Genomic DNA, 72,089 nt, shown 5'->3' with positions numbered 1-72,089 from the left:
ATAGAGCTGGTTGTGCACACCTAATTAGTCCTGCTGAGGGTTTGAAGATGCATACTGGCTTACCAGCTAGCTCAGTGGTAAAGAATCCACCTGCCAATCAAGAGACACGAGACAATATATTCAATCCCTGGGTTGGAAAGATGCCCTGGAGAAGGAAATGGCAACCCCCTACAGTATTCTTGCCTGGGAAATCCCATGGACAGAAGAGCCTGGCAGATTACAATCCATGGGGTCTCAATGAAATGACTTAGCATGCACAGTATTTTCCATGATCAGGAAAATGGCAACAGGAGGAAATCTATGAAAACAATTGGATTTATTAAAGTATCCCAACTAATCTGAAAGAAATATTAATGACATGTACAAAAGTATAGCTATGTTTGCAACATTTGAATTCTAAAAAGGAAAGAATTGGCAATTTTGATTATCTCACTCATATATGACATGCGTAATTAAAAAAAAAAAAAGAAAGAGAAGAAATCCATTGGATTTCAATCCACTTAAAATATTGAATGATGCATTCAAGCCAAAATCTACTTTTGTTTCTTAAAGGTGGATAAGCACTTTAAAACTGTTGCAACCTCAATTTTCTTTCTTCAATAAACACATGACAGAATGCTTACTGGTAATTAAGAGCAAAAATTATAAGAAAAATCTTTATGTCAGCCTTTTTCCAAGGTAAGATTTACAAGATAGAGTCAGGTAAGGAAGTACTCGGAGGGATTAGTCATATCAAGCAGCTACTAATTAATTCAAGGACCAATCTCCTTATCACTTCAAATTACCACCATCCAGAAAACGTGAATCCAAAGAACTTCATAAGCTGCCTCAGTCATTAGCAGTGGGATTGGACATTTGAGCAAGCCTGAGACAAAGTGGGGCTTCTAGCCTAAGGAAAAATGTTTATACATGTCTTGGTATACAGTTATTTTGACGGATTTTCACTTCCTTAACTCCATGATCTTAGACAATGATATGCTCTGATGCATGTAGTAAGCTATTTACTGTTATTGACACAATTTTTTTAATTTCTTGGAATAGGTAATTCTCTGACAAGAGACAATAAAATAGTGGCTTGACATCCAAAGTTCAAGTTTTTGTAGTAAAAAATATGCATTATTTTTATAATCAGGAAAAATAATAAACTATTTTCATCTTGGAAATGAATAGTGGTGACTTCCCTGGTAGCTCAGATGGTTAAATCGTCTGTCTACGATGCAGGAGACCTGGGTTCGATCCCTGGGTCAGGAAGATTCCCTGGAGAAGGAAATGGCAACCCACTCCAGTACTCTTGCCTAGAAAATCCCATGGACAGAGGAGCCTGGTGCAGGCTACTGTCCATGGGGTCGCAAAGAGTCGGACACGACTGAGCAATTTCACTTTCACTTGATGTCAAAATGACTGGGCATTTATGGGAAAAAAGGCTTACCTTTCTTCTAACATTATTTTATTGGTAGCCCAATCACCTTGGCACCTCATGATAGTGGTAAAATCTCTAGATATAAACCCAGTTGTTTAGTCACTCATTTGTGTCTGACTACTTTGTGACCCCATGGACTGTAACTGACAGGTTCCTCTGTCCATGGGATTTCCCAGGCAAGAATACTGGAGTGGATTGCCATTTCCTTCTCTGATAAATATTGTAGGGATTACAATAAAAATATTTTATTTTTTACAGTATATTTTTAATTTATTCAACTTTGTATGTGTCAACCATGTAAATAAAACAAATAACAAAACAAAGATTACACACAACACAATGTAATGGGTTGATCCTATGTAATTACATTAATTTTAAGGAAAAAAATTATACCACCATATTAGTCTTTCACAGAAATGAATATTATGTTATACAAAAACTGGGTTCACAGTTGAAAACTAGGTTTGTTACTTGGTGGGTGTTGAGCCAAGAGATACAACCAGGTCAAAGATCTGGAGAAGAAAGGATTTATTACTTGCAGTAACTAAGCTGAGCATTGGGGATATTTCCCAAAGTAGCGTCTCCAAAAACCTTTGATTTATTGGCATCTGATTTCTTTTTCAATCAGGTTTCATGTTCAGTACTATAATAGTCTGAAAAGACTCTAAGCATTCAGGCACTCACATTGGCTGAAATGAATTTTTGAAACCCAAAACATCAATCATGCCCCTTCCCTCAACCATACTTTAAAACAATTTCAGTTGGCTTCCTTTCGTTAAAATAGATTCTTAACCTTGATATGAAGTTGCAAATTTATTCATGCTCCATTCAGATGTGCAAAAAAAGAAGAAAAAAACCCTCTTTTTTGTTTTCTATTAACTGCTCTGATCTTAAAAACTCTCATCCTGAGAGATAACAAAGGGAAAAAAATAATCTGAAAAGTCAAATGATGGGGAAATTTTGGTGCATGCCCACACAAGCAGTTTCTACGCAATTCAGATTGAGACAGCTAAATGTCAAACCGAAGTTTTATCTCTGCTCTTAACCTGCCTCCTGGGTGATAATCAAGTTCAGGAGGGAAGCTGAGTACTGAAGAATTGATGCTTTTGAATTGTGGTGCTGGAGAAGACTCTTGAGAGTCCCTTGAACAGCAAGGAGATCAAGCTAGTCAATCCTAAAGGAAATCAGACCTGGATATTCATTGGAAGGACTGATGCTAAAGCTGAAGCTCCAGTACTTTGGCCACTGGAAGAACATTGCAAAAGACCCTGATGCTAGGAAAGATTAAGGGAAAGAGGAAAAGGGGGCAACAGAGGATGAGATGGCTGGATGGCATCACAAATTCAATAGACATGAGTTTGAGCAAAGTCCGGGAGATAGTGAGGGACAGGGAAGCCTGGTGTGCTGCAGTTCACGGGGTTGCAAAGAGTCGGACATGACTTAGTGACTGAACAACAACAACAAGGAAGTGGACAGTGGTGGGAATTGTAGGAAGGGAGAGAGAAATGAGGGTATTAGAGATGTTAAATTTAGACTTCCCTGGTAGTCAGGTGGTTAAGAATCTGTCTTTCAATGCAGGTGACACAGGATAGATCACTGGTGGGGGAACTAAAATCCCACATCCCGAGGGGCAACTAAGCCCAGATGCCACAAAGAACAGCCAGTGCCGCCAAAAAAAAAAAGATGTTAAATTCAACAATAATGATGATGATCACTAAAACTGATATACTCACATTCTCTCTCTATGAGAATTCAAGACATCAATAAGTATGTAAACAACAACGATAATATTTAAAGGCATTTCTACAACTTCTAGAAAATAGTTTACAGACAAGAGATTATTTATTTTCCTGATTGTTTGATAAACATTTTGCTAAACAATTTTTTTAAGGTATTGAGTTTCCCTAAAGCTATCTTTTCTAAAAACTATTCTCTTCATCAGACAGCATGGTTTAAAATTTCAGGCATGATCAAAAAAATTTTTTTTATTTTTGCATGAGATACTCTGACTATATGCTTCCCCACAGTGATGCAAATCAAAGGACACTAAATCTGGCCGTCTTTTCAAAACCTGTTTTAAAGTATTTAACAGGAGGATACTGAACTTGACAGTAGGGTTTCTGGAAGTTATCAGCCTCAGCTTCTGTACAAATTCTGCCTCTTCCAGGCACCCCTGGTTGTGTCAGAACTTTCCCACCACAGCAACTTTGTGGTCGATTGACACAGTCATAGGGACCCAGACTAACAAGGCATGTCTGGAAGAGGGAGCGTTTGACTAAGCTGGGAATTCCAGGAAAATTACAAAAAAAAAAAAAAAAACACATTAAATGTTCATTAATTCAACCAATATCTCATGGACACCAATGTTCTGGAAGACTTTTTGTTGTGCTTAACAGTAAAAATGAGTAAGATATCCCTCCCACCCTTGAATAAGTGGTACTTCGTCTACAGAACAGAGAGAATGAACTAGGAGCCTTAGTTGTTGTTGTTTAGTTGCTAAGTTGTGTCCAGCTCATTGCAATCCCATGGACTATAGCTCACCAGGCTCCTCTGTCCATGGAGTTTTTGAGGCAACGCACTGGAGTGGATTGCCACTTCCTTCTCTGCAAGGGGCAGATCTTCCCAACCCAGGGATTGAACTCAAGTCTCCTGCATTGACAGGCAGATTCTTTACCACTGAATCACCAGGGAAGCCAAGTGTAGAGCACACATCAACCCTTGAAAGTACTTCAGAAAAAGGAAATGCTAATTTTTCTACTCAGGGGCCATTATTTTATATTTTGATTTCTCCTAATATAAGAATGTCCATTAGACATTATCTAGGAAAAAAATAGGTTTATTTCTCTGAACATATATTACTCCACTTTAATTTTTAGTAAACCCTTAGCCTTCACTAGGTTCCAAGTCTCATTGTAGTTACTTTTTGAAAATTAATCCATTACTTATTAAAACAATCCTGAGAAGTATACATTATTATTTTCCCCAGTTTTATAGATGAGGAAATTAAGGCTCAAAGCCTGTAAGTAGCCCACCCAGGTTTACACAGATAGCAAGTAATTTACCTTTAAGTAAGATAATCAAAGATTAAAAAAAAATTTAAGTGTATCAAAATAAAAAGGAAAAAAATCACATTCCATATTCAGGGTTTAAATTAAATCAGAATGGGGTTCTTTAAGATTTTTCAGTGCCACACTAATTAGGACAAAATGTTCTGTCCTTGATATCTAAAAATATCTAATATCTCATGCAAGATATTCTCTTACATAAGAGAATAAAATATTCCTCCCCATATCAGGATATCTTACTATCCTCTTCAGACTGGGTAAAAAACAATTAATTAAATTATATGAACCTTCCTTGGATATATTTAAATGTTTGGCTTATGCACCCTCTATCAGGGAAAACATTTAATCACAGGTTCACATGGTAATTACCACTAGAATATGGTTTGCTCATCTGAAAAGTGGGGATAAGGATAGCATGTACAATGTAGGATAGTGAAAGGATATCTCCTTTTATGGTGTGATGGCATAGCATCCAGGTAGATTACATAGGAACTGAAAAAGAATGTTCTTCAGCATGGCCCTTATGCTTTGCTATAAACAAAATATAGCTATAAAGAAAAAGGAAACTTAACATCCACACAATCAAAAGTAAATGCTGGAACTTTCCTAGTGGTCCAGTGGTTAAGAATTCACCTTCCACTGCAAGGGACACAGGTTTGATCCCAAGTTAGGGAATTAAGATCCTTTATACAGTGGAAACAGTGTCAGACTTTATACTGGGGGGCTCCAAAATCACTGCAGATGGTGACTGCAGCCATGAAATTAAAAGATGCTTACTCCTTGGAAGAAAAGTTATGACCAACCTAGATAGCATATTTAAAAGCAGAGACATTGCTTTGCCAACAAAGGTCCGTCTAGTTAAGGCTATGGTTTTTCCAGTAGTCATGTACGGATGTGAGAGTTGGACTGTCAAGAAAGCTGAGCATGGAAGAATTGATGCTTTTGAACTGTGGTGTTGGAGAAGACTCTTGAGAGTCCCTTGGACTGCAAGGAGATCCAACCAGTCCATTCTGAAGGAGATCAGCCCTGGAATTTCTTTGGAAGGAATGATGCTAAAGCTGAAACTCCAGTATTTTGGCCACCTCATGCAGAGTTGATTCATTGGAAAAGACTCTGATGCTGGGAGGGATTGGGGGCAGGAGGAGAAGGGGATGACAGAGGATGAGATGGCTGGATGGCATCACGGACTCGATGGACGTGAGTCTGAGTGAACTCCGGGAGTTGGTGATGGACAAGGAGGCCTGGCATGCTGCGATTCATGGGGTCGCAAAGAGTCGGACATGACTGAGCGACTGAACTGAACTTTACTGAACTGATGCCATATGTAGTGGCCAAAATAATAATAATAAAATTGAAAGAATAAAAATTAAAAATACAAAAACTGCAAATTGGCTTCTCAGAAAAAAAGTAAATGCCAACACATAAATCAACCAATAAACTAACGTGGGCTCAAAAACTTCCTTCCTCAGACTTCCTCAGCCCACCAAAAACGTTCCTTTACTCAAGTTAGCAAATGGGCTTCCTCTTCTTTCTAGTATTAAAGGTTTAAAAAAACAAATAAAAAACTTTATGCTTCAAAGCAATATGAAACAAAGTCCTACTTATGTTGGAAGACCTTACGGAACTTGTTTATGTACTTCTGATCTCTTGGTAAAGTGATTAAATCAGTACTTTTATGATAAATGATTGGGCTATCAGACACAGAACAATCAATCCAAGAATCACATTTTTGAGGGAAGCTCAAGTTTTTAGCTGTATTATACCTTGGGCTAGGAAAGGAAAGTCATCCACATGTCTGATTATGCTATCTTGAAAAATAAGCATTAATTAACAAGTTTCACTTCGTGTGCTGTGCTTAGTCACTCAATCATGTCCAACTCTTTTGCAACCCCATGAACTGTAGCCTCATGCATGCTCTTCTGTCTGTAGGATTTTCCAGGGAAGAATACTGGAGTGAGTTGCCATTTCCTCCTGCAGGGGATCTTTCAGACCCAGGGATGGAATTTGAGTCTCCTGCATCTCCTGCATTGCAGGTGGATTCTTCACTGTTGAGTCATTCAGGAAACCCAAGCTTCACGTTAAGAGATCGAAATTCTAGTATTTTACTGCAGATTAAAAAATAGGATGTAAATTGAATCCTCTGTTGTAAAACTGATGGCTCCCTTGAGCTTATTATCAGAGCAAACAGTGTAAACCAAATTGCTTCAAGAATTGAGTCAACTGTTTCAATTGATTTCCATCAGATTCACAGGATTTCCGAACTCATGGAAATATATTTTTAATTTTACAAGAATTCTCATCAGACCTTCGCACTGGATACCTAGGATGACCTCTTTGTGTTAGGCTCCCTATCTCATTGACTTTCTGGTCTCCAATTCTTTCGGAAACCCAGACCAGTCTTCAGTCCTAATTTCTGGCTCAGCCCTTTCCCTAGTCCCATGATCCTGTGGATGGTGCATACAGGACCTTCTCTTGGACAATCTGCAGTAACATCTCCTGGTAACTGCTGGTGTGCTAAGGTGCATACTTTTGTTTTGTTGTGCGTAGAACCTTACATCCTAAAAAGTGAAGCATACCACCTTCTGACACACCTGTTTACATTATGTCTAAGAACTGTGGTCCCAGAAACTGTAGATATCTACAAAGATGACAAAATCTTTCTAAAAACAACCCAGGCCATTATGAGAAACATTCCAATTGGACAAGACTATTTACTTAAGAAGTGAACTCAAAAGCAAGGACTCCCAAATCAAACATACTGAAATACCTATTTTAATTGGCATGCAGAAGCTTCCAAAGACTTAAAAACTGCAAAATAGCTTCGTGTAAAAATTTGTTGCAGATGGTAATGTATAAATGGCAACCCCAATCTCCCAATTCATTGCACCTCCCTTCCTTGCCCCGTGTCCAGAAATTCATTCTCTATGTCTGTGTTTCTATTCCTGCCCTGCAAATAGGTTCAGCTGTACCATTTATATGCATTAATATGTGGTATTTGCTTTTCACTTGCTGACTTACATCACTTTGTATGACAGTCTCTAGGTTCATCTATGAATGATCAAAATTTGTTCCTTTGTATGGCTAATAATCTAGGGGGTCCAAGAGGGAGGGGATACATGTATACATATAGCTGATTCTTTTTGTTGTACAGCAGAAACTAACACAACATTGTAAGGCGACTATGCATCAATTTAAAAAATGTTGCAAAAAGTTAGTGAAAAATTAAAGACTGTGGTGCCTAAATCAAAAGACTGAGTAACATAACTTTTACTGCTCCCCTCTGTCCTCCTTCAGGTGTCTGTCTGCCTGCAGCACCCAGTCCAAACAGAAAATTAAATTTTCCATTGTTCCCTCCTTTCCAAATCCAGATCCATTGTGAAACTGAGTCCCCCTAAAACTGAGCTCCTCTCCTGAGTTTATGATTAAATTCTCTAACCATTATCCCCCTTCTCATCCAACACTTATTCTTCTCATGACTGATGAGTATCGAAGAAAAGGGGGGATTGAAACCAAGCAGGACCCTGTGGGTATGAATCCTTTCCTTGTTCCTCATTTTTCTGTTTGGTCTGTTTTCCTGTCTCTGGCTAACACCCCAAAATTAGTGAACTTTGCTTCCAGGCTCTGTAAAAAAGAAAAGGAACATGAGACAAGGGTAACTAGTTTAAAACTTCTTGTGTTGTCTACAGACACTTAAAATTAGACTGGCATCCATGGCTGTCACTTTTTTCACCCTGATTCAAATACGAATTCCCAGGAGCCATTCGTGATTCAGCACTCACTTCCTCTGGTAAGGTCCTACTTCACTGGCCAAGGCTACCTGCTTCACCCAGATTAACACCTCTAGGGAAGTAGAAACTTTGTCACATAAGATCACTGAATAAGCACTGGGCTTAACAAGGTGGCTCCATCAATGGAGTCTTTCTTTGACTTATTTGATTTTGACTGGTTTGGGTCTTGGAGACTACAGTTCTGACATGAACCCCAGACACTGGCAATTACCCAGTGTATAGTAGTTACAGAGTCTCCCTGGCATGCTCTGTACTCTCAAAGGTTTTCAATGCCTGTCCACAGCCACTTACCACCAAGCACATCATCTTCCTGAGACTGAAACATCAAAAAAAGGGACAAAGAGAAACACTGACTTAAATATTGTGAATATCAGAGAAATTAAGGTCACAAAAACATTATGACCAAAGACTATCACACAAGGATCAACAAAAACTGCAAGAACTTCAGAATGGGAGCTGGAAACGGCCCTCATGCCTTGCAATTTGATTACATTTTTCAATGAAGCTGAGTGTCTAATCAAAAGGGGAGAATTGTTTTAAAAAAAAGGAAAGAGAAGCCCAGAATGGGGTCACTTGCTTCACATAACAGCAAATCAAGATTTAATATCTAACCTAATTACAGTTTCCACCTCTCCCAGAAATGTGACCTTTAACCAGTTAATCTGGAATTACCTGATCAGTACTAATGAGGTCACCTGCAGGATAGAACCCCACCCATCTCCCAAAATATGGCCTTGCTGGAAACAACCCACTCTTTGTTAGAAACTTCCCTTTTCCACCCCTTTCTGCCTAGAAAACCCTTCCATTTTGACAGCTCCTCAGAACCCCTTTCTGCCTGCTAAATGGGATGATCCCTGGATCACGAATCATTAAATAAAGCTAATTAGATCTTCAAATTTGCTCAGCTGGGTTTTGCAGAGCCATCACTTTGCCGACAAAGGTCTATAGATTCAAAGCCATGGTTTTTCCAGTAGTCATGTATGGATGTGAGAGCTAGACCATAAAAAAGGAAGAGCACTAAAGAACTGATGCTTTCAAACTGTGGTTCTTGTGAAGACTCTTTAGAGTCCCTTGGACAGCAATGAGATCAAACCAGTCAGTCCTACAACCCTGAATATTCATTGGAAAGACTGATGCTGAAGCTGAAGCTCCAATACTTTGGCCACCCAATGCGAAGGGCCCACTCATTGGAAAAGAGCCTGATGTTAGTAAATACTGAAGGCAAAACAAGGAGTGGCAGAGGATGAAATAGTTAGATGGCATCACCAACTCAATGGACATGAATTTGAACAAACTCTGGGAGACAGTGGGGGACAGGGAAGCTTTGTGTGCTGCAGCCCATGGGGTCACAAAGACTCAAATATGACTTAGTGACTGAACAGCAACAGCAACAAGTCCCTCAAAAAAGTGCACCACGGAAAGGCAGTAATTTGCTTCATGATGAGTTCTATGCTAAGTACTTCAGATATCTTTTCTCACATCACACTATATTTATTCATTCATCTGTTAACAGATATCAAAGTTATTTTCATATACTGACTGTTGTGAATAATGCTACAGTGAACTTGGAAGTGCAGATACTGCTTTGAGACACTTCTTTAATTTCCTCTGGGTATGTATTCCAAAGAAGGATTGCTGGATTACATGGTTAGTTCTATTTTTAGCTTTCTGAAATATTTCCACACTGCTTCCCATAATGGCTATACCCATTTACACTGCCACCAACAGTGTACAAGTGTGCTAAAAAGGACTAGGTCTTGAGGTAGACAAATCAGGGCTTAAAACCATGATCTGTGAACTTATAGACATTTTTTGCCAAGGGGGAAGGTTGGGGGGAAGGGACAGTTAGGGAGTTTGGGATCAATGTGTACACACTGCTATATTTAAAATGGATAACAAATGAGGCCCTACTGTATAACACAGGGAACTCTGCTTAATGTTATGTGGCAGCCTGGATGTGAGGGGAGTTTGGGGGAGAATGGATATGTGTGTATGTATGACTGATTCCCTTTGCTGTCTTAAACAATCATACTTAAATCTATCATAACATTTTAAATCAGCTATACTCCAACACAAAATGTTTTTGGTGTTAAAAAAATTGAAATTAAAAAAAAATCTTAAAAAACAGTAAGAAGCATGTTCTACCTTTTTCAAGCTATGTGATCAAAAGTCATCTCACCTCTCTAAATTCTAGTTTCCTTGTATGTAAAAAGAAATTTTCATCCTAGGGCTGTAAAGATTTGATGATAAAAAGCAGTTTTATAGTGCTTAGCACAACACCCATCACATACAAGGTGTTAAAACAATTTTGGATCTTTCTTTTTTTTCCTACCTGCCCTGATTTCCACTCAGTTGTGAATTTGATAGCACAGATTAATTGCCTGCTCACAGAAGTAAACTGTATTTTCATAGGTACAGCCAAATGCTTCTCAAGTGTTGGAAACCATCTTCCCCAGCATCTTCTCACTCTCTGCTTTAACCTTGGCACTAATGAAAATGGAGTAACTGCCTCTTGCTACCTTGCTAAGAAGGCAGAGATGAGGTTGCATTTAATGCTGCTTAAGACGTGATCTGAACATTTAAAAAGAGTTTCCATGTAAAGGACAAGGGATGCCAATCAGGTCAGCTGTGGGAAAGCTTGGAGGAAACTCTCTGACTTATTTATTACTATTTTAAAGCATGAAGTATTAAAAATTTCAGTGAGATTTATTCCAAAAGGTCTCTTCTTTATGACTTAGTGGACAATTTCTTTCCTACAAAGATTCAGGCAATTTTTCAGGAATGTGAATTATTGGGTGCCAATACTGAGCACAGGAATCAAATTAACTCTCACAGTAAAATATTCATCTGTTCCCCTGGTGCTTTTCCTGAAAGTACTAGAAATAAGCCTCTTAAAAACTGTTTCTAGGAGGTTCTAGAGCCCAACTTCAAGAAACAAGATAGGTAAGGTCAAAGCTTTATCAGAATATGATGGTATTTAACCTGACAGGACAATTTTGATATATATTCATCTTAAAACATAACACCTGGATTTTGAGGTCCAGAGCCATATTCTCTGAATGCCTGTCTGTAGCTATCTATATTACATATATTCTCCAAAAGACTCATTTGGATCAAGGATAGATTTTTCAAGGAGAAACATCATCAGCAAAGAAAAAACAGAAAAATGGAGGTGTTGAAAGGATTGAGACAGTAGAGTGAAGAGACAAAAATACATGTTATGCAAGATTATCAGGTGCCTGAGCCTATGCCACGTTTTAGAGAAAAATGAAACTGAGGGAAGACAAGATCAAAAGTATAAAGTAGAGAGGATTTGAGGGACTCACTTTTAATTATTGATCTCTCTGCGTTAGCCTCAGAAGCCCCAGAGAATTTATAAAACTCTCCAGAAAGCAGGAATAGAAGGAACATACCTCAACATAATAAAAGCTATATATGACAAACCCACAGCAAACATTATCCTCAATGGTGAAAAGTTGAAAGCATTTCCCCTAAAATCAGGAACAAGACAAGAGTGTCCACTCTCACCACTACTATTCAACATAGTTTTGGAAGTTTTGGCCACAGCAATCAGACCAGGAAAATAAATAAAAGGAATCCAAATTGGAAAAGAAGAAGTAAAACTCTCACTGTTTGCAGATGACATGATCCTCTACATAGAAAACCCTAAAGACTCCACCAGAAAATTACTAGAGCTAATCAATGAATATAGTAAAGTTGCAGGATATAAAATCAACACACAGAAATTAAGGAAACAATTCCATTCACTGTTGCAATGAAAAGAAGAAAATACTTAGGAATATATCTACCTAAAGAAACTAAAGACCTATATATAGAAAACTATAAAACACTGGTGAAAGAAATCAAAGAGGACACTAATAGATGGAGAAATATACCATGTTCATGGATCAGAAGAATCAATATAGTGAAAATGAGTATACTACCCAAAGCAGTCTAAGATTCAATGCAATCCCTATCAAGCTACCAACGGTATTTTTCACAGAGCTAGAAAAATAATTTCACAATTTGTATGAAAATACAAAAAACCTCGAATAGCCAAAGCAATCTTGAGAAATAAGAATGGAACTGGAGGAATCAACCTGCCTGACTTCAGGCTCTACTACAAAGCCACCGTCATCAAGACAGTATGGTACTGGCACAAAGACAGAAATATAGATCAAAGGAACAAAATAGAAAGCCCAGAGATAAATCCATGCACCTATGGACACCTTATCTTTGACAAAGGAGGCAAGAATACACAATGGATTAAAGACAATCTCTTTAACAAGTGGCGCTGGGAAAACTGGTCAACCACTTGTAAAAGAATGAAACTAGAAAACTTTCTAACACCATACACAAAAATAAACTCAAAATGGCTTAAAGATCTAAACGTAAGACCAGAAACTATAAAACTCCTAGAGGAAAACATAGGCAAACACTCTCTGACATACATCACAGCAGGATCCTGTATGATCCACCTCCCAGAATACTGGAAATGAAAGCAAAAATAAATAATGTGACCTAATTAAACTTAAAAGCTTCTGCACAACAAAGGAAACTATAAGCAAGGTGAAAAGACAGCCTTCAGAATCGCAGAAAATAATAGCAAATGAAGCAACTGACAAACAACTAATCTCAAAAATATACAAGCAACTCCTACAGCTCAATTCCAGAAAAATAAATGACCCAATCAAAAAATGGACCAAAGAACTAAATAGACATTTCTCCAAAGAAGACATACAGATGGCTAACAAACACATGAAAAGATGCTCGACATCACTCATTATCAGAGAAATGCAAATCAAAACCACAATGAGGTACCATTTCACAACAGAATGGCTGTGATCCAAAAGTCTACAAGCAATAGATGCTGGAGAGGGTGTGGAGAAAAGGGAACCCTCTTACACTGTTGGTGGGAATGCAAACTAGTACAGCCACTATGGAGAACAGTGTGGAGATTCCTTAAAAAACTAGAAATAGAACTGCCTTATGACCAGCAATCCCACTGCTGGGCATACACATGGAGGAAACCAGAATTGAAAGAGACACGTGTATCCCAATATTTATCACAGCACTGTTTATAATAGCCAGGACATGGAAGCAACCTAGATGTCCATCAACAGACGAATGGATAAGAAAGCTGTGGTACATATACACGATGAAGTATTACTCAGCCATTGAAAGAATACATTTGAATCAGTTCTAATGAGGTGGATGAAACTGGAGCCTATTATACAGAGTGAAGTAAGCCAGAAAGAAAAATACCAATACAGTATACTAACGCATATATATGGAATTTACAAAGATGGTAATGATAACCCTGTATGCGAGACAGCAAAAGAGACACAGATGTGTAGAACAGTCTTTTGGACTCTGTGGGAGAGGGAGAGGGCAGGATGATTTGGGAAAATGGCATTGAAACATTTATAATATCATATATGAAATGAATCACCAGTCCAGGTTCAATGCATGATACTGGATGCTTGGGGCTGGTGCACTGAGATGACACAGAGGGATGGTACGGGGAGGGAGGAGGGAGGGGGGTTCAGGATGGGGAACACGTGTATACCTGTGGTGGATACATGTTGATGTATGGCAAAACCAATGCAATATTCTAAAGTAATTAACCTCCAATTAAAATAAATAAATTTATATTTTAAGAAAAGAAACTGTCTAATTTGAAAGTCTAAGATCCTGTTTGTTATCAAAGCTAAAGCAAAAGTAAAAAACTGATAAATATTCATTGAGGTCCTTTAATGGACCAGAACCTGGTGGTCCAGAGTCAACCGATAAGAAAGTAAAGGAGAGAGAAAGATGATGATATTCCTTGGTTTACACAGAAAGCCAATAAAGCACATGGCACAGGGCTTGCTCTGTTCACGGAGGCCACATGCGCCCTCTCGATGGGGTGAAGGTGCAGAGCGCCTTCTCGAGAGGGTCTTAGAAGCCAAGGCAGGAAAGTGAACTCAGAGAGCCTCTGTGCTCCAGGGGATCAGCCTGAAAGAGAGAGAGAGAAAGCAAGACACGGGGACCAAAGCTCTGATGGAGCAAAGGTGTTGTATCCAACATTGTGTAGGTATTTATACTGTCTTACAAGATAGCTATTTTCAGCAGAGATAAAATCAAAACTTACAAGGAAACATGAGGTCATCCATATGAAAGAGTGAGGGTTGTAAATAATCACTTTTACCATATGGTTCATAAAAAGGAAGAGGGTACTTATCACCATATAGAAAAACTAAGGAAGGAAATGCCTGGATTCCTAAGCCCCCAGGAGAGGGGGAGAGGCTTGCCTCTCCTCTTAATTCCTGAATATTCACAAATTAATAAGGAACAGAGAATTCCTGACAGATCCAAACCAGCACACAGGAAGCCTCCTGTTAAATGCTTCCTGACAAATATTGCAGTTGTGAAAAATATTTTAATTGCTTCATCTCATTATCAGTTATAGCAAAATTATAGTATAGAAGAATTAACTATCTTTATTACTCACTTATAGAAATACAGAGAAAATAAACAACCTTATTCTTCTACTAAAAAATAGACCTTACATGCTGGGAGAAAGAGTTAGGGAGTTTAGGATGGACATGTACACAGTGCTATACTTAAAGCAGATAACCAATAAGGACCTATTGTACAGCACATAGAACTCTGCTCAATGTTATGTGGCAGCCTGGATGTGAGGGGAGTTTGGTGGGGAATGGATACATGCATATGTACGGTTGAGTCCCTTTGCTGTCCACCTGAAACTATCACATTATTAATTGTTCAATATGAAATAAAAATTTAAATTTGAGATAACAGTAAAAAAAATAGACAAAGACACCCACATTCCTTGAAAAGCTTGTTTTCCTATTTATACCAAAGATGGATATACAGAAGTATTATTATGTCATGAAAATCAGATTTCTTAAGGTTTGCTGATGTGGATAAAGTAAATGAGAGAATATCAGATATTTCTCTCTGCTGCTGCTGCTAAGTCGCTTCAGTTGTGTCTGACTCTGTGCGACCCCATAGACAGCAGCCCACCAGGCTCCCTCGTCCCTGGGATTCTCCAGGCAAGAATACTGGAGTGGGTTGCCATTTCCTTCTCCAATGCATGAAAGTGAAAAGTGAAAGTGAAGTCACTCAGTCGTGTCGACTCCTAGCGACCCCATGGTCTGCAGCCTACCAAGCTCCTCCATCCATGGGATTTTCCAGGCAAGAGTACTGGAGTGGGATGCCATTGCTTCTCTGATATTTCTCTCTACTAAAGCATTAACAATACTTGTTTATTTTTAAAGTCTGTTGTGCCAAGAAAGTACCATGAATTAGCATCTTCTTATCGCAACCAGGTTCACAGCCAATAGGATTTACTGATCACCTGCTCTGGGGTGGGAAAAATGCCAGCCCCACCCACCTTTTTTGTTTTATTTATTAAAATGGCTATGCTGAGTCTTCCTTGTGGTGCACAGGCTTCTCTAGTTGTCAGTATGTGGGCTTAGTTGCTCTGAGGCATGTGGGATCTTAGTTCCTGACCAGGGATCAAACCCTGATCCCCTGCATTAGTAGGCTGATTCTTAACTACTGGACCACCACAGAAGTCCCAGTGCCAGCTCTTTCTTTCCTGGCACTTTCATCCTCAAACTACAAGATGGTGCTGTTCTGTGTTACCATCCCAGCCTCACCATTGAAGTCTCATTATGGTAATTTCATCCTCTTTCAACATCTAGCGTCCATAAGGTTTAGATGGCATTGTAGAAGGCAGACTGAAAGTTGGACCATTTTTCTGTAAAAATTGTTCTGATGCCTGACTCATGTGGAAATTTGCTTCAACAATTCTGTGAATTTTCCACTGAGATTTTCAATGTGTCTCTCCTACACAGAGAAGGCCCAAACATAATACTCATTGTTTCATTTTGTCTGACATTAGGATGACACAGAGGAATAGTAACATATGCAAATAAATGCCTCAGAAATATTCCTGATGACAGTATATAGAGTGAGAAGCATGAATGGGTTAACCTTATTAATTAACCTCTAGGAAGAAAAGCATAGGATCTCTTTCTCTCTCTTTTTAACCTAGAAAGCCTTTCATTAAAGACTAGGATGGAACCCTCATGGGCCTGTCAACCTCCACTTCCTCACTTCCCCATTGCAACCCCCATCTCTTGAACCTTAATATTAAGACAATGCTTCAATTTGTCCCTAGCAAATAAATTTCACAGAAAATCCAGCAAGTGATATAGAGATTTTTCAAGATGAAAAGATACTGAGTATTTTGAAATGTGATAACACAAAAACAGCAGAATTTTTTTCCTCTGCTTCATATGGCTTTAATCTGTAATCTAAAAGAGGAAGACTTTTTCCCAGTTATGAAATGATGGAGTGGAGATGGAGGACAAATTAAGAATCTGGGATTAATATATATACATTACTATATATAAAATAGATAATAAGCAAAGACCTACTGTATAGCACAGGGAACTCTACTCAGTATTCTATAATAACCTAAGTGGGGGAAAAATCTGAATAAGAATAGATATAGTGGCTTAGATGGTAAAGAATCTGCCTGCAGTGCAAGAGACCTGGGTTCAGTCTTTGGGTCAGGAAGATTTCCTGGAGAATGGAATGACTACCCACTCTAGTATTCTAGCCTGGAAAATTTCATGGACAGAGAGGAGCCTGGCAGGCTCCAGTCTATAGGATCACAGAGTCAGACACTACTGAGGGACTAACACTTTCACTTCATTTTTTCTTTTTCATAATTGGATAAGTTTGCTGTATACCTGAAATTAATACAACATTGTAAATCAGCTATACTCCAATGCAAAATTTAAAAATAAATTAAGTTAAATTAAAAAGAAATGACAAGCAGCAGCTGAACTTTGTATAATCATTAGTGAGAGGAGGCAGAAATAAAAGAATAGCTTAAAATTTCTGAAAGATATTAAGATTTTGACCCATAAAATCTCACTTGCCATCACAGAGCTCAATGCCAAACTTTTTTTCTCTGAAGTTGCTCATTTTCATCCAGACTGTTATATCAAGATTTATTTTACAAAGTTTACTCTGCTTGTGATCTTTCAGTTTGTTATTTTTTGCAAGTTTATTTAACTTACACCATACTGATTATTTTTTAATGATAGCATTTGCAGCTTAAACCTTGCTAATTACAAATAATGTTTATCATTACAAATATGTATTTATTTTTTTATTTGTTTCTGAAAGCAGAACCAAATGTGTCCCTTATTTTCTCAGCCTTCCCCTGCCCCGCTCTACTCCGCATATGCCAGGTAAACAAAAAAGCAAACCTCTACTGCCATCCAGTGGTGCCTCTGAATTTTTTCAAATAAAACCTCTGGTGCAGCAAACCATGACTAGAACTTTAAAAGGATTCTCTCTCTTAAATGGCTAGAATGTTTTAGATATTTTAATCCGAAACAACTAGATATAAAAAAATTTTCAAATAAACTGTGCATGTCTATTATATGTACATTATTATTGATAATACCATTTTTATCATTACAATAAGATCATGAATGGAGTGATGGCCCATTCCCATCTTACCATGTTGGACATGTGATTTCTTTAACTTCTTATTATAAAACAGAGATTCACATGAAACTAACAAAATAGCATATAGACTCCCATGGAAAAAGTGCCAAATTCTTTCCAGAGTAGTTGTACCTTTTTAGATTCACATTATAATTGTGTGAGAAATTTAGGTTCTCAGCATCCTTAATAGCATTTGGTCTTATTACTGTTTCTTATTGTACATACTGACACATATATAGTGATGTCTTGTTGCAGCTTTCAGGTTTATTTCCCTAATGGCTAAAGATGCTAAATTTCTTTTCATGTGCTTACATACTGTCTACCTCTTCTCTTTGGGAAATACTTGTTTGTACCTTTTGCCCATTTTCTATTTTTCTTTTTTTGCTGCTGATTTTTGACAGTTCTCTATATTCTAAATATAACTTTTTGTAAGATAAGCAGTTTGAAAACACTGTCTACCAGGATATAGCTTGTCTTTTTATTCTATTATTAACAGGAACTTTTATGGAGCAAAAGATTTTATTTTTTTATTGAAATATAGTTAATTTACAATGTTGTGTTATTTGAAGTGCATATTAAAGTGATTTTTATACATATATACACACATACATATATATATAACATCAAAAGGGTGATACATAAATATATATATAAGGTTTTTTATTTTGATGAAGTCTAGTTTAGCAAAAAAATTTTATGTCACTTTTATCACACTTTTGATGTCACGTCCAAGAGTTCTACCCAGGCCTACCTCCTAAAGATATTCCCCTCTGTTTTTGTTTCAAATGTTTTATAGTCTTACATTGTATATTTAAATCTCTGATCCATTTTGAGTTCACTTATGAATAAGACATGAGGTTTTGGGTGAGCTTCACGTTTTAGTATGTTCAATTGCTCCAGCACCACTTGCTGAAAAGACTGTGCTTCCTCCATGGAATTACTTCTGCACTTTTGTCAAAAATCAGTACATATCATAGGATTTTTCTTTTGCTTTTTAGTTAAATACATTGTACGAGGACTCCCAACCACAATCCTTTGGTGAAACTAATACAGAAAAATTTTAAAGAGATAATTTGATAAAAATGAAAATGAAAGCTCAATGACATGAAATATTATTGGCTAGAAATACACAGAAAATTATTCAAGATGAGAAACAGATTCATATATATAATCTTAACCTCACTCGCTGAATTCAAACCTAACTTTAAATGAAAAACTATATAACACATCAGATGAAAGTGGGTCCTTACAATGGCTTCCATGGCTTGAATCCTGGAGGAGCCCTCAGCAACAGGACCTTGGAGCCCCAGCAACTAAAACTTTGATTTCTGCATTTGTCATCTTTGAAATATAAGTAATAATTCATGTCTCACTTTGAATTGCTATGAGGCTGAGTTAATAAACATGAACTGCTTTACATACGAGAAATGCAGTCAAAGCCAGCTATCACAGTCAAATTCAACATAAAAAGCCTGATAATTCCAGTGACAGCTTTATGTCAAATCTGTTTGTTAGCGTGAGCTATATTCATCTTAAACCTTAAGCAGGTTCTGTACTCTAAGTTCATTTCCTGCTTGTAAAGCAGGACCAAGTGAGCAGGAGATTGTATCGCCATGGTTGGTTCAGTTCAGTTCAGTTCAGTCGTGCCCAACTATTTGCAGCTCCATGAATCATAGCACCCCAGGCCTCGCTGTCCATCACCAACTCGCGGAGTTCACTCAAACTCATGTCCATCAAGACGGTGATGCCATCCAGCCATCTCATCCTCGGTCGTCCCCTTCTCCTCCTTCCCCCAATCTCTCCCAGTATCAGGGTCTTTTCCAATGAGTCAGCTTTTGGCGTGAGGTGGACAAAGTACTGGTTTCAGCTTCAGCATCAGTGCTTCCAATGAATACCCAGGACTGATCTCCTTTAGGATGGACTGGTTGGATTTCCTTGCAGTCCAAGGGACTCTCAAGAGTCTTCTCCAACACCACAGTTTAAAAGCATGAATTCTTCAGCGCTCAGCTTTCTTCACAATCCAACTCTCACATCCATACATGACTACTGGAAAAACCATAGCCTTGACTAGACGGACCTTAGTCGGCAAAGTAATGTCTCTGCTTTTCAATATGCTATCTAGGTTGGTCATAATTTTCCTTCCAAGGAGTAAACACCTTTTAATTTCATGGCTGCAGTCACCATCTGCAGTGATTTTGGAGCCCCCAAAAATAAAGTCTGACACTGTTTCCACTGTTTCCCCATCTATTTCCCATGAACTGATGGGACCAGATGCCATGATCTTAGTTTTCTGAATGTTGAGCTTTAAGCCAACTTTTTCACTCTCCTCTTTCACTTTCATCAAGAGCCTTTTTAATTCCTCTTCACTTTCTGCCATAAGGGTGGTGTCATCTGCATATCTGAGGTTATTGATATTTGTCCCGGAAATCTTGATTCCAGCTTGTGCTTCTTCCAGCCCAGCGTTTCTCATGATATTCTCCATGGTCAGTTACTCTTCTAATAAAAAATACTTCTAAAATTTAAAATACTCTTTATCACCATTGGCTGTTATCAATAACATCAAATGTTTCTGGAGCCCTGATATGTACAGAAAGTCCTGTGTTGGATACTAGAGTTAAAAAGCTATAAAAGCTGTTGTTATGCAAGATTGCATGTTACAGTCCACAAGCAAAAGTAGGCCATTCAAAATATAAAAAGGAGGAAAGTGGCTCCCAGAGGCTTATGAGACTAACCAGGTTCAGTATCCATCAAGCCCAAATGTAGTTAAAGGGCTGGACAATTTCAACTCCAACAACTCTATTGATCTAGCTTTTAAAGACAGAGCCAACTCCACAAAAACTCATACAAATCAAGTTTCTCAGCTATCCTAAGAGAAAGAGATTAAGGAAATCTTCCACTACAGAAGAATAGCAGACTTTGGTCAACAATTAGCATACGTGAGAATTAACCATCAACAAACAAAATTCCATATGGTACATTCAAGCATCACAGTTATTTATTTCTCATGAAGATAATGATCTACTTCATAATATTATTCTTTATATTTAAATATTTTTATTATATTACTATAATATAATAATATTATATTTAAAGAATAATATTATGAAGTATTTAATATTTGGGCTTCCATGGTGGCTCAGCGGCAAAGAATCCATCTGCAATGCAAGATACACCAGTTCAATCCCTGAGTTCGGAAGATCCTCTGGAGGAGGGCATGGCAACCTACTCCAGTATTCTTGCATGGAGAATCCCATGGACAGAGAAGCCTGGTGGGCTTCAGTCCATACAGGGTCACAAAGAGTCAGACATGACTGAAGCAACTGAATATGTATGCATTTAATATTTAATAGCATTATTTTGAAAGAAAAGTAGCACAGGCTGCTTGTTTGCAAGATCCTGGAACCTCTGTTAATATTCTAGAATGCACCAGATCACTGCCCACATCACCACTGCCTCCTGACAAGGCACCAATTTTCAGCAAATACAGAGTGACATCTTGTTTATTCAGCTCACTTTAGTGACAGCAAATACCTCCCTTGCCCAGAGAAGCACGATGACTCAGAAAAGTCATCTGAGCTCACTATAAGCAAAGCCACAGCCTGCACAGGGGAGCAGTTGCTGGAACAAAACCACAAGTGGCTTAGCAAGTTTAGATTGAAAAAGAAAATTTATTCATATTCATGTGATAAATAAGTAGATGCAACTTGGAAATCAAAGTCTCCTCTTGATTTTATAATATCACTCTCTCCATCCTAGTCTATTTCTTTTTTTATTTTTGAAAAATCGTAACAGCATTATACTTTTCCTTATGGATTACTTTGTTGAATATTTAACATTTTGAAGACAGAACATCTTAGCACTGTTATTTATTTATTCATTCATATATTTATTTTCAGGATCATGTCCATGTCTTTTCAAGAAAGATAAGAGTCCCAGTAATGTAGCCAAGATCTGAATGGCTCACTAAAGCTGAACCATTTCTGCCAATGGGAGCAGGAAAGAGAATTCACTTACTGATGCAGTGCAAACCCCGAACCATCCTGAAATGCTTTGGTCACCTGAAATGCCCAAGTGTCTGCTTCTTTTGATTTGCAACAGCCTGTCTCTCTGTTTTCTTGCCACCTAAATGTAGTTCATGAACCCAAGGAATTGTGATCCTAACCAACTCAGAGCAAGAAGGGATGTAGGAATTGAGACCAAGATAACTTGTTACCCTGTGAGGTGAAGGGTTACTGTTTGTTTTGATCATTTTGAATAGGGCTCAGAAAGCAAGAGAAAGAACCAGTTTCAACTGAGGAACTGCGGGTGTTTTATTTCAATAGCATCCCAGGATCTCCCTGGTGGTTCAGATAGTAAAGAATCTGCCTGCAATGATGGAGACCTGGGTTCGATCCCTGGGTTGGGAAGATCCCCTGGAAGAGGGCATGGCAACCCACTCCAGTATTCTTGCCTGCAGAATCCCATGGAGAGAGGAGCCTGGCAGGCTATAGTCCATGGCGTCGCAAAGAGTCAGACACAACTTGGCAACTAAGCATACGCAGAGCCCAGGGCTGACCACAGGTAAATTTCCATGGGTCAGTAAGACTTACGTTCTTGCTCCTGGCTCCATCTGGAATTACTCTGAATGTGAGTTTCTCCCAAACCTCCAATTCTAATTACAAAGACTATCAGAGAAGGAACAGGAAACTGGAGCAAAATTCAGTGTGGAGATCTCAGAGAAGAAGGGAGGCAATGGCCCAAATGAAAGACATAATATCACTGGATGGCAAAGGAAAAGTTTTCTCTGAAGAAAAAATTAAAAATTGACAACACTTGACTTTGTAGTTGAAGTTTCAAAGAAGAGACCTATGAAGTATAACTTTAAAAATACCTGTGTGAGAAGAACGGTACATAAATAGTTTCATAATTTATCTCTATTTAAAGAATATGGATAAAGAAGATGGTGCTACATATACACAATGGAATATTATTCAGCTACTAAAAGAAATGAAATAGGATCATTTGTAGAGATGTAAATGGACCTACCAGAGAAGGCAATGGTACCCCACTCCAGTACTCTTGCCTGGAAAAATCCCATGGATGGAGGAGCCTGGAAGGCTGCAGTCCATGGGGTCGCTAAGAGTCGGACACGACTGAGCGACTTCAGTTTCACTTTTCACTTTCCTGCATTGGAGAAGGAAATGGCAACCCACTCCAGTGTTCTTGCCTGGAGAATCCCAGGGACGGGGGGAGCCTGGTGGGCTGCTGTCTCTGGGGTCGCATAGAGTCGGACACGACTGAAGTGACTTAGGTAATGGACCTACAGTCTGTCATACAGAGTGAAGTAAGTCAGAAAGAGAAAAACAAGTATCGTGTAGTAACACATCTATGTGAAACCTAGAAAAATGGTTCAAACAAGCCTATTTGCAGGGCAAGAAAGGAGACACAGATGTAAAGAATGGATATGGGTACATGGGAGGAGGGAGCATGGGGGTGGGACAAACCGGGAGATTAGAATTGACATACATACACTGCGGAGAAGGCAATGGCACCCCACTCCAGTCCTCTTGCCTGGAAAATCCTATGAATGAAGGAGCCTGGTGGGCTGCAGTCCATGGGGTCACTAAGAGTCGGATACGACTGAGTGACTTCACTTTCACTTTTCACTTTCATGCACTGGAGAAGGAAATGGCAACCCACTCCAGTGTTCTTGCCTGGAGAATCCCAGAGACGGGGGAGCCTAGTGGGCTGCCGTCTATGGGGTCGCACCGAGTCGGACACGACTGAAGTGACTTAGCAGTAGCAGTAGCAATACATACACTGGATCCTCAGGTGGTGCTGTGGTAAAACATCCTCCTGCCAATGCAGGAGATGCAAGAGATGCGGGGTTGATCCCTGGGTCAGGAAGATCCCCTGGAGGAGGAAATGGCAACTCGCTTCAGTATTCTTGCCTGGAAAATTCCATGGACAGAGGAGCCTGGAAGGCTACAGTCCATGGGGTTGCAAAGAGTCAGACACAGCTGAACAACTGAACACACACACACACACACACACACACACACACACACACATATATATATACACTACCATGTGTAAAATAGATAGCTAGTGGGAAGCTGCTGTATAGCACAGAGAGTTCAGTTCAGTGTTCTGTGATGAACTAGAAACATGGGATGGTGGGGGTTGGAGGAAGGTGCAAAAGGGAGGGGTTATATGTATGCTTATTGCTGATATACTTCATTGTACAGCAGAAACTAACACAACATTGTAAAAAAATTTATGCTTCAATAAAAATAAATAAAATGAAACAAAACTAAAAGCACATTTTGTCATTATGATCTTCGGTAGAGCAATTTTACTTTCTGTTCTGATGACCATGTAAGCAAGAGTCGTAGATGCGCAGGGATGTATTTGGCTTAGGAAAAGTCAAAGCTGAGGCAGCACAGGTGAATGAAGAGGGTATGGAATATGATTGATGTAAACAGAAGGATTTAACCTAAAGAATCTCATTCTATGTTAAAAATAAATGCCTAGTCAGGGAGCCAACTTTGAAACACTGTGAACTCTTTTCTGGTGTCTTTATAAACTGGTGTAAGTCATGTGTCATATGAGAGCTCATCTGATCCTTGGTGAGCACGGTAAACCTGGACTGAGCCCCGTACTTCCCCTTGCTGCTGAAATTCAAAGCCATTCTGGGACCCTTGCTGAATACCTAGACAGTTTACTATCACACAGCTTCCTCTACTTCCTGGGCTCCACACAGACTGACTGGGTGCCACCTCTCATTGATCTGGTTATAAACACAGTTCCTGTTTCATCATCCTCAGATGATGAATTAGAACTAAAGCATTTGTAAATATGTGTGATTTTACTGATAATTGGAAAGGTGGAAACAAAAACATATCACTTTTTTAAAGATTTTTTTCACGTGGGCCATTTTTTTAAGTCTAAATGTGTTAGATTAGTGTTTGTATTTTATGTTTTGGTTTTTTGACCATGAGGAATGTGGGGTCTTAGCTCTCTGACCAGGAATCAAACCTATAACCCCTGCAGTGGAAGGGGAAGTCTCAACCACTGGACCACCAGGGAAGTCCCCACATCACTTATTATATTGCCCTGTTCTCTGGTCCATTTTACCACTCAAGACCAGAAGTTTCTCTCCTGGCTTTTTCTCTGAAGTACCTGTTCTTCTGTTTTGCTGGCTTATGTCTGCTCTTCTCCTAAAACTTGTCTCTCTCTCCTCCCCTGGCTTCTTGGTAAAAAAAACAATACATTCCTCCTCTTACCTCACCCATAGCATCCCCTGTCCTCTGAAGTCACCAGCTGAAACTTTCCAAGCATTTAGGAACTTGTTTTCTAAGCAGAAACAGCTCATAAAGAAGAATTCTGGCCCAAATGTTAGGCTGATATTTTCTAACCATATTATGTTATGTCTGCATTTGAATGAAAGAAATCTGGTGTGATGATGCTGAAAATCATTAGACTGGAACAAATGACTTCTCAGCAGTTAATCTCATTTAATCCTTACAAGTATTGGGATGGAGAAACTTTTCCTCTATCCTTTTGGGCTCAGTACGAAGAACTTGAGAATTAAACAAGCAAGAGACACATTAAGTAGAAAAAGAAAGGTAAAATTTATATTGATGTTAATATTTTTACATGCACAGAGGCATCACAGAAACGTGAAAAACCTCAAGAAGTGGTCAGATTAAGGGGTCTTTGGAACATTTTAACAAGGACCAATAAATTGTGGGGGTGTCACAGTTGGTAAGAATCCATTTGCCAATGCAAGACAATTCGCTCGAGACAATCCCCTGGAGAAGGGAATGGCAACCCACTCCAGTATTTTTGTCTGGATAATTCCATGGACAGAGGAGCCTGGTGGGTTACAGTTCCTGGGGTTGCAAAGGAGTCGGACACAACTGAGTGTGCACATGCACAATAAATTCTGAAGTAAGTAGACAAAAGAAGAGGCATTTGGGTCTTCTAAGGCTGATAAATTATGTGAGAAAAAATATATATGAGAGAAACTGATGCTAAAAGCTTGGCCTCTGTGCACCAGTGCCAAACCAAATCTCAGAGACAGAGTTTTGCGTGAGGTAGAAAAGAACAGTTTCATTGCTTTGCCAGGCAAAGGGGGACACAGTGGCTTGTGTCCTCAAAAATTGTCTGTCTCAACCTGGAGGGATTTGGTGAGGTGTTTCATAGGAATGTTTCAAGGGCAAGGTTATTGATAAAGATCAGCATGTATATAGGGACTGGATTCCTTTAATCTGGCTTTAGGTGGTCTCCTGATGAGCTGTGGCTCCTGAGGTTTTGGATGCTTCCTCAAGTAGTTAACATTTTCCATTTGTTGATGGTTTTATTTCTGCAGTTGAGCTCAAAGATATTGTTATGTGTATCCCTTCAACAAAAGCTATGACAAACCTAGACAGTGTATTAAAAAGCAGGAACATTACTTTGCCAACAAAGGTCTGTACAGTCAAAGCTATGGCTTTCTAGCATTCATGTATGGATGTGAGTTGGACCATAAAGAAAGCTGAGCACAGGAGAACTGATGCTTTTGAACTGTGGTGCTGGAGAAGACTCTTGAGAGTTCCTTGGACTGCAAAGAGATCAAACCAGCCAATCCCAAAGGAAATCAATCCTGAATATTCATTGAAGGACTGATGCTGAAGCTGAAGCTCCAATATCTTGACCACCTGATGTGAAGAGCTGATTCATTAGAAAAGACCCTGATGCTGCGAAAGATTGAAGGCAGGAGGAGAAGGGGACAACAGAGGACGAGATAGTTGGATGGCATCACAGACTCAACGGAGATGAGTTTGAGCAAGCTTCGGGAGATGGTGAAGGACAGGGAAGCCTGGCTTGCTGTAATCCATGAGATTACAAAGAGTCGGACACGACTGAGTGACTGAACAAAAAATCCCTTGAAGGGGAACCAGGACCTTGCCCCAAGGTTGCACAATTGTTTCTCCACTGCTCCTCCCTTGTCTCTGCATACCCTCCCTGATTAGCAACTGTTTGAACCTGCCCTTTGGAACTAAAGCACTCAAGGAAGTTCAAGAAACAGGGGACACAGAAAGAATTTCAAGCCCAGGAGCCCCATAAGGTTCTACTCAGTTTCAGAACTAATGGAAGTAAAGTGTTATTTTAGTCAGGTTTTTCTTTATGTGGACTCACCTTGGTGCCAGCTCTCCAACTCTGATGATAAGAATTGCTATCCTCATCTTGGTACAGGGTTTTTGGGAGGGAGTAGTTTGTGTGTGTGTGCTCAGTCATGTCCAACTCTTTGCACCCCCTACAGCCTGTAGCCCTCCAGGCTTCTCTATCCATGGGATTTCCCAGGCAGGAATCCTGGGAAATCACTCTGGTGAGTGGGTTGCCACTTCCTCCTAAAAGGGATCTTCCTGACCCAGGGACCAAACCCATGTCTCTTGGGTCTTCTACACTGTCAGGCAAGTTCTTTACCACTAGCACACCTGAGGGGAAGTTCATACTCTACTTTTAGGTAGAAGGGTGAGGACAAAGGACTTTTCTTGGATGTGCTGTTTCTCAGTTGCTTTCAGTTCAAAAAAATCAATATGTCAAAGCAGCAAATTTGGGGTGGCGTGTCCTGATCCCCTTCACAAAACAGTGAAGTGTCTTTATGCTCACTTTATAGATGAAAGCTCTAAAGCAATAAAAAGCTAGGAAATTTCCTCAAGATGGCTCTGGAACTATCTGGAACCAGGATTTAAACAAGATGAACAAATATTTGAGTGGAAGTATTTGGAAGCATCAGCACTTGGGATTAAACTTTAGCAAAATGTTGTGAAATGCAGTTTGACACATATAAATCAGACAATCTCATTTTCCCCTATTGTTGTTTTGACCTTTCCCAGGAGCTCTTTTTTCCCAAGGTTATTTACTTTAACCCTTCTATCTGGAGCCACGCGTCTCATTAAGCCCTTCTTTCTATCTACCATATTAGTCAAGGGAATTCCTTGATGGTCCAGTGTTTAGGACTCCACACTTCCGTTTCAGGGGCATAGGTTCTACCCCTGGTCAAGGAACTATGATTCTACGTGCTGCTAGATGAAGCCAAAAAAATGATCTGAGTCAAACAAAACTATGCAGTTAAACAGGATTAAAAAAAGAAAGGAAAGAAAATCAGGTTTAAGATATGAGTTAATATAAATATCTAACCATTCATGGTGGGTTCTGATGTTATTTCATTTCTCTTTTTTCTTCTTTATCTTTCTTTTTTTTCTGAGAAAGGGGAAAGAAAGAAGAAAGAGTGCTGAGTGAATGTTAGAAATATTATATCACTAGTTAACTAGAAAAATTTTTGATTTCCATTATGTCTATTAAGCCTTCATCTTATACATAGCCTTCAAACTTTCTATTCCAGAATTTATACATTGTAGTGCACTGGTTGCTTCAGACATCTTCCTCTACTAAACTGTAATCTTCTAGCACAATTGTTTTTCAAAAAATATTTTTGGAATAAGGCAGTAAGTATCAATGCAATTTTAGTGAAATTACTAAAGGAAGTTCCTCAGTTTTCCTCTAGAGGCTTGATATTCAACCAAAGTAGTGGATTGAATGAATCAAAATGAGTCAATCTTGAACTGGGGTTATTAACATCTAGCTTCAAATGGAGGAGGAATTCTATCTCACAATGTTTCATTCATGTTTCATTAAGTGCTATCCACTTACCCACAAGTGATATGAACTCTCATTATTTGGTAAGTTTTTCTCTAATATTGTTATATGCTCCAAGAGCCACAAAAACTGTGTTGGGTGGGTTCAATTTAGTTCAGTCGCTCAGTCGTGTCCGACTCTTTGCGATCCCATGAATTACAGCATGCCAGGCCTCCCTGTCCATCACCAACTCCAGGAGTTCACCCAAACCCACGTCCATCGAGTCAGTGATGCCATCCAGCCTTCTCATCCTCAGTAGTCCCCTTCTCCTCCTGACCCCAATCCCTCCCAGCATCAGAGTCTTTTCCAGTTAGTCAACACTTCACATGAGGTGGTCAAAGTACTGGAGTGTCAGCTTCAGCATCATTCCTTCCAAAGAACACCCAGGACTGATCTCCTTTAGGATGGACTGGTTGGATCTTCTTCCAGTCCATGGGATTCTCAAGAGTCTTCTCCAACACTACAGTTCAAAAGCATCAATTCCTCAACGCTCAGCTTTCTTCACAGTCCAACTCTCACATCCATACATGACCACTGGAAAAACCATAGCCTTGACTAGATGGACCTTGATCGGCAAAGTAATGTCTCTGCTTTTCAATATGCTATCTAGGTTGGTCATAATTTTCCTTCCAAGGAGTAAGCGTCTTTTAATTTCATGGCTGCAGTCACCATCTGCAGTGATTTTGGAGCCCCCCAAAATAAAGTCTGACACTGTTTCCACTGTTTCCCCATCTATTCCCATGAAGTGATGGGACCAGATGCCATAATCTGAGTTTTCTGGATGTTGAGCTTTAAGCCAGCTTTTTCACTCTCCACTTTCACTTTCATCAAGAGGCTTTTTAGTTCCTCTTCACTTTCTGCCATAAGGGTGGTGTCATCTGCATATCTGAGGTTATTGATATCTCTCCTGGCAATCTTGATTCCAGCTTGTGCTTCTTCCAGCCCAGCGTTTCTCATGATGTACTCTGCATAGAAGTTAAATAAGCAGGGTGACAATATACAGCCTTGACACACTCCTTTTCCTATTTGGAAACAGTCTGCTGTTCCACATCCAGTTCTAACTGTTGCTTCCTGACCTGCATATAGGTTTCTCAAGAGGCAGGTCAGGTGGTCTGGCATTCCCATCTCTTTCAGAATTTTCCACAGTTTATTGTGATCCACACAGTCAAAGGCTTCGGCATACTCAATAAAGCAGAAATAGATGTTTTTCTGGAACTCTCTTCTTTTTCAATGATCTAGCAGATGTTGGCAATTTGATCTCTGGTTCCTCTGCCTTTTCTAAAACCAGCTTGAACATCTGGAAGTTCACGTTTCACGTATTGTTGAAGCCTGGCTTGGAAAATTTTGAGCATTACTTTACTAGCGTGTGAGATGAGTGCAATTGTGTGGTAGTTTGAGCATTCTTTGGCATTGCCTTTATTTGGGATTGGAATGAAAACTGACCTTTTCCAGTCCTGTGGCCACTGCTGAGTTTTCCAAATTTGCTGGCATATTGGTTGGGTTAGAGTAATTTATTTTCACAGTTTCCTTGATGGATGCATAGCTCAGAGAAGTAAAGTGAGCTGCCCAGTTCATCATAGTTCATCACCATGATTATCAAAATCATGCTCAGGTTTTTTAGAAAGAGCATCCGTGCTGCAAGCCAGAGTACCTGAAGCATAGCTGATGAGTAACTGAAATGTATTGAATTAATAAATCAACAAGTTAAAGCACAAGGGGTTTAAGTCCTAAAAATACACATAATTTCCCCCTTTATTTAAGCCATTGGCTTTATCCTCCCTGAAACAGTGGTAAGAATTTGTCAATCAGAATCAACCCCCATCTTTGACCAGATGTGCAGGAGAGGAATGGGTACTTCTCTGAGAGACTTTTTCTAAAACAAAGGTCAAAACATTATCTGCCTGAGGTCCTCCCCACCTTGCCTTTTTAATTTTTTTTTTTTTTTTTTACCTGCATGATTGGGCCTGAAGGATCTTAGTTCCCCAGCCAGGAATGGAACTTGAGCCCCTTCAGTGGAAGTGCTACAGTCTTAACCAGTGGACCACCAGGGAAGTCCCTTAGCTTATCATCTTTAATTGTTGTCAGTTTCTTTGATTTTGACTCCAGGTTTCTCATCAGTGAACACTTGTCAGTAAGTCTCGCTCATGGGGAGGTTGTTCATCAGAGGAGGACATGTAGTTTCTCTACCTTCCACAGAGCACCGAACAACACCTGGGCCGCCCCAATGATTACAGAATCACAAGGAGCTCTCTTACCCTCTGTTGAGGTCCTTTAATGGACTGGAACCTGGTGGTCTGGAGTCGACTGATAAGAAAGTAAAGGAGATAGAAAGAGGCTGATATTCCTTGGTTTATGCAGAAGCCAATAAAGCCCCTGCACAGGGCTTGCTCTGTTCACGAAGGCCTCAGACACCCTCTCGATGGGGTGAGGGTGCAGAGCGCCTTCTCGAGAGGGTCTTAGAAGCCCGAGCAGCAAAGTGAACACAGAGGACCTCTGTGCTCCAAAGAAATAGTCAGGGAGACAGAGAGAGAGAGAGAGAGAGAGAAAGCAAGACACAGGGACCAAAGCTCTGATGGAGCAAAGGTGTTTTAATCAACATGGTGTGGGCATATATACTGTAGTTATTCTCAGCAAAGATAAAGATTAAAACTCCAGACTTGCAAAACATAGGCGATCCATATTAAAGAGAGAGAGAGTTGTAAATAATCACTTTTACCATATGGTTCATAAAAAGGAAGAGGGTACTTATCACCATATAGAAAAACTAACAAAGGAAATGCCTGGATTCCTCAGCCCCTGGGAGAGGCTTGCCTCTCCTCTTAATTCCTGAATATTCAGAAATTAATAAGGAACAGAGAATTCCTGACAGATCCAAAACAGCACACAGGAAGCCTCCTGTTAAATGCTTCCTGATGACCCTCAACTGATTTTCTGGGCTAAATTGCAAGGGAGGCAGAGTGATTGAAGAAAATGACACAGCTATCGATTAGAACTTTCGCTTCCACTTCACAGCATGGGTGGCCAACTTCAGCTTCCTCTGAGTGCTACTGCCTTCTCCCTAGGGTGTGCCCTTGTCTGCATAACACGCCCTCCCAAAGCATGACCAGGAGAAAACGAATCAGAGTAGGATTCTGAGCTGATGTTGTTCATCACTGAGTGTGATGAATCCTTTCCAAGGCTGGGAGAGACAACCAGGAGCCAAGGTTTCTCCAGAAGAGGAGAAGCTGTGCTCTCCTTCCTTCCCATGAAATCTTAGCCCAGCCCTTACCTCTATTTTTTTAAGGTTTAGAATGATGCTGATTCTTGTCCTGCATCAGAATGATCATATTAGATGCATCAGCATAATAGGCAAAATTTGAGGCAAACGTTTGGCTCTGCTCAGCGAAGCCACATTTATGAAAGCTCAGTTAACAACAACTGGCCACTGGGGGAGGCAAAGAAAGCAAGTGAAGAGGCCCCTGTGGGATGAGGTTCTGTCTGCCTTTGACAGAAGGATGAGGAGGCTTCAGAGTCTGCAGGGAAATAAGTGCTGTGCTATCCAGCCTTAGAGGCCACCCCGTCAGGTCCAGACACATGGGCAACATGTCAGCACTTCCACCTGTCTCCAAAGGCACCCTCTTCACAGATGCTATAACTCCAATAACTTCAGTTTTTATGTGTTTCTTTAAAAATAGATGCATTGTTATTACCTTGTAATGGAACACCAGGAACACATCACTTTTACATCTCTCCCTTATCTAGAGTTCAAAGTATTGCAACAGAGTTCTTTTTTTTTTTTTTTCTGTAAGAAACCACGGCAGGTGACCCAGAGGTTTCCCCAATGTGAAGAGTCAGGGGTTTGAAGATTTAGCTCATGAACTAAACGTCCACATTAACCATCATGTCGGTCTGAAATGACCTACTGTTGGAAAATAAACTGCTCTAATAAGTTCAGAGCGAACAATGAGTTTTGTCAAAAATCTGTCACTTTCAGTGAGAATGAGGATGACATTTAAGGAGTCATTCTGCTTCTTGCTTTGCAGATGTAGTTTCTGACACTGCCTATAAAATGAATCGGTGGAAGTAATCAAGACTGTCTAATACCCAATGATGAAATAAAAGAATCACTCAAGAATTATTAGTTTGTTTTGCTACATACTCATCAAAAAACAGGTTCCAACCTACTTTATTGATAATGGATGTCATCTATTTGGACTTAACTCTCTAATTTCCTTTCTAGGAAACAAGGCACATGATTCTCTCTGTGAAAGTTCAATTACCAGATGAAACCGCATTAGGTTTTAAGCTACTGAATTAAATTAGGTACTTTGAAACAGTCATTGACTGAAGAGTTTAACATCAAGCTTTGAGAACACAGAGACATTTGCAGTGAATCAACAGTATTGGCAAAGCCATCTCCTGGCTTGCCTGCAAATAGTGAATCGCAGCTCCTATTCTTTGAAAATTAATGTGTTCTCACACTGGGAGTAAAATTGCCTCTTTTTTCCCCTCAAATTAAATCTGAGAACAGGGAGAGGGCTATATTTTAGGGAAAGATGCTACCAAACAGCCTCCAAACCCTGAAGTAGAGGCAGTGAGGCCTTCTTTGTTCAGTTCCTTTTCTTCAGGCTCCAACCGTAAGCATGCAGACCTTTCTGCTCTCAGGACCCACAGCCCCATTCTCCTCTCCCTCAGCTTGGGGACCCTCTGTGTCCTCTGGAGGAGCATGTGTTCCTTGATGGTTTTCCTAGGCATTCTGTTTCTGTTTTCAAATTATACCCCACCCCCACCTCACTTTCTGCTTCCTCCTAAACCTAACTTCCCTGAAGGTTTGAGCCTTTGAAGATACCAAAGAATGATTTGCAAGCCAGTTGCACTTTCTGCCCTGTCTCTAAATTGTTTAAAAGCAGAAAATACAAAGGGATAATATGCATTTTCATATGCCAGAATATACACCACACATTTTACATATATTGGCTCATTTAAACCTCCTACAACCACATGAGAGAGTATTATCTCCATTTTATAAGTGAGAAAACTGAAGCTAAAGGATATTAAATTATTTGTCCAGGTTTAAAAAATAGTTCAAAGTAGAATTCAAGTAAAAAAAACCTCATCCCCAAGTCCATCTAATTAATCACTTGACTAAGCTTTGCCTAATGATAAGTTTTCTGAAGATAAAATAATGTGGTTCTTTATTTTACATAAATCTACTGAAACAGCAAGGGACTTCAGAAAGACCTGCCTTTTATTTATAGTTACATAGAGTTTAAAGACATGATTAGTCCTGTTTCCCAGAGAAATTTAGGAAAAAGGACTTTAACGTGGATATAATAACATCCAATATTTTTTTTGAAAATTAGTCTTGAGACTTTTTGAGGACAGGGTTAACACTCCCCTTAAAAATGCTTAACACATCCCCTGTAAATAGTAAATAATAAATAGTAATCTATATTCCCACCTTTAAATAGATCTGGGCAATTGCTCAGTGAGGCTCATACAGGGCTCAGGGAGGAGGTACAATAACTATCTTGGGAAAGCAAATCTTTAAATATTCACTGCCAGAAAACCTTGTGCTTATCTTGAGGCACTAGTGCTTTTTTATTTTAGGAGGCTTCTCAACTATGCTGTTGATTCATAGGTGGCGCTAGTGGTAAAGATCCCACAGGAGACATAAGAGACAGGTTCGATCCCACATCAGGAAGATCCCCTGGAGGAAGGCATGGCAACCCACTCCAGTATTCTTGCCTGGAGAATTCTGTGGACAGACAAGCCTGGCAGGCTATAGCTCATAGGGTCACAAAGAGTCAGACAGGACTGAAGCAACTTAGCATGCATGCATGCATGCATTGTGGTGTAGGTACCCCATTACCTTCCTGGGGTAGGTAGTCTGGTATCTATCCCAGGAAAATTCAGGGATAGAGTGGCAAAGCATAGAAAATTGTGACAACACTTTAGAAAAGGGACTTAAATATATGTATCAGATTTGGGGGTGCTTCCCAGGTGGTACAGTGGTAAAGAATCCACCTGCCAATGCATGAGATACAAGAGACGTAAGTTCAGTCCCTGGGTCAGGAAGATCCCCTGGAGAAGGAACTGGAAACCCACTGCAGTATTCTTGCCTGGGAAATCCCATGGGCAGAGGAGCCTGGTAGGCTATAGTCCATGGGGTCGTAAAGAGTAGGACACATATCAGAATTTATTTTTAAAATCCATTTCCTTTAACTCAGTAATTCTACTTCTAAAAACTTTAGCCCTGATGGTCTTTGTTGTTGTTGTTGTTCTTGATGGTCTTTTAATGAGTCAACTTTGCTAAGCTGCTGCTACTGCTGCTAAGTCGCCTCAGTCGTGTCCAACTCTGTGCGACCCCATAGACGGCAGCCCACCAGGCTTCCCTGTCCCTGGGATTCTCCAGGCAAGAACACTGGAGTGGGTTGCCAGTTCCTTCTCCAATGCATGAAAGTGAAAAGTGAAAGTGAAGTCGCTCAGTCCTGTCTGACCCTTAGCGACCCCCTGGACTGCAGCCTCCATTCATGGGATTTTCCAGGCAAGAGTGGGTTGCCATTGCCTTCTCCTGCTAAGCTGCAGTCCTCAGTTATTCATAAATACTTATACAAACGTTGCCATGAAGGTGGTTTTTTTTAAAAGATGTGATTAAAGTAAAAAAAGTCAATTGACTGTAAGTAAAAGAGATCATCTTAGTCCACGGGGTCACAAAGAGTAGAGCATGACTGAATGACAAACATTTCACGTTTTATCTGGTGGGATTTTTAGGACTTCCCTGGTGGCTCAGATGGCAAAGCGTCTCCCTACAATGAGGGAGACCTGGGTTCAATCCCTGGGTCAGGAAGATCCTCTGGAGAAGGAAATTGCAACCCACTCCAGTACCCTTGTGGTAGACTATAGTCCATGGGGTTGCAGAGTCGGACACAACTGAGCGACTTTCACTTCACTTCCCTTAGGACTTTGAGCCCAGAAGACAGCATCTCAAGTAACCCTGAGAGAATTTCACCAAGGAGGTGAGGGGAGGAGCCAGGTTATATATTAATAGAACTTTTGCAACAAAGGGCAGGTTATTGTTAACTAAAGAAAACCCAGGTTAAGGAACTTAATACTTTATCATGTATGGGAACATGCCAGAGTTTGGGCTTACTGAAATCATTCCTATATGAACCTCAACTCTCTGGTGCCAGTTTCTTTGTGTTTTCACACCCTGAGTTTTCTCAAGGCTCACCAGCTCACCATCCATGGTGGCTAATAATTGCTGATGAATGTGACATCCTTTGTTTACTGGTATGGCAGGAAATTTTCCATTTCTCACCTGCAATTCCATACTGGGCTGGCTGGCCTCCACGGGGTGAGCCAGATCCTGACAATAAATCCCTTGGCAAACATGTCCTACTGCTTCTGCTTCATATGGTAAGCCCTGACTGATACTATAAAAGAAATAATCTGAAATTTGTGAAACTTTGACATACTAACGTTACCATGAGATCTTTTTTATAATAGCAAACTTAAATGTGTCCTAGTGGCTCAGATGGTAAAGAATTTGTCTGCAGTGCAGGAGACCCTAGGTTTAATCCCTGGATCAGTAAGATCCCCTGGAGAAGGGAATGGCTATCCTCTCCAGTATTCTTGCTTGGAGAATTTCATGGACAGAGGAGTCTGGTGGGCAACTACAGTCCTTGGGGTCCCAAAGAGTTGGACATGACCTAGAAACTAAAACTTTCACTTCAATATGAATTCAACTACAGTAATTATGGCACAGTTACTTGTTGTATTTATATGTCTGAAATTGTGATAATATCATAAGAAAACATGTTTAATTTTAAAATGCAGGATAGAAACTATAGGGAGTATGGTCCCAGTTATGTAAGTGTATCCAAAAAAAAAAAAAAAAAAGAGCCTAGAAAAAAACTTGTATTAAGAGAGGTTGTCTTTGGGAGGTAGAACTATTTATTTTATTTTAAACTGAGACAAAAACAGAGGAACTTTTAATCCTTTAAAAAAATCTAGCAGTTTATGCTGTGCATTCTTTCAGAATTAAGGACATATTCAAATATACATAATTTTAAAACTAGTGCTTTAAATTCATGGGCATTTTCCCAAGAAATCTAGTGCTTTAAGATTTTATGCAATGTTAATATATTCTTACATAATACACAAACTTGGATAACTTTATTGTAAATCTGGTGGGGTACTTGATTCTAGAACCAACAACATAAATAAGATGAAACCAGGAATCATTGTAAACAAAGGGATGAGGGCTCTAAAGTTTCAAATATTAACAACTTGCTTTTATTTAAGTCACACATTGTGATACATTCTGTAGAGTGCTAGGAAAGGCCTACTATAACTAGCACAACCTGTCAGAAAAATATACACATAAAAAGCACAGAAAAGACTGTTACTACAATTCTGCTTGCTGAATAGTTGCCTGAAATTAAATTTTGAGCTAGACATCTTTCTGTCAAAATGAACCATAATTTTAGCAGATGTTATAATAAGAATATATTTTAACACTTGTGTATCTGTTTCTAGGCAAAAATGTATATATGACAAATGTTTCTCACAAGCCCATGCCCCCCTCACCCCACCATCTGTGTGTGCACACATCTAAATATGTCTTCCCTCTCTTAATCTGTCTCTGAAAATCAACAGTTTTTGTTAGAAAAAGAGTCAGGAAGGAAATAAAAAGAGATAGATGGAATCATGATTATACACCCATGAGATTTTTTCAGCTGTTAAATCTGATTGTATACAGAAATGAGGTATAAAGAGAATTTTCTGTCTTCTAGGATTTTTCCAACAGGGATAAAAACTCAGCAACATGACTTAGTTCAAGCTTCCACATTCAGTTATTGATCATCTAACCTCTTAGCATGTCTTAAACATGCTTTATGCATACATTTAAATAGACATTGAGTCTAACCACTACAGCGGAAACCATTGTTTTATGTTATGTTGCATTTTATGTGTAACAACCCATCTTTTCTATCGTGAATGTATGTACTGTGAAAATACACGTGTATATTCAGAAGGATAATGACATTTTGATAGGTTAACTTTGAAAATATATACTTGAAAGTCACAAGAATGTGGATGCCAAATACAGGGTCAATGGCTTTCCTTTTCTGCTTGCCTTGTGTCTCTAGATCTGGAGTGCCTCCAGATTGTCAAATTTGAAAGGAAGTCAAACTTCGGAGATTCTGAGGTCAGATGGCAGGGTTTACGTGAGGGACATCCTCCAATATGTGTGTGCACCTCCCTTCCCCACCCTCCAGGGGGTAAGAGCTTCTTTGGAAAAGGAGAACATCCTGGGGAGGCATGCTCTTTAGCCAACAGTCCTGAGTGCTATGAGGTCACAATCATAACTTCATAAAGAAATGCTGGAAGAAGTCAGTAAGGTTTGGCAATGTGCTGTGGGCATATGAGCTTGTTAGGGAAAACATGTAGTGACTGTGAAGAGTTGATGACAATTCTGGATCCTCTTCTTCGAAGCATCTGTTTTCATTTATATTCAGTTGTTCATCTGCTATTCATTCAGGAAGGATTTTTAGTAGCTTAGATATACATAAAAACAGTTGAACAGCTGAATCTATCAGTTCAGTTCAGTTCAGTCGCTCAGTCGTGTCGGACTCCTCGCGACCCCATGAATCGCAGCACGCCAGGCCTCCCTGTCGATCACCAACTCCCGGAGTTTACCCAGACTCATGTCCATCGAATCAGTAATGCCATCAAGCCATCTCATCTTCTGTCGTCCCCTTCTCCTCCAGCCCCCAATCCCTCCCAGCATCAGAGTCTTTTCCAGTGAGTCAACTCTTCTCATGAGGTGGTCAAAGTATTGGAGTTTCAGCTTTAGCATCAGTGATTCCAATGAACACCCAGGACTGACCTCCTTTAGGATGCACTGGGTGGATCTCCTTGCAGTCCAAGGGACTCTCAAGAGTCTTCTCCAACACCACAGTTCAAAAGCATCAATTCTTCGGCGCTCGGCTTTCTTCACGGTCCAACTCTCACATCCATACACGACCACTGGAAAAACCATAGCCTTGACTAGACAGACCTTTGTTGGCAGAGTAATGTCTCTGCTTTTTAATATGCTGTCTAGGTTGGTCATAACTTTCCTTCCAAGGAGTAAGCGTCTTTTAATTTCATGGCTGCAATCACTGTCTGCAGTGATTTTGGAGCCCCCCAAAATAAAGTTTGACACTGTTTCCACTGTTTCACAATCTATTTGCCATGAAGTGATGGGACCAGATGCCATGATCTGAGTTTTCTGAATGTTGCGCTTTAAGCCAACTTTTTCACTCTCCACTTTCACTTTCATCAAGAGGCTTTTTAGTTCCTCTTCACTTTGTGCCATAAGAGTGGTGTCATCTGCATATCTGAAGTTATTGATATTTCTCCCAGCATCTTGATTCCAGCTTGTGCTTCTTCCAGCCCAGCATTTCTCATGATGTACTCTGCATAGAAGTTAAATAAGCAGGGTGACAATATACAGCCTTGACGTACTCCTTTTCCTAATTGGAACCAGACTGTTGTTTCAAATCCAGTTCTAACTGTTGCTTCCTGACCTGCATATAGGTTTCTCAAGAGGCAGGTCAGGTGGCCTGGTATTCCCATCTCTTTCAGAATTTTCCACACTTTATTGTGATCCACACAGTCAAAGGCTTCGGCATACTCAATAAAGCAGAAATAGATGTTTTTCTGTAAGTCTCTTGCTTTTTCCATGATCCAGCGGATGTTGGCGATTTGATCTCTGGTTCCTCTGCCTCTTCTAAAACCAGCTTGAACATCTGGAAGCTCACAGTTCACATATTGCTGAAGACTGGCTTGGAGAATTTTGAGCATTACTTTACTAGCATGTGAGATGAGTGCAATTGTGTGGTAGTTTGAACATTCTTTGGCATTGCCTTTCTTGGGATTGGAATGAATAGTGATCTTTTCCAGTCCTGTGGCCACTGCTGAGTTTTCCAAATTTGCTGGCATATTGAGTGCAGCACTTTTACATCATCTTTCAGGATTTGAAATAGCTCAACTGGAATTCAATCACCTCCACTAGCTTTGTTCGTAGTGATGATTCCTAAGGCCCACTTGACTTCACATTCCAGGATGTCTGGCTCTAGAAGTGATCACACCATCATGATTATCTGCTTCATGAAGATCTTTTTTGTATAGTTCTTCTGTGTATTTTTTTGCTATCTCTTCTTAATATCTTCTGCTTCTGTTAGGTCCATACCATTTCTGTCCTTTACTGAGCCCATCTTTCATGAAATGTTCCCTTGGTATCTCATTTTCTTGAAGAGATCTCTAGTCTTTCCCATTCTGTTGTTTTCCTCTATTTCTTTGCACTGATCACTGAGCAAGCCTTTCTTATCTCTCCTTGCTATTCTTTGGAACTCTGCATTCAGATGCTTGTATCTTTCCTTTTCTCCTTTGCTTTTCACAGCTATTTGTAAGGCCTCCTCAGACAGCCATTTTACTTTTTTGCATTTCTTTTCCATGGGGATGGTCTTGATCCCTGTCTCCTGTACAATGTCATGAACCTCTGTCCATAGTTCATCATGCACTCTATCAGATGTAGTCCCTTAGGGATTTGATTTAGGTCATACCTGAATGGTCTGGTGGTTTTCCCTACTTTCTTCAATTTAAGTCTGAATTTGGCAATAAGGAGTTCATGATCTGAGCCACAGTTAGCTCCCAGTCTTGTTTTTGCTGACTGCATTGAGCTTCTCCATCTTTGGCTGCAAAAAATATAATCAATCTGATTTCAGTGTTGACCATCTGGTGATGTCCATGTGTAGAGTCTTCTCTTGTGTTGTTGGAAGAGGGTGTTTGCTATGATCAGTGCGTTCTCTTGGCAAAACTCTATTAGCCTTTGCCCTGCTTCATTCCATACTCCAAGGCCAAATCCGCCTGTTACTCCAGGTGTTTCCTGACTTCCTACTTTTGCAAGTTAATAACATAGTCAATGAGCAAAGGGTAAGGCAGAGTTCACTGTATATGTATGTGTATCTGTGTGCATATGTATAAGTATATTTGGCAATTTTCCCTTTTAATTGTAACATTACTTTTATTTATACTAAAACTAGTTATGAATAATAATGTTGTTAGTTTCTGAGGCAAGCCGCCATTCAGGTCTTTGATTCTCAACCTACAGTTTTTATGTTCTGAAGGTGCACAGTTCTGTGCCCAGAGAAAATGTGGCTTTTCATCCTGAAGCATTAGATAAACTCTCTTTTATCTAAGGCACTGTTTTTAATGTGAAGACAAATAAGATTACTGCATTAAGTAGAATTCAAAATTCATTTTTAAATAAAACTCTTGGACCACTTCAAGTCACACCCTTAGACTCTAGGGTTACACTTGTCATTCACTCATTCATTCTTAAACAGAATACCAAAGGCACAAAACATGGAAAGAAAATCATTGGTAAATCGAAATTCATTAAAATGAAAAGCATTTGTTTGTTTAAAAAAAAAAAAAAAAACCACTAAGAAAATAAAGGAAAGCCGAAAACAGGAAAAATATATATATATTCATGACACACATGCCAGAGGAAAAACTTGTAACCAGGATATAGAAAGAACACTTACAATTTAATAAGAAGAAGATACACAACTCAAAAAGTGCCAAATTGTTTCCCAACTTGGTTGTACAAACCCCCACCCCCACCCCGCAGTCTATGAAAGTCAAGTTACTTATTAACTGTGTGACCTTTGGTCAGTCACCACACCTCACTGACTCAGTGATAAAAGTACAATGCAAAAACAGTTGCCATGAAGCTACCTCCAAGAAGTGAGGTCTTTCCCCCAAACTTTGGAACCTGGCAGGCATTGTGACTTGTACTGACCAACAGAAAGCTCTAGAAATAAGCCTAAGCTAGTTCCCAGCCTGGGCCCCAGGAGATCTTGAAGATTCCACTCTGCAGTTTTTGGGACTCGAGGGGTTCCATGAGCAAACCTGAGTTACCAGGTTAAAGAAGAGCCCTGATATCTCAGCTAAGGCCTTTCTAGACCAGGAAGCTTCAGACTCACTTGTGATCACAAGTTCATGTCTCTGTCAGATCACCTAGACCAACTTAAGATCAAGAACTGGGCAGTGAAGCCCTGTCCAGTTCACCATCTACAGAATCACATTTGGAGTTGATAGTATAAGCTGATAATTTTGGAGGTGGTTTGTTAATCACATAATTGATTGAGATACCTCACAGTGAGATTGGATAACATAAGCATCTACCTAATAGGACTGTGAAGGTAAAGGTGAAGGTGAAGTTGCTCAGTCGTGTCCGACTCTTTGCGACCCCGTGGACTGTAGCCTACCAGGCTCCTCCGTCCATGGGATTCTCTAGGCAAGAATGCTGGAGTGGGTTGCCATTTCCTTCTCCAGGGGATCTTCCCAACCCAGGGATCAAACCCAGGTCTCCCGCATTGGAGGCAGATGCTTTAACCTCTGAGCCACCAGGGAAGCCCAATAGGACTGTAGGGAGCTTTTTAAATTAACTTTTTTATTGGAGTATAGTTGATTTTATAGTATTGTGTTAGTTTCTGCTGTACAGCAAAGTGAGTCGGTTATACATATACATATATCCCCTCTTTTTTAGACTCTATTCCCATATAAGGAATAGAGTTGCAGAGTATTGGCTAGAGTTCCCTGTGCTGTACATTTCAGTTCAGTTCAGTTCAGTCGCTCAGTCATGTCTGACTCTTTGCAACCCCATGAACCGCAGCAGGCCAGGCCTCCCTGTCCATCACCAACTCCCAGAGTCCACCCAAACCCATGTCCATTGTGTCCGTGATGCTATCCAACCTTCTCATCCTCTGTCGTCCCCTTCTCCTCCTGCCCTCAATCTTTCCCAGCATCAGGGTCTTTACAAATGAGTCAGCTCTCCACATCAGGTGGCCAAAGTATTGGAGTTTCAGCTTCAACATCAGTCCCTCCAATGAACACTCAGGAGTGATCTCCTTTAGGATGGACTGGTTGGATCTCCTTGCTGTCCAAGGGACTCTCAAGAGTCTTCTCCAACACCATAGTTCAAAAGCATCAATTCTTCGGCCTTCAGCTTTCTTTACAGTCCAACTCTCACATCCATACATGACCACAGGAAAAACCATAGCCTTGACTAGATGGACCTTTATTGGCAAAGTACTGTCTCTGCTTTTTAAATACGCTGTCTAGGTTGGTCATAACTTTCCTTCCAAGGAGTAAACGCCTTTTAATTTCATGGCTGCAATCACCATTTGCAGTGATTTTGGAGCCCAGAAAAATAAAGTCTGCCACTGTTTCCACTGTTTCCCCATCTATTTCCCATGAAGTGATGGGACTGGATGCCATGATCTTAGTTTTCTGAATGTTGAGCTTTAAGCCAACTTTTTCACTCTCCTCTTTCACTTTCATCAAGAGGCTCTTTAGTTCTTCTTCACTTTCTGCTGTAAGGGTGGTGTCATCTGCATATCTGAGGCTGTTAATATTTCTCCCAGCAATCTTGATTCCAGCTTCTGCTTCCTCCAGCCCAGCGTCTGTTGTTCCATGTCCAGTTCTAACTGTTGCTTCCTGACCTGTATACAGGTTTTTCAAGAGGCAGGTGAGGTGGTCTGGTATTCCCATCTCTTTCAGAATTTTCCAGTTTATTGTGATCCACACAGTCAAAGTCTTTGGCATAGTCAATAAGGCAGAAATACTGTGTTGTACAGTAGGTCCTTATTAGTCATTATTCTTGGGAGTTATTTTTTCTTTTTCTTTTTAATTGGAGTATTCTTGGGAAATTTAAATGAGATCATACATGTAATCCTCTCTGCCCAGTCAGAGTCACTCAACTATGTTAGCCACGATAATTGCTATTATCATAATCTTTATCTTGTGTGGGAGGGAGCTTTTTCAAAAGTCTTGGCACTTCATGTGACTCATGTTATAACCTAAGAAACTTCCCACTTTGAGAAAAAATGTCATTATGAGCTATGGTGTAGCTCTTGTATAATACTAGCTGAAAATTAAGTCTTTCTGACAAGGTGAGTGGAGGCACTGCTCCAGAAGATGGCTGTTTAATGCAAATATGTTGCTGGTTAAGAGAGGAAGAAACATGGTGGTTCTTCTCCCTGTTAATCCATCAGCTTATGCATGCATGCTAAGGAGCTTCAGTCGTGTCTGACTCTTTGTGACTCTATGGACTGCAGCCCACCAGGCTCCTCCATCCATAGCATTTCCCAGGGAAGGATATTGGAGTGGGTTGCCATTTCCTTCTCCAGGAGATTTTCCTAACTCAGGAATCAAACCCTGGTCTCTTGCATTGCAGGCAGTCTCCTGCATTGCTGGAGTATTCTTTACTGACTGAGCCACCAGGGAAGCCACAATAGAGGCTGATCAAACACTAATTCTTTTTAAATCTTCCCTTTTAATTTTTTTGCATCATTTCCAAAATTTTACAAAGTCTTTCTCAGAAGTACATTAACTGTTATACTAACAAGTGTTAATGTAGTTCCTGTCTTTCCCCGAAAGGACTATAAAAACTTGCAAGGCTTTTAGGATTTAAGGCATGGATAGAAATACTCAACCCAGGTGTTTCTAAATCAACTTCCACCATCTCAAACGATGCTGTACTTGAACAGGTCTGGCAAAATGTCTTAGAACGTCATCTGTGTTTGTATCAAGTTATGTTACGTCCAGAATAAATGCATAAAATAAAGCAAAGCCTGCTGACATATTTATTTTCAGGACATTTCTGTCATATGAACTTTATAATCATATTTGAAAATCCAGCTGTAGAAAGGTATGTGTACTAGATGAATGGCTGTTGGTCATTTGCCAGACCACAAAATTGAACTGCATATAGTAAAGAAAATTACAAACCAATGTTGGAGCAGTTCATCCTTTCAAGTCAAATTCTTCAATTAATCACCTAATTGCTGTCAATATCAATATAATAACCCTTCTAACACCTATTAAAAAGACTACATTTTTCTGAAATCTTGCTAAAAGTGATTTCTGGCTTTTAAAAGCCTTATCTAAAGTGTTTGTATAAATATAAATGTCCTCTGTGGCCAATGTAATCAATTTTCCATTTTCAGTAAATTCCAGAGAACTCTGCCCTCTGCAAGAAGTGTTGGCTGGATATCCTGGTGGACTGGTTTTACTAGCAAAAGTGTTCGTTATAGAGGAATGTCTCCATGTGGGATAGACTTCAATTCCAGGAAGGCGACAGGTTCAAGCATAAGTATTATTTCTACCCAATTAAGAACTAAATTGTGTTTATTACCCCCAAAATACATTGCTTGAGCCGGGATTTATGGATCTGCATAACTGGAGTAATTTTCTTTTTAGGCTGAGACCCTTTCTGGTGGTAGCCCTATGCTTTGAGCAAACATACGAACCAGAACTCTAAGTGGGTTATGGTTAATGCATACAGCGCCGGAGATCTTTGGCAGTTCAAACATGAAGCACATAAAATCTCTGCCACTTTGAGACCCAAGACCACTTGGGGAGATATTCTCTGTTTTAAATATGGTCATAAAAATGAAAGTGAATTTTATTTGATGAGAATGACGTGAAAAAAAAATTATACATTAGGTATTTGAGGAGTCAATAAATGGGCTGAATGGAGCCAAGGCCTATTACATGTGGTCTAAGGAAATGTGTTTACAAGATGTGAGTGATGCAATTAATAGAATGGATCTAGCCCTGCCAATGCTGCAGGCTCTCAGGCTAAGCAAATGGTATCCCCGTTATATTCCCCTTCCTTCCTTTGCCACTGCTTTCTCCTACTCCACTAAAATGAATGCCATGGTGCAGCTCAGAATATATTACCACACCAGGAGGAGCAATCTTAGATACAAGGACTCAATCTGTTTTCTCCTTGTCGCTCTAGCTTCTGTGAATACTACCAACCCTACGTGTGTGCTCAGTGGCTCAGTCTTGTCCAACTCTTGGTAACCCCATGGACTGTAGCCACCAGGCTCCTCTGTCCATGGGATTTCCCAGGCAAGAATACTGGAGTGGCTTGCCATTTCCTCCTCCAAGGGATCTTCTCAACCCAGGGGTTGAACCTCTGTCTCCTGCATTGGCAGGCAGGTTCTTTACCACTGAACCACCTGGGAATCTTTACCAACCCTACAGAACTATCCTATTTGCCCTGCCCAGCTTTTTCCTAGTTTTCACTGTTGAACTACATTTTAATTCCTACCTCTTCAGCCTATGTTTGTCCCTTTCACTATTCTGGTTACACAGTCCTTTATATTTATGTGGACTTAGTTGAGGATGGGAGGAAAGTAAGGATGGGTGTTTTGTCCTATCTGAATATTTTTCTAGCAATCTTGCCCAAATTTTGTATTTTTATATTGCAAAGTCAATGAAAATATTTGAGTGAATGAAGCACGTTTTCTATTCGAAGAAAGCATGTATTTCCCTGCCTGTGCGGCCTTCCACCCCATTCACCACAACAAAGGTATAGGTAAGTTATAAACACACATGAGGAATATGGGTGAGGGGCCATCAGCAGGGGTTTTCATGAGCTGGTGGAAAACGGAAATCAGATGAACAAGGACGATGCTGCAGGAAGGAAAAGCGGAGGGTCAAGGTCCACCTACTGAGAGACTTACTGCTGAAGAAGGGGCTCCGGGTTTAGTGGAGGAGCTCCCCTAAAACATCCGAGTGCAGCAAGGGAAGGGAGACATGGGTTCCCAGAAATGAAGAGGCAACCCAGGAGAGGGACCCAGGACAGTCCAGGACGAGCTGGATGGAGGAGGCCTAGAATGCAGCCGGCCAGGGTGGGAACAAGAGGATGGGACACTCCACGCGGGAAGGTTCTAGGAAACAGAAAACACAACACAAGAGATTAAAATGGTGTATAAACAGATTAGCAGGATGGGTACCTAGCACTTAAGAGTGCTAATTCTTCCTATTCCATAACAGGTGGTCTAGCGATAAGATCAAAAGTAGACCAAATGAGCAAAAACTAACCCGATTATTTACAAATACAGTTAAAACACTGGAGAAAGACTTAAAATGGTCAAGATATTTTCCTCTGGGGAGTGGGGCTCAGGTGAAGAGCTGTAGGGATAAGAAGCCTCAGCAATTATTTTAATCTAATTTAAAAAATAGTAAATACAATGATGACATCATAATATTATAATAATATAGGTATTGATACTAATTAGTAGAGATCTACAAAGTGAATATATTCAATTAAGGCAAGTGTATACTTAAAAACTCCTATAGAAGATATAACTTCTGTGGACATAAAGTCAGAAATAGATACCAATTACCATAATCACTGCATATCTTAAAAACTTATCCCAAGGAAATAATATGTACCATCAAAGATGTACATGTAGGAAGGCTTATCATGGGCACTTTTTCTATTTAGGAACTTTATAAACCAGTAAAATGCACAATAGAGAAATTATTTAAAAGATTATGGTATCATGCCCAGCACACTGAAGGTCAAATGACTGTTAAACTTCTAGGACAGAATAGTGTGAAAAATCCATATTTTATATTCAGAAATATAATGACATGGAAAATGATCACTAGTCCCATGAAAAAATTAAAATTATATCTGAAATATAATCTCCATTTAATAACTCACACAATTCACATGAATGTGCACATAAGAAAATAAAAAAGATAACACCAAAATATTAACAAAGTTCAAGGTGCTCTTTGTACTTTTTTTTTTAAGGGCATAAATTTTTTTTTTTTTCTAATTTTATTTTTTTTTTACTTTACAATACTGTAATGGTTTCAAAATGAGGAGAAAATGAACATGTGGTACTTTGAAAATGTTAAAATCAGAGAGTGCTATATAGTAAAATAAAACCATAAAAGATTGTACTTCTTACATAGTCATTTTAATAAGAAGCATGAAAGTTGAAACTATAATAAGTTTTCTTATCTAAAAAATTTGTGTTTGCATATTCTTTTTGACCTCAGGGTAGAGGATGTTATTTGTAACTCATCCAAACTCATCTTTTAAAATTTAACAAGACAGTTCAGTAGTCTATTTTTACTATAAATCTATCTTGAGCAAGAATGTTGATAACCTGAAGGTTAACATATATTCATTAGCATTTTTTTTACTAAGTCAGAGAACAACATAATCCAAACAGTCTTATCCTTTCTCTAAACTTAAAAAAAAAAAAAAAGGCAAAAAGTCATGGACTACCTTTTGAACTTTTCCCTTCAGTTTCTCGTAACAGCCTTCATTTTCCCATGAGTACAGTACATTCTTAAAGCTATAAAGTGTGAGAACATTATCCTGAAAGCAAAATGTTATTGTTAAACTACCAGATATATTTTAACACTGACTACTTTATAACTTTGAAGATACACTGAAAACAATTTAAAAACACATGTCTCCTTTAACTTTAGCTTTTACAACTTAAAATCAACTAAAACTGGACCAAGAGGGGAAGAGGTAGCAACTTATCTGAACATTCTTAGGACCAGCTCTTTTTAAAATGTAATTTTTTGTGTGTTTGACAAAAGTGCTTTCCTGTGTATTCTCCTACTCCTCCTGATTTACTTTCCTGATAAAATGGGGAAGTATAGTTGTCACAGGGTTTCCCCAGTGACTCAGTGGTAAAGAATCTGCCTGAAATCGAGGAGACGCAGGTTCAATCCCTGGATCGGGAAGATTCCCTGGAGAAGAACCCACTCCAGTATTGCAACCCACTCCAGTATTCCTTCCTGGGAAATCCCATGGACAGAGGAGCCAGGCAGGTTACAGTCCATGGGGCTGCAAAGAGACTTGGTGACTAAACAACAACATAGTTGTAATAATTCTTTACATCCTAATCTTAAACGTTAAAGGCTCACTGTTGTTATTGTTCTTAAATGATGGTTTGGACCTGAAAAGTTAAGAACAATTGATACCTTCTATGTTGAAGCTAATCTGCTTGAGTTGTGTAATTCTATCTTTTACATGTGTCAAAGTATTAGGGTTAAGAAATCATATATATCAAATAGTTCTTGTCATGAGAAAATAATTAAAGAAATGAGGTTGATTTTTCAAAAGTTACACATAATTTTCTGGGTACGTCATTACACCCATAAGGTCTCTAATAATAGCAGTGTACTGTTTCATGGCAGTGAAAATCCACAAAGAGACCTGGCTTTGCAAGAAGCTTCCTTCAGCATCTTAAATGCTGTGACCACATACCTTCCTCTGTGGGTTCCACATGGCAGCTTTTCACTCAGGCACAAGCAAGTATATCAACTCCAGAGCCACACCCTCACATCACACTGTACAGAGTTAAGAGTCTTTTCTGGTAGCTATGGAGGCAAGGGAAGGAAACTCGTCTTCCCCAGAAGACCAAGTTCTTTGCCTACAGTTGAGTGGCCTGCTCATCTGTCAATCAGTGTCTGGGAATCAGTAGAATGAGTTATACGGCAAGTGGGCTTATACCTGGTCATTTTGCTTGAGGCTGAGGGCTTCCCTGGTGGTTGTACGGTAAAGAATCCCCTGCTAATGCAGGAGACACAAGAGATGCAGGTCAAGAATATCCCCTGGAGAAGGCAATGGCAACCCACTCCAGTATTCTTGCCTGGAAAATCCCATGGACAGAGAAGCCTGGCAAGTTATAGTCCACAGGGTCACAAGAGTCAAACATGACCTAGCGAGTAAACCACAACAACCACACATGGCTCAGAAAGGGAAAGTATCGTTACCCACTAGGAAATTTGGGTAAATCCCCCAAAGAAAGTTAAGCGTGAGAGCAGACAGCAAATGTGTCTACAATCCCCATCACCATTAAGTAGATTATTCCACATTAATAATTATACTTCTTCACTTTTCAGAGAAAACAAACAAAATGAAAAGACAAAAAACAACAACAAAAACCCCAACCAATTTTACGGTCTTTAATTCCAAAACCAAAATGAACAATGTCATGTTTTTGACTTGAAGATAGGCCCCAGTTGATGAATGCATGCACAAAGGTTGCCTTTTGATATCACTGGGAGAACAGAGGAAACAGAGCCAGTTCCAGGACATAGCAGAGACCATCTTTAAGTAGCTCAAAGAAAAAGGGCTGTAGTTGAGTCTTTTAGAACTTTGTAAAACCACTGCCAGAAAACTGATTGCTACTATGAAGCAACTAAATCACTGAGGTAGACATTATACTAAATTGATATCAACCAGTATAAAGGAGCCCAGCCAACAAATCAAAATATTTATCTGAAATGATCTGTTGGATGTTGTTTATCCTGCTGGACCCACTGGAGATAGGGCACTTTAAAGTGACTCCATGGGACTGCTGTCAATGCTGTCAGGTGACTATCACCTATCCAAGGCAGAAACACCCTTTCTTCCTCATCCAGTCAGTATCTCTCTTTTCTGGCCCTCTTCATCTCCAGTGCTCTTTCTTTACCTTCAGCCTCGTTTCTCTCCTGGACCCTGTAAGCATCCTCTAACTAGTCCCCCAGCCTCCAGCTTTGCCCTCTCCTTGTTCCTCCTCAAACACTACCAGGGACATCTTCCTAAAACAATATTCTAGTCCTCGTGGCTTCCCATTGTTTCACAAGATAAAGCTCCTTAGGATAATATATAAGATTCTACCTCTTCAGCCTCAGTTGTCACCAGTGGTTACTATTTTTGTTGGCAATTTGATGAAATGCTACTATAAATACTATGAATATCCTTATAAATTCTGTCAATACTTATGAGGGAATTTATCTAAGGTATATGCTGTGGTGTGGCATTGCTACTTCATAGGACACGCACATCTTACAAGTTTTTTGCCAAACTATCTGCAAAGTCATTGTACTGACTACACTTCAATCAGATATTTAAGACTTGGTTGACCACACCCTTAATAAAACTTAGTAATGACTTAAAATTCTGCACATTGACTGTATTTTTTTTATTGTATATTGCTCATTCAGGATGTCTTTTCTCAGTAACTCATCTTTTGTATTCTATTGGAATATTTATTTAGGGATGTTCTTTTTACATGCTGAATACTAACTTGTTGGTTATTCCTACTAAAAAAAATTCTGCTTTGTCATCTCACATCTTCTTTTGATAGACTGAAATATTTTTAAGGGATTCTCAAATTTGTATTTTAGTGGTAAAAATCACATTTGTAAGAATAAAATTTACAAATGGAGAGGGAGGCATCAGCTGGGAGTCATGGGGGACGAGTGCTCAGAGTTCCTGGGGCTCCTCTCACGGTTTCTGTGCTTCCTACCAAAGTCTTCCAGGAACTTCTGGAACCTCCGCGGGTTCGATAGTGCCCAGTTTGAGAACCAGTACCCTAGGGCAAACTTCCCTTCACAGGAGAAGAAACCAAGCTCAGAGGTTGAGCTGTTTGCCCCAAGAACTCTGATGGTGGCTTCCTCCACCACAGCTATCAGGAAGGAAAGGCTGGGGACATATGCCTGCACAGCGGCCGTGGTCTCGGAGGATGGCCCTCCTTCTCCAGCATGGCCACTCCCGTAGTTTGGCTTCCAGGTGTGTGCAACCTGAGGGCTTCAGTCAGTGCTGCTCCAGAGTGACCTTGCACCCATGGACTCTGTGTGGCCAGCTCACCTCTGCAATCTCAACCGGCTCCACTGTAGACATTTTATGTGACATTAAAGAAGAAATGTGAGTGCTGGAACCACTGTCTTCGCACACTCTGTTGGGGAAGATCAGAGCTCACAGAGTGGGTGAGGTGGAGAAGGAGAAAGTAGAAAATACAGACGTGCAAAGATCTGGCCATTCTCCATGACCCGCAGTTAGGTCTCTTGCCATTGAGGTGAAAGGGGTGCTCCAGGTTGCAGGTGCATCTCCAGTTGGTACGAAGCAGCTGAACAAGCCCTCTGGAGATGGAGACTGGGCTTGACAGTCAAGCCAGAGCCACCAGCACTAACTCATGCCTCTGTGAACTCATCCTGTGTTTCATCCATATGAACATCTATATCATCTTGAGAGGCACAAAGGGTGTTGGTTTTGGAACTGTTAAGGCCCTTTAACATTGACAGCATTTCCACAGACAGGTCCAGACAGTTGCCCCTCAACATACATACCTGGGCTTTGTGGGCAGATATCCTGTGGGATGGCAGGGAGTGGAGAGATGGGATAGCAGGGCAGTCATGAGCCCCAACCACCTCTCCTGCACACACACCATGGCTGCCCGCACTGGCCCGAGCCCCAGTGCCCGATTCTCATTCCCTCCAGACTGGAATGCCTGCAGAGCTGTCTCCTCCTTCTCAGTGAGATTTCTGGGCTCTGCCATGTCTATGGTTCCCTTTACCCATCACATCGTTTCCTGTTTTGGCTTGTTTAAGCCACGCCATTTGTGCAGGAGGTGTAGGATGCTGGGGGTGCTCAGCCAAGTACCTTCCAGCCAACACATCTGCAGGGAGGGCTACCTTCTGCATGAACAACCAACCCTCCAGGAAGCCACCATCTTTCTAGCTAGTAATTCAACTCCCATATGTCAAGTTTATATTTTCTTTTATGACCTGTGCAATTTGAGTTAAGAACTATTTCCACAAAGATCATCTTTTCCAGTGCTTCCCTAACGTTCATATGCATATTTTTAAATGCAGATTTAGTTTGCACACGATGCTGGTGCTGCTGCTCACAGACCTCACTTTCATTTCTATTTCCATATTTATGTCTTTAATCTACCTTTAAATGACTGAATGGTATAAAATGAGGCTCTAATTTAATCTCCCCAACCCCATGACAGCCAGGCCTTCCTAAAACTATTCACTGAATGTAGTGTAACACATGCTCAGTCGTGCATGACTCTGCAACCTCATGGACTGTAGCCCTCCCGGCTCCTCTGTCCATGGGATTCTCCAGGCAAGAATACTGGAATGGGTTGCCATTTCCTTCTCCACAGGATCTTCCCAACCAAGCGATCTAACCCATCTCCTGCATTGGCAGGCAGATTCTGAGTCACCAGGGAAGCCTGTATTCACTGAATAGTCCATCCTTTTCCCACTAGCCAGTAATGCAGTTCGTCATAATCGTTATTCTGTGTTGAGTCTGGTAGGAAGCTCTGTACTCTGCTTATTGCAATAGCCTATTTTTCTGCCCTGCAATACCATAACTACTTAGCAATCATAGTTACTGTTATAATTACAACAGTTTTATAATAATTTCAAATACCTTTTAGGAAACCTCTTTAAAAAATAAATAAATGTTTAAAGCCAAAATAATGACAATGTTTTGTGGAATTAAAACATGTAGAAGTAAAATGCCTAACAAAAAAGGCCTGAGGGGTGAATGTACATGTAGTTATAATGTTCATATACTATACTTGAAGTGGTATAATATTACTTGAAAGTAGCCTGTGGTAAGTTAAAGATGTATCCTACAAACCTGTAGCAACTACACACATAAATATAAAGTATAATTAGTAAGTCAAGAGATAAAATAGAAATATTAAAAAATACTCAACTAATGCAAAATAATGCATAAAAAGAGATTAAGAAAAGAATTAAGAACAAATGGGAAATAAGAAAACAAATAAGGTGGTATATTTAAACCTAACCATGTCCAAAATCAAGTTAAATGTAAACGATCTAAACACTCCAGAGATTTACAGACTGCATGAAAGAGCAAGGACAGAGTATATATTCTCTTCAGGAAAACCACTTCAAATACATTAAAAGTAAAAAGACGGGGAGTAACACCATAATAATACTTTCTAAAAGAAAGTTGGAGTGGATATATTAAATCAGACAAAGTAGATTTCCAGATGAGCGAATATTACTCAAGATAAAGAGGGCCATTTCATAGTGATAAAGGAATAAATTTATCATGAAGAAGTAACAGCCCAAAGTGTTTATGAATCTATATAACAACAGATTCAAAATACAGGACAGAACTGAAAAAAAAGAGAATTTTTTGCAGCCTTCAACTACAGTTATAATTGAGATTTCAACACTCCTGTTCCAACAACTAATAAATTGATCAACTGAATGTCATTAAAATTTAAAACTTCTGCTCTTTAAAAGTACCTAGTTAAGGGAAATGAATTTGAGAAGTCAGAGAGTAGGAGAAAAATCTTTGCAAAACAGGTATTCAACAAGGGACTCCTACAACTCAGTAGGAAGACAAACCACTCAATATAAAAAAATAGGGAAAAGAAGAAACTTTCACCAAGGAATATACACAGATAGCAAATAAAGACATGATACTCAACATCTTAGAGAAATGCACACTAAAATCACCATGAGAGGGACTTCCCTGGTGGCTCAGTGCTGGAGAAGCTGTCTGCCAATTCAAGAGGCACGTTCAGTCCCTGACCTGGGAAGATCCCACAGGCCACGGAGCAACCAAGCCTGTGCGCCACGGCTACTGAGTCTGTGCTCTAGAGCCTGGGAGCCGCAGCTACTAAGCTCACTTGCCCTATAGCCCATGCTCTGCAACAAGACAAACCACCACAATGAGAAGCCTGCGCACTGCAACTAGAGAGTAGCTCTCACTCGCCACAACTAAGAGAAAAGCCAGAACAGCAATGAAAGTCCAGCACAGCCAAAAACAAATAAAATTGTTTAAAAAAAACACCATGAGGTACCATGTTGTCATCTCCTGTTTACTAATCACTGGTGAGGAGGAGTGTCCTACCTTAGGGTGATGGAGATGATCTCAGGACAGGTGAGATCTCTTAACAGTTTCTAAGTTAGGTGTGCTCACCACCTGTGGGAAGAGAATGCTGCAGGCCAAGCGGAGCCATGTGAGGGTTACGCTTGGAAACTGACCAGCCGGGGTCACACACCCACCAAAGGACTGACAAAACCAAGTGTTGGTGAGGATGTAGAGCAAGTGGAACTCTCAGACTGCTGGTGGGAAAAGCAACGGCACAGCCACTTTGGAAAACAGTGTAGCAGTTTCTCATAAAAGTTAAACATAACCTATCACATGACCCAGCCATTCCATTGCTAGGTATTTACCCAAGAGAAGCAAAAGTGTATTTTTAAATAGACTTGCATCCTAATGTCCACAGCAGCTTTCTTCATAACATTCCCAAACCAGAAATAACCCAATGTCCATCAACTGATAAGTCATCTAGAAACTGTGGTATTTCCACACAATGAAATATGGCTCAGTGATATAAGGGAAAGAACTTTCCCTTATACAAAATGTTGCTCCTGCTGCTGCTAAGTCGCTTCAGTCGTGTCTGACTCTGTGCGACCCCAAAGACGGCAGTCCACCGGCAGCCTGATGGCTCCCCCGTCCCTGGGATTCTCCAGGCAAGAACACTGGAGTGGGTTGCCATTTCCTTCTCCAATGCATGAAAGTGAAAAGTGAAAGTGAAGTCACTCAGTTGTGTCAGACTCTTCACAACCCCATGGACTGCAGCCCCACCAGGCCCCTCCGCCCATGGGATTTTCCAGGCAAGAGTACATGAGTGAACCTCAAAAGGAAAATACTGTATAATTACATTTATGTGAAATTTTAGAAATGGCAATATTAAAATGACTGAATGCAAACCAGTGGTTGTTAAGACAAGGGTGGAGGTGGAGGACTAGGTACAGAGCAGCATGTTCTAGATCTTGCTTAGGAAAGTAATCGCGTGAACGTAAAAACTCACTGAATTCTGTTAACTGAATTAATTTAAAACATTTGTATGTAATTAAAAAAATTTTAATTTTTGGCTGTGCTGGGTGTTCTTTGCTGAGCACGGGCTTTCTCTAGTTTCAACGCATGGGCTTTTCATTGCAACAGCTTCTCATTGCAGCAGCGGCTTCTTTATTGCAGAGAATGGGCTCCAGGGCATAAGCTTCAGTAGTTGTGGTACTCCGACTTAGCCGCCCTGAACTTCCAGACCAGGAATGGAACCCTTGTCCCCTGCATTGGCAGGCGGATTCTCAACCACTGGACCACCAAGGAAGTTTTATTATATGTAAATTATTCCTCAATCAGGCTGATGAGAAAACAAGAAGGAAAAACCCTCAAAGCCTTAGGTTCCTACTGTCAACAAACTACCCCAAGTCAGCTGCAAGCCCTCTGAATTTTTGCTTCCTCTTCTTTAGGTCCTTAAGAATTTCTTTCAATTTCTTGTGATAAATATTTAGCGCATTTCCTCCAGAATGTTTGATGGTTTCTTGCAGGAGTTTAAAAAATTCTTTTAATATCTTGTCATATTGCTGCAAGCAGAAATCTCTTTTTTTTTTTGGTAAAAATTCTCTGGCTTTTAGTGCTTTAAATTAGACCTACCTAGTTTTGTGCAAGCTTTTAAAATTATGGTAGTTTCTAAAAATTGCTCACCTTTTTTATTGGGAGAAACTTACTGCATTAAGGCTCAGAAATATTCACGCTTTAAGTGTGGGAAATTATGTTAAAAATAATCAACTTATAAATTCATGCTACATATTATTTTCCACATTTAAATACATTACCAGATATAGCAAGATGATATAACATCTAAATGACTGATGTTAAATTGAAATTAAGATGTCAGATTCAGAAATCAGTAGTTATGATGCCCTCCTTTATCTTAATACCCATCCATAATATATAGTTCAAATTATTTATGCATTTGGGATACTTATTGAATAAATGCTTTTTTTTTTTGGCTATACTGGGTCTATGTTGCTGCCATGGGCTCTTCTCTAGTTGAGGTAAGCAGAGGCTACTGTCTAGCTGTGGTGTGACAGCTTCTAATTGTAGTGGCTTATTGCAGAGGACAGGCTCTAGGTGCTCAGACTTCAGTAGTTGAGGCATGTGATTTCAGCAGTTGTGGCTGCCAGGCTCGAGAGCATAGGCTCAGCAGCTGCAGTGTACAGGCTTTAGTCGCTCCGCAGCATGTGGGATCCTCCCATCAGGGAGCGAAGCCATGTCTCCTGCAATGGCAGGCGGATTCTTTACCACTGAGCCATCAGGGGAATCCAACTGCTCTATTCTTAACCTTAAAATGTTGAGTTGAATATTTCATTAAAAATTTTTTTAATCAAATAATTTTTGTGATTTGTGAACTTTAGAGACAAATAAGACATTCATACTACTACAAGTATTAGATATAAAAACCATAATCAAATGAGCATGGATTTTGAAAGATCCCCTCCCATCCCAATAAATCTGCATGTTCTCTGTGTCACTACTGCTGTTTTTTATCACTCTGAGTGAGTAGGGTAAGAAACCCGACATTTTCACTAGATGAACTTGGGAATTGTTAAAAAGCAAAAATTAAACCTATAATGTTACTGGATCTCAGAAAGTGCTGTAGTTTGTAAAATTGACAAGGTTCATTTACTTTTTAATGCCTCCCCAAGTGCCTGTCAACGATGTAAAGCTGTAGGAATGAGTAGCATGAAATGCAGCCTCCAAAGTCTTGAAGTTTTATTTTTCAGGGAATGTATTACATGTTAAAACATGACATTACAAAGTGTTAGAGTGAAACAAACAAACAAATGTAGAGCCATTTTTTCCAACTTAATAGTTCTGAGTTATGCCTACAATTTTCATAGAGTTGACATTACTTCTTACTTCACCTTATGAATTCTCAGTGTTTCTATCTGATCTCTATCCAGATGTATTCAGAGCACAGCATAGGTAGGGCCACACCAGGTGCTGATACCTTTGTGAGCAGTATAATAAATACCTTTCATCCCACTTAGGGGAAAATTAAGGGGATGGAGTTCGTGAAAATTCTAGTTAACTGCGGGTTTAATTATGTAGCTCCAAATAATCTCACCAGGAGTCCCCTTCCTTACTTTCTTAAGAACTTCAAGTGGCTGGTTTATGGTTTCAAGCTACTCACCAAATCACCTAAGAGGAAAAAGTTTTCTACCATTTCCAGGAGAGTTAAAAGAATAATAAATAACTTCAATGAAGTCAAATTTGCTTTCTTTTCCCCAAAAAATTACATTGTCAAAGTAGTAAGATTCTTTGTAAGTGTAAATGCATGGTGTTCTTATGAGTTGTTTTCATTAATTCCTGTGTAAGTTTGTTAGATAAAAGTATGAAAAAATTTGGATTCCAAATTCTACTAGACAATATGACATCTTTTATTATATTTTCAATAGAAATTTATATTTGGCACACTTAATGTATATCAGGAAATTTAAAATGTTTAAAATCTTTTAACTGGTATTCATGGCTTCCCTGGTGGCTCAGTGGTAAAGAATATACCTGCCAATGCAGGAGACGCGTGTTCTATCCCTGGGTCAGGAAGATCCCCTGGAGAAGGAAATGGCAACCCACTACGATATTCTTGCCTGGGAATTCCATGGACAGAGGAGCTTGGCGAGCTACAGTCCATGAGGTCACGGAGTGGACACAACTTAAGAGCCTAAACAATAACAATTGGTATGTATATGTGTATACTACATAAAGGAGAGAGAGGGGAAAAAGAGACCATGAGAAAAGAAGATAACTTCTCTTTTGTGCAAAAAAGAAGATTCCAAAACATTTCTTTTTAAAACTTGAATCTGATTTTTCAAAGGGAAAATAAGATCCTATATTTCACAGGAAACCATATATCTTAATAAAAGATAAAATACCAGCATATAAACCACAAGGTGGTGCTACAATTCCATGCCTATGGATACTAAATTTTTAGAAGTTTCATTGATAAAGTGGTTTTTCATAATCTCTTGGTTTATAACTTTTTGCAAATGAAAGAAATAAAGCTAAATGAATTCATTAATTCTAGAAATATTTACTGAAACTACTGAACTCAAAGTTGTATGCTAACTTCAAAAGTTCATAACTTTAAAGTATGATGACTCCACATGTCCCTGTATTAGAATAATAATAAAAGTATTTTTTAGGTTACTTATACTTAGAATTTTAACTTATTATTAATGTTTCACATGTGGCAAATATCAAATTATATTATATAAATATATGAGTAAATAAAATAATTCATCTAGTTATTTAAAATGAATTCCACTTTTCTCTAAGTTCATCTAAGATTATTTTCTCTCTCAAAAAGAACATAACTTCCCATCATTTAAAAAAACAAACAAACAAAAATACTCATTGTGTATCTTGTAATACTGAACGGCCACCATCTGTGTCTGAGCTGCTGGTCTTAAAATGTGTTATAGAATAGAGTACTAAAACACTCAACACATTTTTCACAACTGTCCAACTTGCTGCCAAACACAAAAGGAGAATCATGCCATGACTTCCTCAACATTAATTGAAAATGTGTTGCTGCCTTTTGACTGCGCATGAAATAGTTGTATATTTATTTAAATTTCAATGAGTATTTTCAAATTTTCATTACAACATATTCATTAGTACAGATGGCAAGATGGTAGGTATGAGAGCCTCCTAGGGACAACATGCAAGTCCCAGGTGGAGTGTTTCCAACAGGATGTAAACCATGGTCCTCAAGCCTGTACTTTAAAAAACATATTATTTAGCACACTGCCAACAAATGTTGACACAAAAATACAGTGCTGGAATGACTTGACGCTCTAAAAGAAGTGTACTGGCACCTTAGCTGTCCTAATAGCAAAATTTACAGTAAAGCAGTATAATCAAAGCGCAAAAATATTTAAGTATTTATTCAATATGGAACCAAAAAGCAAATATACCAAATGGAATTCAAATTCTAATAAGAACATTCCAGTGTATTGAAATTGCATAGAGAACTCTTTAAAATATACAACATGTACATTAGCCAAAGTCCTAGAGAAGTTCATGCAGACAATTCTATAATTAGTGATTTGGACATTTCAGTAACTCTGCAGTTTCTTCAAACCTGAAATATAATAAGGAAATAATATATTAAGTAAATAACTAATCCATAGTGAGGTGTAGGATTTAGGTTGCTGAAATTATGCTTTTGAGCCTTAAATAAACTTCAGTGCCTATTTATAGGTACAAGTACTGTTAATAAGTATACTGGGGCCAGAAGGGAAAGTAAAATAACTAGAGTCAATTTTAAGTCTTTAAATCATGGAGCATAAGTTATTTCAGCACATTTCAAATTTCAAAAAAATATATATATATAGTTTTTTAAAGCAGTAGGCTGCATGATAACCTTACATAATTTCATATTTTATTTCAACTTCTCTCTAAAAAATACACATAATTTATATTTATATTAGATGAAAGTATCATATTCAGTATTATCATACCAACAACTTTCTGACAAAGACTAGCAACACTTTAACAATACTTACATGTCCCCACACCATTCATCTACATACATAAAATTTAACAGTTTGACAAAGTAGTTATCAAAAATAGATAATTTCTTGATTAACTATTAATATCAACCAAAAATATCATCACACTCTTTAATCTGCAATTAATTTCATTAACAATGTTTTACATCGCTTGTTGGAAACAAAAACAGTGACTCATCTCACAAACACATAACTGTAGATGGATTTATTATTCACTGGAGTCTTGAAGGAAATTCCACACCTGATTGAGAGACCTTCAAGGTTTGAAACACACATGTACATTCTTTATATACTGTAATCCAACACAATTCCCTATAGAGAAATGAATCTCTGTTGCCCTTTTCTGGTTACTTACATTTTTTTCATCCTTTCCATTTTCTGCATTGTTGTTTCCTTTAATTTAAAAAGCAACAAATTTAGGCGATTTCTCAAAGTAAACCATAATCCAAGATGGACCGTGAACATATAAAACACAGTCTAGAATACTGCACTAAGTACTGTTTATTTATCACAAAGAATTTTTATAAGATTGAGATTTATAGTTTCACTATTTTTCTTGCCAATGGCATCTACAACTAAATCCAATGCTTACTTTTTCTGGCATTACAAAGGAAATCATGTAAGTGGTTGCCAGATTCTTCTTACCTCTGAGATCTCTTTCAAACCACAGTAATTAACAGTTGAGGTTCTGGGAGTTGAATTTGATGACACCGTACTATAACCAAAGGATAAGGGAATATTTGCATGCCTTTCCTCTTTGCTTTTTCTGTCTGTGGAGAAATTAATTTTTAGATTAACTTTTTATTTCATGGGAGAGTCAAATATCTAAAATTTTATGTATAGAGGGAAGGAAAATAAACATCTCAATATAAAATGGCTACTGGTATAGGTCTAGATGAGTCTTTAATATTCTCTTAGGATAATGACCTGCACATGAAGATCTAGATGTTAAAAACTGGCCAATAAAAATCAAGAAAAGTAATATTATCTTTATCATGATAGCAATCAACTGAATATACAAGTTAATGTATTTTTAAATATAGGCTACCGACGCATGAATTTTTTCTTAAAATAGTGGCAATTATTACTAAAACTAACTGTATATACCTCCTAAAAATCAAGAAACATTCTACCCTTAGTTGATATCTATGGAAAAAATTGCTTAAAATTCAGGGTTCACAGATTTATTTCTCTATATAACTGAATAACTTTCCTTTTCCAGTATCCTGATATTATTCATGCAGCAAAATGATGGCAAGTCTTTCCTACAACTGAATCAATTATAGAACATCACAGAAAAGACAAGTTTCTGTCCAATCAACCCCATAAGCCCTGCATTTTTAGTCATGGTACATATGCAAAAACAAGGCCAAAAAAAAAGAAAAATCAGGTACCCATTTAAACTATTTTACACAGTTTACCATAAGCCTACAAAGACAATCTTTGTATTGTGGAACAGAATATTACCACATGAGAACTTCAGGCTCTCATCAAGCCACAGTCTCTTGCCTGTTGGCTCCATTCCTCTACTCACATCAGCATGAACTTCACAGAAACCACCCCCAACCCAACATGATTCTAAGATCAGATTGGTGAACTGCTACTCTCAGCATCAAAAGAAGTCAAACCCTCTTCTTCCAGGTAGCATGTATAGATAAGATATAATGTAGAAACTTCATAAATTTGACTCTTAATTGATCAGGGTCAGACTAAAAATTTTCTGAGACAAGTATTCACCTCATTCCTAATCTATAATCCATGTCAGACAGTAGTCTGTCTGCTCATCACTCTGAGTCCTAGCGCAGGTCTTAAACTTGGTTATGTGTTTAACTAAGGGGTTAATAGTATGTGCTGCAATATGTTATTTAAAAAGTTTAAGCCCAAACAGGCAACATCGAACTTGGCAAAGACAATGTTTGCAAATAGCAGGCATTCAGTATTCTTGCAATGCATGAAAACTTGATGTCTACCGTAAATATTTACTGGGGACAAAAATACAGACATTATGCTGGACAGACCATAAGATAAAGTTCTTGCTCTCAAGGGTCTTGGAACTGAGCTTAGAAATTTGTTGAGTAATGAATAATAAAGAGAAAAAAAGCCAACTTTTACCAAATCTGAAACTTGTAGTCTATAATAAATTTAGTGCCAGAAATAGCATCTCTAATAACTGTACCTAATAACCTAAATATTGAAATTGTTGCTGTGGAATGAAACTGGCATGTACACTAAGTATGCAGTGCTGAGAAGAAAACGTCAGAGCTAATTTGCCTCAATTCAAACACGTCCCATCATTCAGTAGCTATGTAGCTTTTGGCAGTTAAATATCTCTCTTCCTCATCTGTAAAATATGGATAATAAAGCACTTGTATTGTCTTGAGAATTAAATTTTTATTACTATAGCTTGATTATGAATTCTCAGTCGGAAAAATATCTCTTCTGCAAATATGATTTAATTATAATGTGAGACAAAATTTAGACCTTTGTCTTTTCAAAAAGTGTAAGAATCAAAAAAAAAAAAAAAAAGCTATCACTGAAAAGCAGCTTAGAAACCTTATCCCTGCTGTTCAGTCACAATGGAAATGCCAGTAGCCAAAGAAGTTAAGGGACATGGTGATTGCCCCAATTTTAGGTCCTTCACATTCTATCATCATCAGTAAACTGTTGAAATATAAGAGGTTTTTAACACATTACAGGTTACTGACAATTTTTTTTTCTTTTACATATATTATTCACATATGTGAAAGTTATTATGTGTTAGGCACTCAGTCATGTCCAGCTCTTTGTGATCCCATGGACTGTAGCTGCCAGGCTCCTCTGTCCATGGGATTTTCCAGCCAAGAATACTACAGTGGGTTGCCATGCCCTTCTCCAGGGGATCTTCTGACCCAGGGATTAAACCCAGGTCTCCTGCATTGCAGGCAGATTCTTTACCATCTGAGCCACCAGGGAAGCCATTCCTGGTGAAAGTTATTGTTAAATTTAAATGAGAAACTACGGAGGTCCATTTATTATTCTAAAGCACTTTGCAAATAAAAGAATAAAATGCCTCTACAAGTTTGCAATTTTGTACATTGGAATTTATTTCACTACTATATGTAAGTTGGCTTTTCTAGAAACTCTTGACTCGTCTATAAGTTCAGTATTTTCTTTCTTCTTAGGAGTTTTGCAATTTCTAAAAAAATAAGGTTTCAGGGATTAAAATAATCAAATACTATAAAAACATTTTTGTGAGATCTCCTAATCGTATCACCAATTCCAATATACCAAGAGCTCACCTGGATTGAGACTGTCCATGTCACTACTGGAAGCATAGTCTTCACTCATCTCATTAAACTCTATATATTCATTATTCTGAAATAATACAATTTAGTATTTAGAATAAAATGAAAAGATATGTTCTCAATTTATATTCTTACTGCTAAGCATAACATATATATGCTTACTTTTATTTTATTTACAAGCAAAACATAAATATCTCTACATATAAAAATTGATCTTTCTGGTAACAATAACCCTGTATGCGAGACAGCAAAAGAGACGCAGATGAACAGAACAGACTTTTTGACTCTGAGGGAGAGGGAGAGGGCAGGATGATTTGAGGGAATGGCATTGAAACATGTATAATATCATATAAGAAACGAATCGCCAGTCTAGGTTTGATGCAGGATACAGGATGCTTGGGGCTAGTGCACTGGGATAACCCAGAGGGATGGTATGGGGAGGGAGGTGGGAGGGGGGTTCAGGAGTGGGAACTTATGTACACCCGTGGTGGATTCATGTTGATGTATGGCAAAACCAATACAGTATTGAAAAGTAAAAAAAAAAAAAAAAAAAAAATCGATCTTTCAAATGTTGAAGGAGATAGAAACCTTGAATCTACTTTTTAAGAAGGAAAGATAGACTAGGACCAGAAATTGATACAAGTTCATCAGATTTTCTTACTGGATAAAGGGAAAAGCAATAGTCACAACAGGCACCACCAAACAGGCTGTGTCCAACTAGGACTTCATTCCAACTAAATATTTCCCAAGACCCAAAACAATCTCTTATTTAGCATCCCGAAGAATACACACATAATAATGAATAAAAGTTCTTTATTGTATCTGAGATACTCTGTAAAAGCAAAGGAAAGAAAATACCTTTTTAGATAAAAGCATTTCTGTTTCAAGAAGAGTGACACGACTCAGAAGATTAGCCCAGGTTTTTTCATTCACCATCACTTTCCCTTTCATTTTTTCTTCCAAAGATTCTAATCTACTCTCTATGCAAGTCAGTTTCTTAAGCTTTTCTTGGCATTCAGCAAGCATAGACTGTAATGCAGTAACCTCAGGATTGACTTTTATATCCTAAAATGACAGAATAGGATCAGTTAGGAAAATAAAACTATAACTAATAGCTTCTTATAATTAGGAAAACTAAGAGGAAATGACCAACAAATGAAAGTACACTGAGATTGTTCCCTTTGCTATAAACAGGAAATAAGCCTAATGGATATCTGGTGGCTTTTACATATCAACTATATAACAAGATCTAAGTCACAAGGCATAAAAGACATAAAAAGAAGTTTTAACAGAAGCACTAATGACCAGACATTATAACAGGGGTCTGTGACTACAAAGTAATAGAAATAATACTCATGGAAAGAGAGGAAAAGAGGGCACAAAGGACAGCAAGGGCCCCAAAAGGAAAATGAAAGGGCTGTAGTGCATCATTTTTTTCCATTCATCAATATAGGGAAGAGGTGGAAAAGAACCTTCACTACAAAGTACTCTATGTCTCTCACTAGACTGTAAAGCTTGAAGAAGTCCTGCGTCTTATTCGGCTTTGCATCCTCTCTCCCAGTACCCTCAACATGAGCAGCAAATAATATCTTTTTAATTATATTCAGTAAGACTTAGCGATTCTTAAGTAATGGTAACATGTCATGATCAATAGTTTAAAAGACTAGAAATGTTACAAAGGTTAGACACTTAAAAAATTATGTACATCAAAGCAAGAAATACTGGTTCAAGAAGCCCCAAATTCTTACTTGTTGTTCACAGTTAATGTCAGGAACCTGTAATTCAGGAATTATTTCAGCAGCCTTTAAGTCACAAACATCAAATGCTTCGTTAACATCTGTTACTGTATCTTCAGGAACGTTAGCACCATCTTCATTGTACAGATGTCGGATCACCACAGCTTTCTTCTGCACAGAGAAAAATACATCAGAGATGCTTTCATGTTCTCTTCCACAATTATTTTAAACACACACATAGTAATTTATCAAAACAAACATCCTATTTTCCACTTAAGATTTACAGAAGTATAAATTACCATATATGCATACACCAAATATTACACATTTATTAATATTTTATATGTGATGATAAAGTTGTGGCCATGATTTTTAAACAGCATTTTTATATTTTACAAAATATTGAAATAATCTATTCAACGACGTCTGTGACTTGTTTCAAAAGGTTTCAATTTGGGGGAAAAGATGTTGAGAAAAGTGATTACAATTAAGATAAAAGAAGAGTAGCAAAGAGTTGACAAATTGCTAAAACTCTGAATGGATACTTTGGTAAATGTTTGAGAAGGTCCATAAGAGGAAGTTGTTTTTAAAACGTTAACACACTATTCATGCATATAGACAATTGAGCTGGCTTTATGAGTAGGACTCATTACAATGTTTTTTTTCTATTAAATAAACCACAAAACATCAGACCCTCCTCAATAACAATTACAAAAGGAAAGCATTGAGAGGAAGGCTTTAGATGAAACTGCATTTATGCAGGACTCTTCTGCCAGTTCCTTTTTCTACAGACAATCTGCATATGTACAATGAAAACTCAGCACACATTGACACAGAAGTTACAACTAGCACTCCAAAAAAGCATGGGAGAAGGAGACAATTCGCTTTAGCACTGACTCAGCTTCTCATGTAAACCAGTGTACTTACTGACTCCAGCTTCTCTAAATTGGAAGAATTTTAATACCTACCCAAGTTTCTGATAATTTTGATATAATTGATAAAACTTTGATGGATAACAAAAGAAATTTTAAGAAAATTAAAAATAAGTCTAATGTCTTAAAATTTTGTATCTTTTTCCATTAATACAATTTAGATCATTTCTCAGCCCCACACGGAAATAGAAGATTGAAAAATGTATTCAGTTATATCAACTCAGATTCATTAAGTCCTTACAGTGTACCTAATACTGTGCTAAAAAAGCACAATGAAGATCTGAAAAATCTAGAATAAAAAATTCCTTGTTTAGATAAATTCTAGTTGGGAAAGGATTCAGGACAGTTACATTTGTTTTCACAGTGCCCTCATTACCCGAGACAGAACAGGCACAGTTTTCTTTTTAAGTTCCAGACATAGGAGCCTTTTTAGTAAAGTGTCACTACATTTTATAATGGAGTAAAGTATAAATAAATTCAGAAATAAATTATATAAGCAGAATCTGTTAATTTATTTATACTTTACTCATAATATAACTCATATTATGAATTGGGGAAAAATAACTCCCTGAATCTTACTCAAATATACTCAAATCCTGTATCTAATGACACATTGATTATTTGTCTGATAGTCTATCCTTCAGTCTCGATGGGTTTGCCCCATGCGGAAGACAGCTGAAAGCATATTTACCATTATAAAATAATATTATGGTTTCATTTTCCCTTGGAGATAGAAAAACTATTCCTAAATGCATTGAACTCATTCAGCCACAGCTTCTTGAAGCAGACAAGGGCAGGGAAAGTATCGGCCAACAAACAGAAAATATTCAGAACACCATCCCCAAACCAGATTATAGATTTAAGGACTATCAACCATTGGCTAACCTATATTCCTGGTACAGAAATATAAATGTATATAAATCAAGACCTAGAACTAAAGCGAAGGCCTTTAGGAAGATTAGATACATAATTAAGAGTAAATTTTCACCATCACAAGAGGCAGAATTTGGGATTAGAAATATAAAGAGAAAACATGTTTAACTGTACATTTCTACCCTCTTCTTCTAACTTTAGGAATGTTACCAGAAAATACACGATATGTATTGTGAAAAATCCTTACACTCTAATGTTTGAGTAGAATGTTTTTCTAGATGTTAGGCAGAAAAGTGAACCTTGTGTGTTGGATCAGTCAGGCAGGTAATTCTTAACGCGACACACTGTCTTTGTACTGTCCCACCTTTCCTGAAGTCACAAATCTGCCAGTGACATCAATGCCCACAGGTTCAGTAGATGTCTTCTCAGCACTTGAACAAGGTTCTGACTTGGCAGAACTGGTCTTTTTTCTTTGTTGTGATGGAGTCTGAAAAAAAAAGGTATTAAGATTTCATAAACTATGTGCTTCCCTGGTGGCTCAGATTTTAAAGCGTCTGCCTGGAATGCGGGAGACCCGGGTTTGATCCCTGGGTCGGGAAGATCCCCTGGAGAAGGAAACGGCAACCCACTCCAGTACTCTTGCCTGGAGAATCCCACGGAGGGAGGAGCCTGTTAGGCTACAGTCCATGGGGTTGCAAAGAGTCGGACATGACTGAGCAACTTCACTTTCTTTCTTTCTTTCTAAACTATGTGGGAAGGTAGCATGTATATATTAAATTCCTCTGTCATTTAAATTTTCATGAAATGTGACTGCCAAATACTGCAAGTCTAATGAGACCACATGTTTTTTGAAAACTACAAAGTGATGAAAATGTGTTATGTTAGTTTGTTATATTAGTTTAGGACTAGTAGCTCCAAGTCACTAATGTGTCAAAACAAATGACTTGTATTTAAAGCAAACATCAGGCATTGTAAGGTCACTCAAATCTGTGAGTAGCACAGTAATTGTACTGTGCATTAATTTGCTGACTAGGTATTGACTTTATATATTAAAATATAGCCACTTAACATAAGTTAAAAATCTATTAATAAAATTACCTTCTCAAGACTACTCAACTCCTTGTGCTTTTTCATCACACAATTCAAAATATCACATATAATTTGGATTTTCCATTCTGCAAATCCACACTGGATAAACTGCTTTTTTGTCAAGATTGGTTTATAATTAAATTGATCACGAAGAAGCTGTAAAGAGGAAATAATAGACCAGCATTATGGTTGGGAGCAATTTCTTTCAAAAATCTAAAATGGTAAGTGACCAGGGATGTACTACCATTTTTAAGAGATGGGAGAGGATTAAGCCACTATAGAAAGGGCACTAAAGAGATCTGTAGGGGTGCTGAGATCGGATCAAGTAGGAAATAGGTAGAAAACAGGTAGCTAGGAATGTACCAGATAGCTATCCAGAAAGATGGAAAAGATAATCATCAAAAGCTTCAAATATTCTCATAGGAACTAGAAAAACTCCTTTGTTTGCTAATACCAGGTATCAGAAAACCATAGTTCTCTTTGTTTATAGAAATTATGACAATTTTTAGACAAGTCAGTAGGCTACTCAGTTTCAATTTCTCGTGTGTAAAATGAAAGAAACAGATTAAAACTGTAATTTCCAAAATCTCTTCTGTGTAACCTCAGATTTCCTAGAAGTCCTTTTAGGCTGCCATGGATGCTTTCTGAGGTAAGAAGCAAAGAAAGGGAAGATTAAACAGAGACTACATATAAAAGCTACCATCTCATCAAACTCTTTACTTAAAAAAGAACAAAAAAAAGCAGATTTGATTTGATAAATTGGCTTTTACTATTTTTTTAAGGTTACATAAATCACAGTACTTAAATAAAATTAATGATACAAAGTAGGGCTTTGAAAAATCAAACAGAGATTAAGTCTAGGATACATGTAGTACAAGTGTAGATGCCAAAGTAGATAATAAGACATGGTTTCAGATCTCAAGGAACACAAGGTGTTCTAACATAAGTTGCAGTTCCTTCTTACAAAGAACTAAATTAATAAATTAACTCACAATTCTATGAACCACAAATTTTACTTAATAAAACTACATTCACTCTAACTTCTGCCAGTATACCAAATTTTACTAAAAACAGATATAAAATAGACAAATGATAATCAATGATAAATGTTTACCAGTCATCATATTTATTAAGAGTATGAAACATAAAAGCAAACAAATTGCATCTTGATTGTAACAGAGACTTCATTTACATAAGATAAATACATATGAACCTATCAACTATATATGTAAGGAGTTATAAAAATATTGATCTAAAAAAATCATTTGATGACTTCTAAAAGGATTATTGTTTCATAAACTCAAAATACCTTATAGACAGTATCTATGAAGCGCAAGTCATTCTTTGCTAGGAGCTCAACATTGGAGTCGACCAGAAGTTCTGCTACATAGGGTGAGTATGAGGTAAGGGAATAGCTGATGATGGGCAGAGAGGCTGCTGTATCTCCCTTTACCAAACTGTATGGAAAAAAGATTTTTAATATGCTTAATTCCACAATGAAAAGCTGTTAAAACCCCATAATTTAACACAACAGCCATAATAATTAGGGGATGCATGAGACCCTTCAGATTCCAACCCCTACTCTAAACCAGTGCAGCCAAATTACTATGAAACAAAAACTCTTCAGCATCAATACCAACAGTCTGTTTCACAGTATTTATTGATTTTCCAAAGACTGGCCTTACTTATCTAGTCTATTTTCTCCTACCAATACAGCAAATGTACCTCCATAGAGTATGCAACTAGGCCTTATGGTTTTGCAAATATTCTCATATTACCTCACTTACTCTTTATCATAAACCTCCAAGAGAAAAATACTATGAATTCTAAGTTACAGATGAGGATACCAGGACTGGAAAAGATATCACTGCTAACAAGGTTGACCAGTTTACGATCTTCCCCTGACATCAGGCGCATTTGCAATCTACCTTGTTAGATTATGCTAATTCTTCTAGCCTAGAAAAGTATGTCTTTCTTTTCAGTTATGTGTCATTCATTCTGTATGAATAAATCCATCCAATCTCAAGCCTTCCATGAAGCCATCTTTCTGACCCACAAGGATCTCTCTAGAACAACTCCCCAGGTGTTCAGGATCTGATGCCTCACGCCCTTGTCTGGTACTGTTGTCTAACTGTCTCCACACATGGATCTTTCTCACCAAGAAGTGTCTTCACCGATTGTCTCTCAACAAAGCACAGCAAGTATTTGTTCAACTGATGTAACAATGCACTTACTTCAAATGATTGTTTTCCACAAAATTCAAACATGTATATAAATCTCCCCATCCTGCCCCCAATTTTAAAATAAGGAAGAGAACAAATATAATAACATTACATTTTGTTTTTTCAGGACAAAAATAAATTGTTTCTCTTTTATCTTTATGGGTACAATTATAATTTACTCAATGAGAAAATTGCTCTGGCAACTCTGTCTCTCTGTAAGACAGTTCAAAACAGAACATGAAAAAGTACTTTTTACAGAAAAATCTGTCTATTTTATGAACATTATAATAGAAAACAGTCAGTCTGTAATGAATACCTCTTTTGCTAAATAATCTCAAAATCTTGGTTATCCAGTTTCCATAGACTTAGACTAGAAACAGTAAGAAAAACAAATACTATAAATTGGCAAGCCAACACAAAAAACAACAGATGTCAGGATGAAACTTTAAAAAGGGAAAAAGTATAAAGAAACCCAAAATACATGGGGGGGGAGAGGGGGCGGGGAGGGGTGTGTGTGTGTGTGTGTGTGTGTGGCCAAGGAGAGCAATCTGAAGCAGCAAGATAGTGTGTGTGTGTGTGTGTGTGTGTGTGTGTGTGTGTGTGTGTGGCCAAGGAGAGCAATCTGAAGCAGCAAGATAGTGTGTGTGTGTGTGTGTGTGTGTGTGTGTGTGTGTGTGTGGCCAAGGAGAGCAATCTGAAGCAGCAAGATTGTGTGTGTGTGTGTGTGTGTGTGTGTGTGTGTGTGTGTGGCCAAGGAGAGCAATCTGAAGCAGCAAGATAGTGTGTGTGTGTGTGTGTGGCCAAGGAGAGCAATCTGAAGCAGCAAGATAGTGTTACCTCCCCCAACCCCGTGTCAATAAACACTGCAGATATTACTACATTATAAAATAATCTAAACTTGTTCTTAATGATAAGCTTAGGTCAATAAGAAAAATCAAATGTTTGAATGCTATACTCAGAAGAGAGGAGAATAATCAGTACATTTCAGAATTATTTCTATCCAAAATGCCTTTTAAAACGTTAATGCTTAAAAGTGGGAAGAAGAAAATGTGGTTACTCAAACTGATTAGTCCCTGCAAGTCTGGATAGTAGAGATGTCCTTGTTTTGAGAAACCAATATATGACCGGAACATAGCATGGGAGCAGATCAGGGAATAACCTTCTGCTTCTCACAGATGATGGTCGTAGTAACAGTCATCTGAGCTAAACTTTCCCTTGTCTCTTCACTACTCTTTCAATGGCAGCCTTCTCTTAGTTAGTTTTCCCTGATTCACAATGAGAATATCTTGGATGCTACTGAGTTGGTTTAACTCAGGTTCACTCACTACTTGAACGCATACCTAATATGAACTTGTCCCTCAATACATTCATAGAATAAATGTCTAATTAGCTTCTAAGACGTTCCATGCAGTTCTAGAAAGGGGGAAACTGCAGTGAATTGAATAAAAGCACCAGACATCAAGCTGCATTCTCCTGGGAGAAATATTTAATCAGTCAGCAATGCCACATAGGAAGGAAAAGAGGTATCAAAGGCTAAAGAATGATAGGAGTGTATATTAGACTAGCAGAATTAGAGAAGAAAGACATGTTGCTATATTTTATAAAGGCAAGTCAGTCATATTTGGACAATGGAAACTAAAGCAAATGGTTCAAAGTGGGGCTATTAAGTGAGATAGCTTAATAACAATCTACAAGTATGATATAAATTGTCATAAGAAATCTGTTAACTAGAATCTTCCAAATCAAAAAGGAATACCACCCAACTAAATGTGGGAGGCTGGTAAACTAAAGCATTAATGAAATCCATTATACTTCCATGAGATTAAAAGTTGTACAGAGACCATACTTACAATATCGTGCTTCTACTTCTAAAAGCTGTTTCAAATCTCGAGTTGGAATTTTTCATTAATTCCTACTTAGAAACAAACTCCTAACTGCTTTCTAAAATATCTCAGTAATTTCGATGAAAAAAATTAAAGGACCTATATAAAATCTGTATTTTTATTTAGATACTCCTCCCATGTCAAATGTTACCTCACATCATTAGTGAAAATAATACAAAGAAGTTCAATATTGCAGCTTACCCTACACAGTCCACCTCTCTAGGGTAATTTAGCGAGCGAAGCACTTGTTCTAAGTTCCGTAAGCTTCTTTTTAAATCACCTGTTGCCATTATTTAACGTTTGATTCAACTCCAGCTTTGAAAATTATCTGATTTTTCACCTGAAAAAAAAAAAAAAGAAATCCATGAGACATTGTTTAACTCTTTGTATTTCTGAAGCTTATTTAATCTCTTTTGTTCATAGCTCATACACACTTAAAGTATTTATTTTAGCTATTTTTCCCCAATTTATCTTCCCTATTGGTCTGGTATCCTCTATATATTCCTGAATGTCAAGTGCACTTTTCCCTTCAGTAT

The 72,089-nt window shown here is 38.6% G+C and overlaps 1 protein-coding gene across 3 annotated transcripts; it reads right to left on the bottom strand.

The window, feature by feature from the left end:
* Positions 1–45,955: 45,955 nt before the first annotated feature.
* Positions 45,956–71,863, bottom strand: CEP44 (centrosomal protein 44). 3 transcript variants are annotated; one of them, XM_052645248.1, is made up of 10 exons: positions 71,755–71,863; positions 68,758–68,905; positions 67,458–67,604; positions 66,724–66,846; positions 64,567–64,725; positions 63,677–63,883; positions 62,813–62,888; positions 60,180–60,304; positions 59,890–59,927; positions 58,976–59,104 (listed from the first exon to the last, which is right to left on the bottom strand). In XM_052645248.1, exons 1-10 carry the CDS (start codon positions 71,841–71,843, stop codon positions 59,062–59,064), a joined length of 1,155 nt encoding a protein of 384 aa, XP_052501208.1. In that variant the 5' UTR covers positions 71,844–71,863; the 3' UTR covers positions 58,976–59,061. The 3 variants fall into 3 exon arrangements, with proteins under 3 accessions (XP_052501207.1, XP_052501208.1, XP_052501209.1); XM_052645247.1 differs by lacking the exons at positions 58,976–59,104; positions 59,890–59,927 and adding an exon at positions 45,956–46,255; XM_052645249.1 differs by lacking the exon at positions 59,890–59,927 and having other exon boundaries at positions 59,086–59,104.
* Between the last annotated feature and the right edge of the window lie 226 nt (positions 71,864–72,089).

Source organism: Budorcas taxicolor, chromosome 8, assembly GCF_023091745.1.
Source record: "Budorcas taxicolor isolate Tak-1 chromosome 8, Takin1.1, whole genome shotgun sequence".
In the NCBI taxonomy this organism is placed as follows: Eukaryota; Metazoa; Chordata; class Mammalia; order Artiodactyla; family Bovidae; genus Budorcas; species Budorcas taxicolor.
Note: the sequence above shows the minus strand (reverse complement) of the source record. Positions and strands in the feature narration are given on the sequence as shown.

Bases quoted from the DNA above. Each gene is read 5' to 3' on its own strand.
- CEP44 (XM_052645247.1), bottom strand. From the start codon at position 71,843: ATGGCAACAGGTGATTTAAAAAGAAGCTTACGGAACTTAGAACAAGTG. The intron at 66,847-67,457 runs GTAATTTTATTA...TTTTTTTTTCAG, and splicing joins AGTTGAGTAGTCTTGAGAAG to ACTCCATCACAACAAAGAAA. The intron at 62,889-63,676 runs GTATTTTCTTTC...GTATTATTTCAG, and splicing joins AAATGCTTTTATCTAAAAAG to AATAATGAATATATAGAGTT.